The following is a 72,089-nucleotide window of genomic DNA, read 5'->3' as shown; positions in this document are numbered from 1 at the left end:
CAGAGAAGCAACAATTACTATGGAAATGTGGACGACGAATAAGAACAATAACTCTCTCTCTCTCTCTCTCTCTCTCTCTCTCTCTCTCTCCTCTCTTCCTCTCTCTCTCTCTCTCTCTCTCTCTCTCTCTCTCTCTGAATCTTCATGGAGTTTGGGGCAAAATTTTCAATATACCTCGTCACTTCTGAATTTCGGCTGACAGAAATATGGTGATGGTGGCGAGGGGGGGAGGGGAAGGGCAGCGTGGCGGGGTATGGGGAGAGGGGCTGAGGGGGAGGAAGGAGTCAGAGGAGTGATTGGAATGGAAGTGACAGGGAGGAAAGGGAGAAAAAGGATGCAGAAAATAAGAGAGCGAGCGGAAGGTGAGAGGGCAAGATGGCGGCATGGTAGGGGAGAGGAGATTATAAAGAAATACCTTAAGCTGTATTGGAACGCTTGCATAACCCAGAGAGAGAGAGAGAGGAGAGAGAGAGAGAGAGAGAGAGAGTCACTAGTCTTGAGGATCACGTTCAGGATTGGCTATTTTCCCTCCACGAGAAATATCAGCCAAGGCTCATGAAGTCCGATCTGAATCAAAACTGAATCTCTCTCTCTCTCTCTCTCTCTCTCACTCTCTCTCTCTCTCTCTCCTCTCTCCTCTCTCTCTCTCTCTCCTCTCTCTCTCTCTCCTCTCTCTCTCTCTCTCCTCTCTCTCTCTCTCTCTCTCTCTCTCTCTCTCTCTCTCTCGTGTGTGTGTGTGTGTGTGTGTGTGTATGTACTTTAGTCTGTTTATACCTTTCCTAGCAAAATGAGGTTGACTAGTTCCACAAAACAAATTAGGGACAAAAACCCGCACAAATTGAATTCATTTAAGCACTTGGTGAAATGAGCTCGGGATGAGAAAACAATTTCGTCCCACGCCCTGTCCTGAAGGAGTCTGGTTCACGAATAGTGGGATGAAGAGAGAATTAGACACACCACACCAAAGTTTACCAGCAAATGATAAAGAAATAGAACCACTACTTGATGTCTACAGTGTTAACATGGGCACAGAGAAGTTGAGATTGATTTGAAAGCCCTCTGAGCAAAGCCTTTATCCTACCATTGATCTTTTTTTTATATAATTTCTAGCTTTTTTAATCGAAGTCCTTTATGCATGAACACACGAGGCAGCATCGTTTGTATGTGCTGTAGTATTATGTCTGGCTTCATCTGTGTGGGCAAGTGATGGTGCAATCTTTCTCCATGGCCACTGATGTCAAAAAGAATGAATGAGATCAAGACAGACGAATTCCTGACGCCGCTGAATGCCCCTCGAGGTTGTTGTCCTTTAGGTTAAACTTGCTTCCCCAAAGACAGCGAAAAGTTAACTCACTTTTTCCAAACATCGCTAAGTTAATTCACCTCTCTCCCACACGCTGATACAGGTTTAGCTCCCTTCCCTTTTTTACTACGTAGTAAACTCACTTCTCTTTCCTTAGACATTGATATAAGTTTGACTTGCCCCTTCTCTCCCAAACTCTCTGTAGGTTAACTCACCTGACTCCTTCAAACGCTGACACAGGTTTAACTTCCCCTCTATTCTCGAAACTCTGCAATATTAACTCACTTCCCTCCCCAGACATTGATAGAGGCTTCAGTCTCGTCACTTCTCCAAACTACAGTATAGGTTAACTCGCTTCTTCCTCCAAATATTGTTACGTTTACTCTCTTCCCTCCCTCAAGCCTTATGTATAGATTAACGCGCCTCATTCAAACATTACAACTCTTCATCACCCATCACCCACAAGGAAGAAGGGGCGGGATGCGTTACATAATCAAGTGCTTTATTTGCATATGAGCTTCCTCCTCGTATCTTCATGTGTCTTCTTCCCTCTCAAGGCATTCTCTGATTTGTTTTGAAATGAGGCGTTTTTACTCCAGTCACGTCCAACCGAGACTTTTTCCCCCTCCATCTCCTTCACTATAAATATATTCACAAAATCCTATCCGGGGTTTCTTATGGGAAGGCCAGACTAGAAGAGCGGAGATCTGAAGGGCCAGGTGGTGGTGGTGGTGGTGGTGGTGGTGGTGGTGGTGGAGGAAGGAGTACTAATATTGATGGTGATGATGGTGATTATCCTGGCGGTGATGATATTGGTGGTGGTGGTGGTGGTGGTGGTGGTGGTAATAAAGGAGAATCTTGTTAGTGGATGGATGAATTAATGAACGGGAGAAACAGTGAGAAATCTATATTTATTAACCTGCATTCCGATAGTTTATGGGTCATACGTTTACTTTTGATGAACTACGTACTGCCTTCAGCCTCACAAATTTATACCTCCCACTTCATCATAATTCCCACGTACTTCCCAACTCCTGCCTCCCAGCTTCTACCTTCTACTTTCTTGGCTCCTACTTCCCCAACTTCTACTCCTTCATCACTGCTCCCTACCCCTAACTCATACCCTCTCCTTCTTAACTTCCATCTTCCCAACCCCAGTCCCAATCCCTCTTAAATCGTTCCTCCTGACTCCCACCTTCGAAGTCTCACTGCAGGAGTAAAATAAGGCGCGAAATTCTACGAAGTGAATAATATTTACGAAGATCTGGATGTAGTACGATTTGGGTGAAAAGGGGAAGTGTTCATGAAAAATGTAACGTAGCAACGAGTTTTCCTTTCACCAATTACTGTGAAAAATAATGGAAATGCGCATCCATGAGGAATATCCGAGGGAGGGAAGAAGAAGGAGTGAATAAGGAAAGGGGAAGAGGAAATTGTTGATGAAAAGGTGCGGTAATGTAATAAAGGACGAAGAGTGTGAGAGCATAAAAGTGAACTTAAGTATTTTTTAAGTTATAATGATTGGAGGGTGAGGGGAGGTAAGGAAGAGGGGAGAAATGCAGAAAAAAAGGACATGAATAAAGAGAGAGATAGGGAGAGGAGAAAACTTAGAGGAAGAAAAGAGAGAGGGGGAAGATGAAGATGAACTGCGGGAAAAAAATGAGAGAGGGAAAGAGGAAATAGGAAGGAAGGAAGCAAGGAGAATGAGCGGGAGAAACGCAAAGAAGAAAAAAGGAGAGGAGAGGAGAGGAGGACAGGAGGTAGAGTAATTGTTAGGGTGGAAGAGGAATGCTGACAAGAAGCGATATTTTGTGTTTCATACTGTACCTTTAATTATTCAAGACTAGAAGGAAGAGGAGGAAGAGGAGGAGGAGGAGAAGGAGGAGGAGGAGGAGAGGGAAAGTGATGGATGGCAGAGCGTGAGGCGAAGAGGATGAAGAAAGGAAGAGCGAGGAGATGAAGCAGGAAGGGACAACGCGGAGGAAGGAAAGGAGGTGAAGAAGGAGAAATAAGAGAGAAAGACGAGATGGAGAAGGAGGAGGAGGAGGTAGAGGAGGAGGAGGAGGAGGAGGAAGACCTGAGTTTCTTAGCAATACTTTCTAACCAATAGTTGGCATATGTTGATATATTATGCTACTACTTGCTATATTGCTTTCACCACCACCACCACCACCACCGTTGCCACAATCATCACCACCATAGCATCACCATCTCCACCATTACATAATATCCATCATCACTACATCATTATCATCACCATTAAAACGGTACCAGTGCATAGTCACCACCAGCACTAGGATTGTAACATCACTACTACACGATAGTCATCATCGCCATTACCACCAATGCAGTCAGCTCTCTCTCTCTCTCTCTCTCTCTCTCTCTCTCTCTCTCTCTCTCTCTCTCTCTCTCTCTCTCTCTCTCTCTCTCTCTCTCTCTCTCTCTCTCTCTCTCTCTCTCTCTCTCTTACCACCCATTTGTGCAGCATTTCTTACACTCAGGGCAGGAAAATATACGAAAATTAAAGTCTCAAGTGGTTATTTCTAAGAAAGAAGCCTTTACAAATGTACGAGCTGGAGTCTTTCCTGGCTTAAGAGGAGACGGATGGCGGGACGTGAAGCATTCCGAGAGGGAGAAAAACCTGGAATCATCACGCTTAATTTGTTTCTTTTACTCTTTCTCGGTGATGTGTTCTGTGAGTGTGTGCGTGTGAGTGTGTATGTGTGTGTGTGTGTGCTTTTTCTTGATATGTTGGAGTTGTCATGATTGATGTTTTATATATCAGGGTTGTTTAATGGGGTTTTTTCGTTGATGTTCATAAAAAAACATGAGTAATGCGTTTGGATTTCTTTTTTTTTTTCTCAGATGATTAATTCTATATACTTTTTTTGATCTTAGAAAATAGTTAGAAAGAGTAAATTGAAGCAATCGGCTTGGTTTGTTGGTTGGAGATACTGTATCTATCTGGATTTCTTTCTCTTATAAACAAATTTTTTTTTTCTCAGATGATCACTTCTCTTAGCTATTTTTTTTATGATCTCACAAAGTAATTAGGAAAGTAATGCTCTATAACGATAAACGCTTGTTTGATTTGAGTTGCTATACTTAACTGCCATCCTCCTCCGTAGTTATTCTGTTCTTGCAGTTACAAACCACGGGAATCTGTGATGCTCCACGCTGGAGGTCGAAAAGAGCTCTCATACCAGATTTCCAGGAACATTCTTGAACTTGTTAATAGAGAAACTAAAATTAAAGGCTATGACAATTGTTTAAGTATATTGTACGTTCCGCCGCCATGTCATGTGTGTCCTGTAAAAAATATCACAGCGAGGTATAGCAGTGTGTGTGTGTGTGTGTGTGTGTGTGTGTGTGTGTGTGTGTGTGTGTGTGGAGCAAAATGCTATTTGCCCTTCCCTGCCCGACCTCTGCTTTGAGATACAGAAAACGAGGGTCGGTTACCATTTTAGTAAGTCAGAATGGCTCGGAAAATTTGCGCTATGGCCTCATAAGGTTCCTTCATCACCTGATAATTCCCAGCAGAGTGAAGCGGAGCAGTAACAGCAACAGCAGCCACTGTGGCCTGTACAGTTCAGAGAGAGAGAGAGAGAGAGAGAGAGAGAGAGAGAGAGAGAGAGAGAGAGAGAGAGAGAGAGAGAGAGAGAGAGAGAGAGAGAGAGAGAGAGAGAAAGAGAGAATCCTTTAAGTTACTAACTGGATTAATAGTGAGCCTTGTCATGACATTTTACGACATTGTGAATTAAGTTTCTCCTCTGAATTAACAAGGTGCTCCTCTGATTAATAAGATGCCTCACGTCCTCAGATGTTCATGTTTACCTGACGCCCCCCGTGAAACTAAACAAAATTACTGTACTCTGATCATCGTTAGATCGTAAATTGCGAGAATTACTATGATGAAATATTTGACTTTTTTTTTCAGCTACTCCCTTATTTGTACTTGGCTAGAAGGTAATGCTGCAAGTAATAAGGCAAGCGAGCTCATATTTTGCAGTCTGCCACCAAGTTCCAGGCGAGGAAAGTTGTGAGGGAGGTATAAAAACAGGAAAGAATGAAACAAATCCAGGAAAGTATTGGATGCCTTAAGAAGGACGTGACTGGAACACATGTGGAGTTTTCTCTCTATCCATCACACACACACACACACACACACACACACACACACACACACACACACACACATACACAAGCCACTAAGCAAGGAAAGTTAGCTGCAGATCCCCTCTTCAAGGTCAAGGTTGGCGTGTGGGTGTGAATGAGGGAAAGTTAATTAAACATTGGATAATTCCCTGGCTTCCATTTTCCTATTGTGTTACACCCCACGCCTTTCAACCCGTTTAACACTGAGACAATAACAATAATAACATGAATAAGCGTTTCTTTTCCCTTTAATAGATAATCAATATAGAGTAGTCAGATTCGGTGCAGTTATTGTTCAAATGTATCACACAGTATATTCCCGCTTGTGCAAATTTCAGATAATTCTCACTGTGTGCTGTATATAAAACGCGCCCCTTGCATAATAATACTTTAAAATATAAACTATATATTTGTAGAGAGTTTGTAGTTATCGCGTGTATTTAAGAGCCAACAAAGGCGGAAATAATTGAAATTTTAATGTGGCGTGACGTTGGGTAGCACAGTTCATGAGCAGCATATTGGCGCTATAATGGCGAGGCGCGGCGTGGACAGCTAATGCGGCGCGGCAAAAAGGAGACTAAGTTAAGGGTGAGTAAAGAACAAAACTGTATCACACTCGTATATATGGTGTGGCCTGGCGGGCTGTGCGACTTGTCAGGGGCGAGAGAGAGAGAGAGAGAGAGAGAGAGAGAGAGAGAGAGAGAGAGAGAGAGAGAGAGAGAGAGAGAGAGAGAGAGAGAGAGAGAGAGAGAGAGGATGGAAACAAACGAATGGACAAAGACAGACAGACAGACAGACACAGACGAATGAACCTGATACATGAAGACAGAGGGAAGGAGAAAGAAAGACAGAGAAGAGATGGAGACACAAACAGAGAAAAATAAAGAGAACTAGGAAAACGGACGGATAGGCAGAAGAATAAACAGAAGGAAGCAGAAATACAGAGAGAGATTATTACAAAGACGGACACAGAGAGAAAGACAGACGTATAGACAAATATACAAATAATATCGCCTTTTACATAACGCAGCCAGACTAATAAACGTTAATCCAGACAGACCGAAATAGAAGGACATGACAAAGGACCATCTCGGTGCCGCAATATTGTAATTAGTCGGGCAGAGAAATAACTATTGTGAAAGTCTTGTTAGTTAATGTGTTTCTTTTCCTTTCTTCCTCCCTTCTTAATTCTTTTCCTTTGTTTCCTTGTTTCATTCATTCTTTCTTTCTTTCGTTTTTTTTTTCTTTTTTGTTCCTTCTTTTTTTCTTCTCTCAGAATAAGTTGTGTATACCCCCTATCAAATCATAATTTTCTTTCAGTATTTCTTTATTTATTTCCTTATCTATGAGCACATGAACCTGTTTTCCTATCAATTTAAAGTTTTGTTTAACCAATCTATCTATCTCTATTTACCTCTTAATCTTTTCTATCCAATCGGCGTATTTTAATAATCTATAAAGACTATCAGTTCAGGGAAAGAGCGAAAAAAGAGCATAGTTTTAAAAACCACTCATCTAACAATAAGAATCACGTAAGTGGTGCGCTTAGTTTACAATACTTTAGAAATTTTTAAAAATATATACCATCATCCTGTGGCAAATATTCTAAAACGCTTTGCTCTCTTACCGCGACATTTTCAAGCGCCATAGACGCATTAGCCGAGTTCTCATACCTTTCCTCCTGTTGATGATATAAAAATCTATCAGTAGTTCAATAAAAACACCCTTATTAACTCGTGTAGCTTCAAATAGAGCGTTTTCCTAGTAGTGGAGATGCGAGAAGTTTTCAGAATACAGCCCAACGTATATCTCGGTAATCCATTATTTGTTGCTTTGTTTAGCCTGTAATGAAATGCGTTCTTATTTCCTCATCTAGCAGCCAAGCAAAGGAAGGCGCCTGCCCCAGTGTTACGTTCTTGCCTTCACGCTAACGAGATATTTATGTCTTGTGTTCTTAATGTTAACATGCAGGGTATTCTTGTTGTTGCATTCCCACGTGTGGACGGCTACAGGTCTCTCACATTTCATTCTTCCTCCTCCTCCTCCTCCTCCTCCTCCTCTTCCTCTTCTTCTTCCTCCTCCTCCTCCTCCTCCATCTCTTTGAAGTCGTTTTAGTTGTGGTGGTGGTCTTTGTTGTCATCATCGTCTTCCTCTTTCTTGTCGTCCTCCACTTCTTTATCAGCTTTATCATTGCCATCTACGTTTCTTCTTCTTCTTCTTCTTCTTCTTCCTCTTCTTCTTCTTCTTCTTTTCTTCTTCTACTCTTTCTTTTTCCCTCCTCTTTTCTTTGCTCTTCTCCTTTTTTCTTCTCCCTCTTCGTCTGACTCGCATATAAGTTTGCGGCGTTTTCTTTTGTGCATTAAAGCCCATTAGGGAACAGAAGGATCAGCGAGGGCCGAGAGAGAGAGAGAGAGAGAGAGAGAGAGAGAGAGAGAGAGAGAGAGAGAGAGAGAGAGAGAGAGAGAGAGAGAGAGAGAGAGAGAGAAAGAGAGAGGGGGGGGGGATTAGGAGCAGGCACACATACAGACAGAAAAGTAGATAAAGAAAAAATAATAATGGCGGGATATATAAGGGAGAAGCCGCGGGGAAATTAAGAACCTCCTTTGTCCTGAAGTAATTTATATTTCCAGAGAATGCGGCATGTTTGTTTATCTTGCATTTATATCGTAAATAAGTGCACGTGAATGGCCTCTTTCTCGGCTTTAATCTTTCTTTTCTCTCTTTCTCTCTCTCTCTCCCCCCCTACTGTCCTCCCGCCGCCCTAGTGCTCCTTCCAGTACTCTCCTTTTCCTTCCTACTCCATCCTTCCTTATTCCATGTCTGTTTTCATTCACGTTTCCTTCCTCCCCTGCTACTCTCCTCTTTTTATGCTCTCCTCCTCCTCCTACTACTAATTTATTTGTTTCCACTCTACATCTTCTTCCTAACCTTCTCTTTTTTTTCCTTACTTCCCCATCATCCACTTCCTATTCTCCTCTTCTCATACTCTCCTCCTCATCCTTCTTTTATCAGTTTTGTTCCTCTCTCCATACTCCTCCTAAACTTCTCTTTTTTTTTTCCTACTTCCCCATCATCCATCTCTTATTCTCTTCTTTCTTTCCCTCCTCCCTTAGACTCCTCTCCCATTTTCTTCATACTTTCCTCCTCCTCCTCTTCCTCCTCCTATCATCTCTTTCGGCCTTCGTACCCTTTACCCTCCCATTCTTTGTCCTCTCTCATCTCTGTCTTCATCTCTCTTCCTCTCTTTCTTTCTTTCTCCACTCTTCCTTTCCTCCACTTTCCTGCCCTTCCTGTTTCCTTCCTCAATCCAATCCAACTTTATCACTTATTCGGATCAGATTTATAGTGCAGAGGGGGAGGATGGAAGAGAAGGAAGAAGAAGAGAAGTAGGAACAGTGACAAGGAAGAGGAAGAGGAGTTGGGAGCGGAGGCAGGAATGTTAAATAAAGGTGGGCAGTTGGTTTGCAAAGTACTGTGAAAAAAATATTTAATTCGTTGAAATTAGCGCAACCTTTAATTGCTCCATTTCTTTTAAAATAAGAGAGACTCGTTAAACATTTTACGAAAGGTTTTAATGCTCTGTGTGTTTTTTAAAGGACTGGAATGGGTTTACGTGTGCTTTTGCAAACATTTTTTTTTTTATATATTTTACTTAATTGTACTTGATTTGTTGTTAATTTGTTTATCATTTGTTTCACACATTTATTTGATTCTGTGACTGGATCGTATCTTTTAGATTTATGGGATCTTTGCCCCGCATTGTAATTTTCCTGTAATATATTTGCATTAATTGATTCATATAGTTTAATAGATGCATTACTGTCACTAGTGAAGAATATTTCCCTTGAGTGAGTGCGAAGAGATTGTTGCACAAAGTCCAAAGGACAGACAAGATGCATCTTGATTTTCTTGACTATACAAAGTTAAGTGATGGTAGAGACTTATTAATGATATTATCGAAAAATGGTACCACACATTTCTTCACCATGATAACGGGCTATAAACTGGTAAAACAAGAAGACAAGTCTGCATATGAGAAGCAAAGCAAATATTCTTTTCCTTCGCATTGTGAGAAATGACATTGATGTAGTCGATATTGTGATGAATATACTGCAGGCGCGAGAAAGTGCGTGCTATATAAAAGGTAAAGTTTGGGGCATGTCATTCTCACTGGTCTCTGAGCCTGTGGTGGATGACATCCCTCACCCTGGGACACAGGGCCACTGCGACTACCGGGTTTCCACGGCTCACCTTCCCCAGGCAACCATTTATCGACCAACCAGAAGGAAAGTTGAACATCTGGATGACATGTGCTCCGACTGCCCCAATCTGGACTCGAACCTGGGCCCCGGATTCGTATTTGGGCGCGCCAGCCAGTGCATCACGGAGACACACAGATACTTATAGTCCTTCCAGAAATTTGTTAAAGTACTACTGAAAATTTGCTGTGCCTTGTAGGATAAGAAAATATGCACTTTGTAGTATTCCAGTTTGTTTTGCCTTTTCAGCGGCAATCGAGTCACTTAACCACAAACTCCGAATGATGGCAGCAAAGCAGTGTTATTTATAAGTATGTATGATATTTATCCTGGCAGTCACTTTCTGGGCGTCGCCGATGTCTTGGGAAGGGAGTCGAGGCATGAGGTAAGACCCGCTGACTTTTAAATTGCCTCGTTGAAATTGGATCGAAAAAATATTTACGAAACTGCGGGAAATCACCTCGGTGTGACGAAAGCCGGCTCTCAGCGTTATGGAGTTAGCGAGTTTCACGCGTTCCAATCGCCCGCTGAAAGGTTTATTGGAAACATTTAAGGAATTAGCGTGGCGTCGATAATGCGTGGGACAACTATAGCTGAATCCCCAGAGAGAAACGCAGCTCCACCGATGCCTTTACCTTTAAGCGCCCTCTGGTGGCACTGAAAGAATTGCAATGCATCATTAGGAAGAGTAAATACAAATGAGAGGGAGAGGCGTGTGTGCTATAAACATAATGAGGAAGTGTACAGACAAGTGTTCTTGAATTAAATACTTGTAGGAAAGATTCGTCCCGACATTTAGATACGTCATTAAAGCTAGAGCATTGGAAAATGTTGAGCTGAGAGAGAGAGAGAGAGAGAGAGAGAGAGAGAGAGAGAGAGAGAGAGACCTTCACAACATTCACCGCACTGTGTCACTCGAGTTTTCATGATAAAGGAGTTGAGAAAAGATAAATTCCCCGCATGAGAAAGTTGTCGCAATGTCTCCTCCTTGCCCATGTCCACGGCGCTGCTTTCTGACAGCTGAGCCACAGGAAGTCTCGGTGCCAAAGGCCAGCCACACGCCGCCGTTCATGTGTTGTATTGTATCTCTTGGGAGTAAAGTAGCAATAATACTAATCGATGTGCAGACGTTATGGTGGTTATGGTGATAGTGATATACAGGTACAAGCAGCAGCAGTACTATTAGCATCATCAGCAGTTCTTGCATTCCGCTGCAGTGTTGCATCTTGCTGCTATCTTCTGCCGTCATTCCCAAGGTTACTGCTCCTCTCAACTTGGTAACTGCGCGCCTCCCTCCATCACGCGGGCTCGCTACACAAGATTTTTTACTTACTCTCACCGTCATTTTGTCCATCTCACTAACGTAAAAGTTTGTCAGAATCTTCACTTTTCATCTCTTTCTCTGGTAACCTGCGGAACTCTCTGCCCGTTCTTGTTTCTTCGTCTTTTTTGACTTGAAACATTTATAGCGAGCTGTATCAAAACACCTTCAGGGCTTGATTTGTGTGTCCGATTAAAAGTTCTTTTCTCTTTTTTTCTTTTTGTATGTAGAAGTCAAGCGAACTATTTTGTTTCAATATTTGGTAACCCTTGGCAATCTCCTGTAAAAGTAGATATTTATACTACCATTAGCAGCAGTAGCAACGATAATAGCAGTAGTAGTAGTAGTAGTAGTAGTAGTAGTCGCAGTTACTACTACTACTACTACTACTACTACTACTACTGAATACATGTTTAATTTCATTGTAAACATTGATTAATTTGTGGCTTGTCTCTATAATGTTAGAATTACATTGAAACATAAATATATCATTCAGTGCACGCACATCAATCACGGCGCTGACGGCTGCAGTAGTCGTGTGTCACATACACAACATACACACTGCCTGTCTGTAGCCGCGGTTGTTTCATATGCATACCGGATCGTTATTTCAGTACCGGACATAATTGCTGAATCTCACCGTCCGCGCAACATTGTCCCATATCTGATGCTGGTTACTATACTGATCGTCTTTGAAGATTAAATGAAACGTATTTTTCCACCTCTCTCGTCTCGTGCACTGCAAAAGGCCCGAGTCCCTTCTTCATACCGTTCAGCGGCGCTCCAGGAATCCAGGGACCTGTGCTTCCTCGCGGCTCTTGACCCTGACACGGGATTATGGTTACTGTTATGGTGGTGGTAGTGATGATGATAGTTTTGGTGGTGGTGGTGATGATGAAGGTGATGATTAAGAACAACAATGATTAGACTCCACAGACTCCAAAATCCAGTTATTTCCGTTATGAAAAGAAATATATGCTACTCTCTGAACGTATTAAAGTTGAAAAGAAATGTCTTTTTTTTCCTGAAAGTAAAAAAAAAAAAGAGCTTTAATAAGATTCAATACACAAGTTAATGAATTGAATATTAGATTATTCCATGCCAAGCTCAAATTCCCACCTTCGTTTTACTACATTATGAAAACAGCACGGTCTCTCCTGCAAGGTTTCAGAGACTCTTGAATGCGTATGCTGAGTTATGAGAGCATCATGTAACTCTGCCGTAATTGATATCACGTGACTGTCTAGGAGGACCCGACCATTACTTTCAGCTCCACTCAGTCAATCAGAACACATGAGACAAAATCTTTCCTAGTCTTGCATTTCTCTCGCCTGCTCCGGATGTGTTGCCGTCTGTCTGTCGGAGTTGAATTCTTTGATAATCTTGATTGTCACATCTTTTCATCACTTCTTAATTTTGGCGGACGATTGACAACCATTAGTGTCTACTTGTTGTGGTGAAGGAGACTTAATGAGCCAGCCCCCTCACTCTTACAGAAAAAAAAAAAAAAAAGACTCACGCACCACGAGACGCTGCTCCTCTCGCATACGCAGTCGATGTAAAATGAACAGTTAGTCTGGATCTGATCAATTTATTTTTTTTGTTAAAGAAAAAAGTATAATTCAATGGACGGTCCACAGCAAGGACATACACCCTTCCTTGCCCAGTGTATATTCAGTATCCTGGAAGGGAGGGTTAGGAAGTTACGTTGTCATAGGATTCGATAAATGTTTTTTTTTTTTTTTGCAGAACATTCATGTATTAATTAAAAAAAAAGAATGAAAATTTAGCCGGGTGTCTCTGAGTCTGGGGGGCGTCTTTCCCAGCCGTTGATCCCTTATTGCAATGAAAAAAAAAAACCTTATAACGCTTATAGTCACAAAAATGTATTCTGACAACCTTAATTACTTGATGAAGGCATTTTCAACAATTCTAGTTATGGATGAGGCCCATTAACCCTTAATTGCAAAATGTTATCTGCTTTAATTAAACATGAAACAGTAAAGTAGTTAAACTCCGTGATTCGTGTTAATGTACCATCAAATATAAGCAGAACGCCAGCACTAACGAGGACCTCTCGCCTCGCCTCGTCTCCACCCCGACGCCAGCGGCCATTGGAAGTGGAAGGCTGCCTTTGATTCCAAATAACTGAATGTGAGAATGATAATACAGAAATCTTATCAACTGGAAATGACCGTCTTCAGCCCTGCAGGCCAAGCACCGCACTGGGCCGCCCACGCCAGCCATCGCAAGGAGAGGAACGTCCAGCCTGGGGATCAAGGGAATAACTACTGATAGGTCCCATCAAAGGTAATCATGGAAGGCCAACGGCGGTGGGCATATGGAGAGCACACCCACTGAACTGCAATGGAAATCCAATAGATATGAAAGCACTTGGAAGCAGAAAACCATGCGGACGTGGACAGGGAAGGATGGATGGAGGGAAGGAAGGACTCTTGTGAGGGAAAGCCCAGTTAGGTATACAAGATTTTTGTGGAGGGAAATTGGAAAGAGAGAATCTGTTGCTGCAACTGAAAATAATTGGAGTTTATTGAAGTTGTACAGAAGATTTTGTTTCGAATTAAGTAAAAGTGTTTGTGAAAGAAAAATGTCGAGTCTCCTCTTTGTAAAGGAATGTTTCATATATCGCAAACCCAGTAATTAATGGTCATGTGGACACACACACACACACACACACACACACACACACACACACACACACACACAGAGAGAGAGAGAGAGAGAGAGAGAGAGAGAGAGAGAGAGAGCAGGTAGACCCATTTCTAGTCCGGTAAAAGGACAGAGGCAAAACAACTTTACAAGAATGACAGTCCAGACAACGCAATAAGAAATATTAAATTACTCATATCTTTTGAAAAATTTCGTTCAGTCTTCCAAATTCATGACTGAATCTCACACTATAAAAAAAATATATGTCCTTGTGCGGGGCATAAAATCCTTTCAGTGATATATTATGACTATGCTTTAACGTCAGAATATATTTTCCTTACATTTTTTAAGCATTTTTTTTATTAACTAACACGCAACGTAATTTCCTTCACTTCCTTATACTCAGAAACTCATCCCGACGGTAACAAATCACGGTGTCTTGCTCTCTGTGCGCTCCTCGTCTTACTCTGAGCTACATGTGTCAGCCTCCAAGTTATCTCAAATTCCACGCGTGTCACTCCCATTCTCTCCACGCGCCTCCCTCACAGCGCCTTCACCGACTTAAAAAAACATGTCACTTTTTGCTTTACTTTTTTTGTGTATGTGTTTCCCGCGCCACTCTCACAGTTTTACACTATACCAATTTTCACAACACCCACTCGCATGCCGCCACTGTTTCATATCCTCACAAAATACAGATCCTTGCATTTTTCCTATTATATTTTTAAGGTTTTCGTGAAATTTGACGCAATCATCGAAGTCTTCCTCTTCCAGTTACACTTTTCCGTCATCATTTTTTTTTTTATTTCTTAGCAATTAACTATTAAAATAAGAATAATGTGGTGCATGTTCACTTTTGTTTTTACAGTGTTATTTTTATTAGAATTCATTTATCTGCTCATCTGCGTGTGTCTGTGTTCGCATTTTTTTACGTCTCTCACACACACACACACACACACACACACACACACACCGCGTAGTGTAGTGTAGTGTAGTAGCACGCTCGGCTCACAACCAAGAAGGCCCGGGTTCGAATCCCGGGAGCGGCGAAGCAAATGGGCGAGCTTCTTAATGTGTATCCCCTGTTCACCTAGCAGCAAGTAGGTACGGGATGTAACCCGAGGAGTTGTGACCTCGCTGCCCCTGTGTGTGGTGTGTAAGTGGTCTCAGTCATATCCAAAGATCGGTCACTATGAGCTCTGAGCTCTTTCCGTAGGGTAACGGCTGGCTAGGTGACCAACAGACGACCGTAGGTGAATCACACACACACACACACACACACACACACACACACACACACACACACACACAAATCACTTCCTGGTTTTCGTTTACTTTTAATTTTAAATATTTTCTTTATGACCCTCTCCGCTAAAGTATAATAGCTTTTTGAAGACCTGTGTTTTGGTGTAAAGATATTCCTTTATCGCCACCACGATACACCACTGTACGAGTATGTTATTTCAGGCCAAAGGAAATTACCTGATCAGTTTAAGTTTCAAAGTAATTTCCTATCGGCTACTATTAAATGAACTTTTTTTTTTAAAGTGCAGGTGTCTTACTAATAAAACTCTTTAAGACTGTGTTGCCTTGCAGTCATTTAAGAAAACTTCATTATTGAATTTATTATAACTTATTTTCTACGGTATGTTTATTATTTGTTAAGAGAGAGAGAGAGAGAGAGAGAGAGAGATTGTGTGTGTGTGTGTGTGTGTGTGTGTGTGTGTGTGTGTGTGTGTGTGTGTGTGTCAGCGCGCGCTCGTCTCACCTGTTGTTGACCGTCGGTTTATTAATTTGCATAATTGAATACCAAATTAGACACGCTTCTCTCCCCAAAAAATCCCGGAAGTATGTAACTCGCTTTAGGTTCACGAGCTGCAGCAGCGCACAGCATATCACACAGCGAGCTGGGGGAACTGAAACGCAGTAAAATTAATGTCTTGTTCCATGGCACAGTACTTATTCCTTCGTCTGGAATTCATTACTCGCACGCAATTTAATCATAATGGCCCCCTGAGGGCTGCCCATGGCATTCTCATTATCATAATCGTGGCCTGTAAGCGCCTTTTCTGGCTAAGTTGTGCTGGCCCTGTATTACTCCGTCCGTATTGATCTGGCGTGGAAGCCCCCTTGTTGCGGGGCGGGGCGGGAACAAGTGAAGCCCCGTTAATCCAGGCATGAGGGGCACGTTAACCCGCCGGGAGGATTTAGCCTGTCTTAGGGAGCCATGGAGGGATATCAATGTGCTGCTCCCCGTCACTGTGAGGCTGGGATGAAAGTGTACATAGTGCGAATGTATTTTATGGAAGCACCAGAAACGTGTGTTTCTGTGTGTGTGTGTGTGTGTGTGTGTGTGTGTGTGTGTGTGTGTGTGTGTTTGTGTGTGTGTGTGTGTGTGTGTGTGTGTGTGTGATCTTGTCGTGGATCCGAGTGGCAAGAAGACGCATTTTACTCTCAGCCTTGATGTGTTTGCCATTACTGTTGCAAGACTGAATACACGCGACAATCAAGGCGAGAGTTCTAAGCGGAAGACGTTCACCCACCCACTTATTCCATTAAATTGCTTACAAACAAACGGGAACAGATATTTATAGCTGATTTTTTTTTCCGCTTACATAATATAAGAAAGTACGTCGAAGGGTCTTATTTAATCCTTCTTATGTGAAGCAGAACTCTACATTTCCAGAACATATGAAGTTTAGGTTATATAATACGTCTTGTGAGTCCATGAAAAATTCAAGGAAATTAAAATAAATCCTATCTTGCACCACTAAGCCGGCAACTAACAAGGAAGAAGACGGTCTATTATCACTTCTCAGACTCGCACATCTGGTAACGCTTGTTTCTTACGCCTCATATCTGGTTTTGCGATCTTTTACGTTTTAAGCAAATTTAGTTTCTGCTTGATTTTTTTTCTAGTTCCATTTTCTGTTTTAATATTTTTATTGTAACATTTCCCTCTAATATGCAGTAATCCCTTCGCGCTTTAGCTTTCATTTCCATTCCTATATAATAATTTTCCAAACATTTATTCCCATTCTTTCCTACTGCGTGATGTGACGGTGGCGTCATATTTTGTGCCGCCAGTCCAGATCACCGCGCAGTATATTTGTTTCTGTGGCAGGGCACGTGGCTTATGATAACATTCCTTGTGGCTGATCCGCCCAAGCGCACCTCGCTCTCTTAGGTGCCTCAGCTCCCCGGCTTGAGTTCTCCCTCGTGATCCAGTTCGTGTCCACATCCTCGGGGAATATGCTCAACTGGGTCAGATTATACTCATTCTGCAGCCTTCCAGGAAAAAAAGTATCCCTGTTTGAAGAAAGAAACCATCGCATATGAAAACACTGGAGTCTGTGCCTGAAGGTGAGAGGGTAGAGAGGTTGGTGACCCGCAAGATAGTTTTAGGACATTGCCCATTCCGCAGAACATAGAAACTATTTGCCAGGAACTTGGAGACTCCATACACTCTCTTGCGTCCCATTAAAGTGCCACGAGCCTTGAAAATAAAACTCTTGGGAGGGTTCATATGTTAGGCAAAACTCCACGAGGTTCACAGATATTAATAAGATACGCGGAATGGAGAAAAAAAAAAGGTAAATGACGGAGAGTTTCGGAACGTTTCCTAATTACACTTTGAGTACCATGACATCTTCATATTTTATAATAATGTGTTGAATATTTAGCGCATCATTTATAAACATATCATTCTCAATAAAATGAGTGAGATGGAGAAATTACACGCTAGAATCAACTGGTTCTCGATGGTGTTACATTTCAAAGAGTAAGAAAGGAACTCTTTAAGCAGTGGAATGTTAAATGAGGAGGAGAAGGAGGAGGAGGAGGAGGAGGAGGGGTAGGAAGAACAGGAAAGAAAGAGACTAATAAAAAAAAATGAATAAATGAGTGGAATGTTCTTAATAATTACAAGGACTGTCATGAGTAGGCCTACAGGGTTTTTTGTAGCTTCCTTTGTCTTCTCTTATCCTTTTGGTGTTTGTAGTTCTATATTTAGAAGGTAAGATCATGTAAGATTAAAGTAACAAGTACTGTATTAACAGTAATGAAACATAAATGAATGTAAGAGGTTACGTTTTATCACATCGAACAGACACCCTTGAGAATTACAGTGCATTATTAAAGAGTTTAGTGCCTTAGTGACAGTGTGAGAAATGTTGCAGCTCCAGATACTAGTAGAGGAAACTTCACACCATAAAGAGGTCCACACACGCAGTCACTTCACTGCCATAAAGCGCTGCTGCTCTGGTGCGTTTATGATCGGCGCAAAAAGAGGAGTATGGAAATGTATCCTAGCCAGAAATTTTACTACTTTTACCCTGATGGTGGAAGTAATACAAGGCGTTTTATTATGTGTGGCCAAGAGAGAGAGAGAGAGAGAGAGAGAGAGAGAGAGAGAGAGAGAGAGAGAGAGAGAGAGAGAGAGAGAGAGAGAGACATAGTTGATGGGTAACCAAGACATATAGAGACAGTTTTAAGCTTCATCCTCCATGTTAAACAGTTAACTGTCCTCCATTAAGGCAGCAAACGTAGACAAGCGAAGGAGGAAGAGAGCGATAGAGAGGAAAAGGGAGAAAGGAAATAAGGTAGGAAAGCAGAGTCTGGGGAGAGAGAAGGAAGAAAAAGAGGAGTTTAAAAAGGGACACAGAAGGAGCCGGACCGGAATAGGGAGCAAGAGAGGGGAGATGAAGGAAAGGATAGCAGGGAGTTGGGGAAGGAAGGGCCGTAGTGTTTGGGGTATTTAAGGGAAGCGAGGCCTGTCACTGAGTGGGTCTGGAAGGTTGCCAGGAAGATCGAGAGAAACTTCGGGTTATGACACTTGAGGGTGGTGCCGTATCCTTGTGTTTATTTTTCCGTTGTCTGTTTGTCTGTTCGTGTGTATGTGTGTTATGTATGCGTGGGTGTATTTATTGTGTGTGCATTGTGTGGGTATGTGTGTATGTTTGTTGTGTATATGTTTTTTTTTTTTTCCTCTTCGAGTTCATGTCTCGTTTTTCATTTGTCTTGTTCCTGTTTGTCTGCCTGTTTCTCTCTCTCTCTCTCTCTCTCTCTCTCTCTCTCTCTCTCTCTCTCTCTCTCTCTCTCTCTCTCTCTCTCTCTCTCTCTCTCTCTTCCTCTTTTTATTTTCTTCTTTCCCACCTCCATCACGAACGCCACCACCACCAATTCCTCCTCCTCCTCCTCCTCCTCCTCCTCCTCCTCCTCCGTCCTCCTTTCCTTCATCCTTTGCTAAAATACCACCAAAGTATTAGCAGGGCTCTTCCTTCTTCCTTCCTTCTCTCCTTTCCTTCCTTCCTCTTTCCCCCTCTCACTTCTCTCCCAGTCTCCCCAGCTCTCCGCCACTGCCCTGTCATTGACCCGTGCCTCTTCCTTCACCTTCACCATGCTCTCACTACTCACTGGCCCATCCCTCTCCACTCTTACTCATTCATTCCTTTCCTCTCCCTTCACCGTTGACTCATTCCTCTCTCCACTACCACTGGCACATCCTACTCCACTTTTTCTTATCTTTCTCCACCACCACCATCACTACTACCGATTCATTTCTCTTCATCCACTTCTACACGAACCACTGACTCATCTCTCTTCTTTTCCACTCACCAGTTCATTTCCATCCACCTCCTCAGCCATCCTTCTACACTCCAACTGTCCCACTTCCCTCTCCTTCCTTGCCACAGACCCCTTCCCTGTACCTACACCCCCACCTCCCCTTTCCTCTTTCCTCTCTCTGTACATCCCCTGCTTAGCTTTCCCCTCACGCCTATTCTCTCCACTAGCTGTCTCCTGGAAAGGCGCATTACACACAATGTATTAGCGTCATCATTTCTTCGTATTCAAAGTCACTTTCCGCTTGGTAATTATTTCCGTGGCAAGGCGCGCCCGTGTAGTGACATTGCGCACTTCCCAGGAATTAATGCTTCCTACCAAGAAAGAGATATCTGGTACTATAAAGAATGCTGCGTGAGTTTTTGTGGTCGTGTAAATGTTAGTGTGGCATTAATCCTGTTTTTCCTTTGTCGCTGCGTGGGAGTTAATCGCTGTTCTCCTTTCTTCTTTTTTTTTTCTACGTTGTCAGCTTTTTTTCTCCTCGCCGCAGTAGTCGTTCCCTTGTCCGTAACCCAAATTTTGCTGCGGTAAACACTCGTCTCCCTTTAAGCTGCAATTACGATGCCCGCCACGCCGTGTTATGATGGGAAAAAACAAGCCAAACCCAATTTTCTGCTACAGACTCAGCCTTAACCCTTGTGAAGTCTGGCTGTTGTGATGACGAGGCGGACCACACTCGCTTGGCTAGCCAGGGTTTCCATCTCAGAGGCACGCCGACCGTCCCCACGCCGCCTTACATATGGAGCACACACACACACACACACACACACATCTTCTCTTACCACCATCCATGGTTGAAAGAAAAAGAAAAATACTGCACGATGGGACCTTGACGAGCACCATCGCCACCACCACTGCCACCATCTCCACAACCGCCACCACCAACACCATCTGCATTGTCCCGTCTGAATACCAGCACACACCGGCAACACAAAGTTTCCCTACTTTCCTTCCCCTTCAGTTACGTTCAGACTACCTTCATCTCTCCTTTTGTTGCACGAATGGAATTTGGGTTCACTCATAAATGGGGATTATCTGTTTGTTGAGTCCAGAGTTCTTTTCTACTGTATAAAGTTACGCAGCATGAAGGTTAACTAACTGTCGGTAGTAAGTTATTTTTTTTGTATAAGAGCGTGCGTCAAACCCATTAATGGTTTTGTCACTCCCTTTTATAAGCTATATAAATAAAAATATGTGAAAAAAAAGAAACTTATTGTTAACATACTGTCTACAATACTTATATTCTTTGTACAATAAAAATACAGTCTCCATTTCATGAAAGTTATTTTATGGAGATTGAGGAATATAAGAATAACATAATACCATGAGCTAAAGATGAAAAATAATGTTCTGTGCGGCGTAAGGGTGTCGGCGTGGCCCACATCCAGCCAGCAAGCCGTCACGTTTTCCGCTCGGTGTGAAATTTATGCCTAAATCTGTCTCCGCTGTGACGCCCACATACGAATGGCTGTGTTGTTATATAATACAATAATTCCGGGTATGTTTGCGTGGGTGTTTACCATCCTGTGTGTGTGTGTGTGTGTGTGTGTGTGTGTGTGTGTGTGTGTGTGTGTGTGTGACGAAGAGTAAGAGACAAACAGACATGTCAAAAATATTTTTAGGCCTTATGTCTAGCCACGAGGCCGCCCACACATCAACCTCGTACCCGCCCCCTCCCCCATCACACACACACACACACACACACACACACACACACACACACACACACACACACACACACACACACACACACACACACACACACACACACACACACACTCACGCTCCTCGCTGGCTCAGCAGTAATATCCTTGCCTGTCACTTGGCAAGCGGAGGATCGCACGGCACTCAGGTTTCTCAAGGATTTTACTGACGAAGAGAAGTTACTGTCTTTTCCCAGGAAGAGATTGAGTATGCGGTGTGTGTGTGTGTGTGTGTGTGTGTGTGTGTGTGTGTGTGTGTGTGTGTGTGTGTGTGTGTGTAAGGTTTTGGTCTTATGTGTAGATCGGATTTTAATAGTTCTATGGAATGGTAATAGCTGATTCTTAGGTGTCTAGCACGTGAAAACCCAGCTACCCCACCCACCCAAACAGACACACACACACACACACACACACACACACACACACACCGCAGGTTTCATTATTCAAAATGCTCACCGCGGTCCATGGTCTCCCGTTGACATCTCCAAAGGCCACAAGTCTCGGGCAATTACGAAACCTGGGCACTGAAACCATCACTCCTCCCTGCCAATACTCTACTGCCGCGGGGAGAGGAGGGTGATGGCGAGGCAGGGAAGAAGGAAGGAAGTGATATTCATGCGGAGGAAATCCAGGCAGGCCATGCACGTATCGGCGAGGAGGAGGAGGAGGAGGAGGAGGAGGAGGAGGAGGAGGAGGAGGAGGAGGAGGAGGACCAGCAGGGAATGAGAAATGAGGGAGCGGGGACCATTCCTCATTGTGGGATGGGATGTGTCCGGGTGCCACCTGCTTAACTGAGAGAGAGAGAGAGAGAGAGAGAGAGGGAATGTAACCGACGCCTCAAACTCCCCAGTAATACCAGGAAATAATGATACGGCCTTGTAGTCCCCGGCGTGGCAGTGATTTCCGTGTGATGGCTTGCAGATACTTTAGTAATCAAGGGAAGAATAATCTAAATCCCACAGGAAACGTGAAAACAAGTATTGTGTTTCTTCTTTGGCTGTGATGTAATAGTTAATCTTGTAGTTTCCTATTTTTCGAGCATAATGTACTTCTGATTTTTTTTTTTTTTTTTTTTCCGTGCTTTGTCTGTGATAGATTTGTAGGCCTCGCTCTCCTTCTCTTCGTTCTAGTCCTCCTTGTCCGTGTAATCTACTTCCTATCTTCGTCCGCTTCCACTCCTTCATTGTGTGTGTGTGTGTATATGTGTGCATGTGTATCGAGTCACGAGTACGAAGTGTCCATGTTTCTCTATTTTCCTCTATACCAAAATCAATAGAAGAGAGTTTCATACAATTGCGAAATTATGTACTGTTCCGAGTGTGGTAAACTCTATAACTCTTCTGCCTGATTCTGAAGTACCTGCTGTCTATGGCTTTCAAACTCTTTCAAGACTACTAATTTTAGATGTTGTTTTGGAGTATTCTTTTTTTTTTTTTTTTAATTGGTATCTTCATTGGGCTTTTCATTTTCTCACCGTGTATTTTTTTGCCTTCTGCCAGAACCACCCTTATATGGATGCTGCCCCTTCTTCTGAACTTTGATGTGTTTCTTAAGCTCCTCTCAAACTGCTCCTCCAAGTCTCATGATAGTTTATACCAGAACCTGATTCTCAGAAAGCCATTTATTGTGCTTCATTCAGGTCACTAACCTACGTAGACTAGTCTGCGGATTTTCTCTTTCTCTTTATCTATATTTCCTTCTTTTGTTGCCTCCAGTTCTCACGCTCTCATTTCACTGACACTGACACTCGATGCCATTCCCAGCTATTCCCAGCCTAAAACTGTCTCGTGTATTTTCCTGTCGCCCTGGGCCTCTCAGCGCTGCAAATTCTAACCATTCCCTCCATCCACTGTCGGCACAAAGAGCACAGGAGCACACATCCCGCCCCCCTCCATTACTCCCCGCCTTCCACTTGATGCGTCCCAGAGGACCTCTCCTTCGCACAAGTCCGGATGATCGAACACCATCGCTGCCCGCCTCGATAACCCCTTTGTCGAACCCTTTGACCCGCCTTCAAGTGGAGGAGGAAGCTGCCTACCTCATGGAGCAAATCTAGAACAAATCCTCTCTTGTGGGATTGAACTCCACTTGCATTCCGAGGATCCAATTCCGTTCCGCCGACTGATTTTATGGTTATGGTTTCTTTGAGGCTTTATTTTTTTTATACTTGTGTTTCTCTCTTCCATATTTTGTTCTTTGGTGTGAGGGAGGAGTGCCGTCCTGCGTGTGCCGTCTTTGTGTTTCCTGAAAGAAGGTTTTTATGAGTTCGGATCTGTTTTTTTTTACTTTTTTTTTTTTTAGTGGTGTGGTTCAAAATATTCTCTCTTTCTCTCTCTCTCTCTCTCTCTCTCTCTCTCTCTCTCTCTCTCTCTCTCTCTCTCTCTCTCTCTCTCTCTCTCTCTCTCTCTCTCTCTCTCTCTCTCTCTCTCTCTCTCTCTCTCTCTCTCTCTCTCTCTCTCTCTCTCTCTCTCTCTCTCTCTCTCTCTCTCTCTCTCTCTCTCTCAAGCGCTAGACACCATGCATATATTCATAATCTTCTGTACCATGATCTCCTCTTCCAAAGTAGTACCTTTTTATTCCTTCTCCCCTTACCAGTTCCCACACCTCCAAAACTCAACCCTCCCAATATGTCCCGCGTCTCTGCCGTCACTCAGCGGGTTTGTCTTTCTCCCTTCTGACATCTACTCCCCTAAACGCGCTTACCCAGCATATATCCTTTTTTAAATCGTCCGTAAATGTTTTTGGCGCCATAAAGAAAGAGTTTCTTTTGGGATTTGTTTTATGTTTAATGGTTTACTTTTTATATATATTATTTTTTGTGTATTTACTTATTTCTTTACTTATTTATCTATACCTCTCTGTCTATATCTGTGTTTCCTTATCTGTCTCTGTATCTCTCAGTTTATAAAGCATCTATCTGTCCGTGTATTTGCCAGTCTGTCTGTCTATCTTACGTATCTTGTGGAAAGCTGAGACGAACACGTATAATAATTTAAGCAGGTGAGGTCGAAAATGTAAAATCTTGTTTAATGTGTATAAGAATAGTCTTGAATAAAACCAGAAGAGAGAGACGTCTGTATTTAGGGCAACGTGCAGCTTTAGACGCGGAGGTGGGAAGAGAGGGCACATTGGCTTCCAGGCACGAGGAGACAGGAGAGGGAAGCAGATAGGGACGTAATTCCTATGTGTATTGACATTAACTTCTTTTATTTAGGAGGTCATTGTCTTTAAAAACCGAGAGCAGTCAGATCCCTTCTCTGTGTGTGTGTGTGTGTGTGTGTGTGTGTGTGTGTGTGTGTGGAGTATATGTGATGTGTTATTAAGGTGTTTGCTGTTGCTGTCGACCTTATACAGTCAGACAGAATTGAAGCCAGGTCAGGCAAGCCCAGCAACCGCACGACGCTCAGATCCGCGTTCTGCTCTTTTCGGCCGCGAGTCTCAGCGGGTTGCAAGTGTAAGCGTAATTGCTACCCAAGATTTATGTAAGCCGTTCATGTTAGCAGGAAATATTCAGAGCTTTGGTGTGAAGCTTTTACGCTTTCTGATTGTGGTGGTATTGAATCGTGGCTTTATGAATATTACGAGTATTTACATCACCTAGTAAATAAAACTTTTTTTCATTGGTTTAGATTACTTTGAAAACTTTTCTTAAATTCTGTCAAAAGTTTTAGCGAGTTCACGACGGAAGGAAAGGAGAGAGAGAGAGAGAGAGAGAGAGAGAGAGAGAGAGAGAGAGAGAGAGAGAGAGAGAGAGAGAGAGAGAGAGAGAGAGAGAGAGACTTTCACAATGTGGACACAATATTAAGCCTCGTAAGCACCTCCAGTCTGTTCCCTCCTAGCACATTCTTGGCGTGCCTGTGTCTCTCTCCCTATCTGTATTCATACCTTCCTAGCACTCCCTCATATCTCGTCCCTTTACTTCGTTTTGTTCTTCTTCTCCATCATTTCCCCTCTAATTTCTCGTCCCATCTCCTCCTCTTACTTTACCCAATTTACTACAAATATCCCTTCTTCCTCCTCTCCTTCACCATTATTAGTATTTCCGTCCTCAAATTCCTACCATTATCAAGCTTCATAGTTTTATTCATTCGTTCAGTTTTTTTTTTTTTTTGTTCTCGGTTTTCCTTCCAATTCCAGATTCAATTTGCTCGCAATATTACCGTGTCTCTCTTCATACCACTTCACTGCCCTCTATTTATTTACATTTACGTTGATAATTGTTTCCTCTCTCTCTCTCTCTCTCTCTCTCTCTCTCTCTCTCTCTCTCTCTCTCTCTCTCTCTCTCTCTCTCTCTCTCTCTCTCTCTCTCTCTCTCTCTCTCTCTCTCTCTCTCTCTCTCTCTCTCTCTCTCTCTCTCTCTCTCTCTCTCTCTCTCTCTCTCATATTATTATTATTATTATTATTATTATTATTATTATTATTATTATTATTATTGCCACTTATCTTTTCTTCCTCCTCCTCCTCCTCCTCCTCCTCCTCCTCAGCCTCGCCCCATCCTCCTCTCCCTTTTTTCCTTGTCGTTGTATTATTCCTCATTCTCGTCCACCTCCTCATCCTTCCTCTTTCTGGTCCTGGCCATTCTTCCTTTCCAAATATGTTCGTCCCGCCCAACCATTCCAGCAGTTTCAACAAGGAGGGAGCACAGCACACCTTGCAAGAAATCGACTTAGTAACGCTCCATGATCTCGTTGATGGGGACGAGAAACTGGGTTAGCTTGACACAAATGCAAACAAACGCTTAATTCCGCCCTTGTTTCTCCTCTTATCCCCCCTCCTTCCATGTCTCCATGGTCGTCCCACCCTCTTCCTCTCCCCTGTTCCCAATGCCTCCCTCCCTTTGCCCCTCCCTTTCTCCCTGGCTCTTTGTGTCCCCTCCTTCTCTCCCTGCCTCCCTCCTGTCCTCCGGCGGTACAGTGTGGGATACAGACGAGAGAACTGAGGCTCTTACACATAGGTCAAGGGCAATGTAAACAGTTTGGAGGGCACGGCATACGATTAGGGACCCGATCGTAGAGCACTCATGAAGCAAGCCATTATCAGCTGCAGAGGGCGAGGCAAACACGTTGTCGAGTTGGACATATGTGTGAGAGAGAAATGTGTGTGAGTTTTTGAAAAGTGACGTAAATATGCCTTAGGGAGTGAGACGAGAGTAATGTCAGAAATTGCAAAGGTAAGATGTTACGTGTTGAGAGTGAATATCCCAAAGAGCAAATTGGGAATGTTATTATGAAAGTTTAACTGTTGTGAGTTCTTGGTGCATTTAATGAGGTGAAGCAGGTATTGTTTCCTGAATGCCGGTAGTAATTATCTTATATTGCATATGACCAGTGCCGTGTGACGTGCTGGTGCGTGTCCGTAAGGTAGTAAGTTGGTATCACTGTATCATCTATCATTATATTAAGAGGTTTCCCATTTCCTATCCCTTTTTTATTTTTTTTAGATGTTAGTGGGACTTTGTCATTCGGTTTTCTTTAAAAAAAAATAAATAAAATAATCGCCCTTTCGTCGAAGTAAAAGCAAATGATGAGCGTTATCCTGCCATGTGTCTCCGCCGCATTGTGCCAGTGCCTCCACAACAAACACACTGGTGGCCTGGCTGCCGGACCGACTGGCTGGCTGAGCGCTGTTGCTGGTCCGGCATCTACATCCTGTTTTGTCGCTTACAGCCTGTGGATCTATCTTGGTTGCATAAGGATTTTCTTGATCACCAGTCGCGCCCTTGATATTTTTCTCTCCAAGCACCAGCAATATACTGGTCATCCGTGGGCACTTAAAGACATTCTCATCTGTTTGTATGACACTAGATTACCTGCGGTACTGACTTCCTCTTTCTGGGAAGGGAGAAAAGATACGAGTATATGTCCTCTTTTTTACAATCTCTTATATTGCATTTATACATCGTGGGAATAACTCTGCATTTATTTTATCTTCTCAGTCTTAAGATATTCTTTCCTTCATAATGTTGGCATCTTTCTTCTTCCTCGACATTCCTCTCCGATTCCGCGTAAACTCTAGGTCACACTGTTGCCAGCTTTCACTGTTTCTTCCCTTTTCCCAGAAAGAGCGGCAGCGCAACAGAGGGTTATGGACGGACGGAACCTGCCTCCATTATCCCACCGTCGCCCTCCTTTCCTGCCTTGCCTTAGTGCCGCGCTTAGAATTTTCACACAACCTTAGGAGACAATTGGAAGGAAACAAAAAACACGTACGAATTTAGTGACTTGTTTTCCTTTCTTATCTCTGCTTACAGGTGAGAAGTGCATTCACCTTTTCTCGCACTTTATTTTAACTTCTCTTCCGCTCATATGCCTTACATCCTGTTCTCGTGTGGCATCGGGAAAGAAAGTAAGTGTGTGGGCGACGGTGTGGGTTCCGCCCGTGTCAGTGAGTGTGAGATGGATGTTGCGATACGTCTTGCCTTTCTTTCTAGTGCCTCCCTCGTGCCGTGCTGCACCCGCCTTTGTGTCCCTATCCTCAGCCCTTCTTCGTGATAGTCTTCCCTCTCCCTTCCTTCTCCCCTCTTCCTTGCGTGTATCTTACCACGCCAACAGTACAGCTCTCCCTCCCCAGTCCTTAAGAGCCATTGTACCCCACTCCGCTCTCCCTGCCGCTCCCTGATGACTCTTTACTACCACGACGTCTCAGGCTCAAGAATAGACCGAGTCAGGCTGTCAGTCACTGCAACACCGTCTGGCGCCAAGGGATGCTTTGGAGGGAGATTAGGACTCAGTATTGGTAGACGAAATGTTATAGTGAAGCATTCGTAGTTGTTTACGAGTCATTTTCTGAGTAATGAATAGGAACTAACATTGTCTTCTCTATTGATTTCATAGTTAAGAAATAAAATCCATATTGTCAAGCAACTCGTTTCCTGGTACCCTTGTTGGGTGGAAAACAGTAGCACTTATTCACAGATTCACAAAGGTTATTGTTCCATGCATATTGCGAATGGAAGAGGAAAGGTGACCACGATGCAAAAAGTCTTTTCTTCATCCCTGCTGGTTGGAGGAAAGTAGGTACTTCTTTCCCCGCGAGGTGGGCTGCGAGGCTCCCCTGCCAGCTGGAGTCGCTCACTGGTCGTTTTTTGGCTTTGAGTTGGGCGACCTCCGTTCGAAGAAACAAGGTCACATCAGGGCCGCGGGAACCCTTGACCGCGGGATGAAGGCGAGTAGCCTCCCTGCTTGTAAAGGTTTCCGTGCTCTTGCAATCTTTTCAGACTTTAGTTACCGGAATCGAATTAACAAGTTAACCCTTACTCTTGCACTCACAGTCCGCAAACAAGAATCATGTGTATAACTTTCTGAGTACGTGCTACAGTTTTGTAAAAAAAAAGTTTCACATAGTTATGAAATTGGTACCTCAGCCCATCAAACTAAGTAGCACCATGCCAAGAATACAAGCTTCCGCTATTGCAAGTATGCTTGGTAACACGTGATGCGTGAGCTAAACTGTTGAACTACGATAAGTGGGCCAAAATAGTCACGACATATTTTTCGGGCTCTTTTACGGCACTGCGTCAGGTTCACGGGCAGCTGTTAACTTACTTTACTCGCCTGAAATTTCCTCAGTTAACCTTAAAAACAGAGCAAAAGCTAAAAGCATTTGTGATGCGACGTAACTTGCTGCATGGAGAAAATTGTGTTCTCGTTAATTTACACGCTGGCTTAAGTCATTTGCAAATAGGAACTTACATGCGAGCAGTGTCGTCACCCAGTCTGACCTACACCTACGATACATGGCGGTGCGTGGGTGAAGCAGGACAGAACTTGTCATGTAGCACGTTTACATAATCCACTACACATGGTTCAAACAGCTTTAAGAACTACAGTTAATATACTTAGACTTTCATGTCCAGTAAACTTTGCACATTGGGTTTACGTGTACAGCAGCTGGCTAGTACTGGCTAATGTTCTTTTCCTCGAAGCCATTTACTTGGTCGAGTCTCCCTCTAAGTAAATATTCAAGTCCTGTAAGCTCTGCACTTTGAGGCTACGTGTACAGCAAGCTGGGGATTACTGACTAATGTCCTACCTCGTAACAGTTTATTTGCGGTTCCCTTTTCCTCAGCGGTGCGGCCTGCAACAGTTTGACAGAAACGAAGGGCGTACTGACTGCCTTATACTATAGTACAGGTGTATATTGGAGTAAAAGACGTTTGCAGTTTAATATTCTGAGTGGGCAATCGGTAGGATAACTGTGGTTTTAAATACATTCACTTAAATATATAAACACTGATGCAAAAACAAAATTAACTAGAGAACCTAGTACATAATTCAGTATGCGTAGAGCAGAGACTTCTGACTTAGCCCTAATGTCGTAAAATGTAGTTCAAAAAGAGATGATGGTTTTTACACTTGAATGCTAATGCAGAAAATTGATTTGTGTGATAATTTTGCTTTGTCTAGTTACCTTTGATCGACTGCAGTTGTTTTGCTCACATAATGAAGACAGGTGCAAAAAGGAACAGTATTCAAGGAAACTTGGAGTCAAGCTGGAGTAACATTGTTAAGTAAGTGACAGTTTTAGTTGGAAAAGAATATTTTTTACTTATGTTTTATGATTTACAGCGTCAGATAAGCAGAAAAAAGACAGACTGCCTAAAAGAAAAGATAATGAATCACAGGATGGAAAAGATCTGGCAGGGAAAAATGTCTTACATTTAACAGAAGCACGGATGTATTGTTAGTGAGAATACGAAGGCCTAAAGAAAAAAAATGAGTTGATTTTGACGTCATAAGATAACACGGGGGCGAGAGACGCAGAAAACTTTGGGAAACTGTTAGATTCCTTGTCACACCAACTTCAACTCAGAGCGCAGAGATCCTCCGCTCAAATTCGCAAGTTCGAAAGTGCAGTTCGTTCATCCGCTCATTCGTTCATCCACTTGGGAGACGAGGGCCGGTGTTTAGTGCAGCAGTCTTTCCCGGCCTTGCGTGGCGGCAGGTAAAGTGAGCAGCCTTTAGACGTCTGAAACTGATGGTGCGAGGCGTAATTACCTACCTGTTGAATCACCCTCTCTCTCTCTCTCTCTCTCTCTCTCTCTCTCTCTCTCTCTCTCTCTCTCTCTCTCTCTCTCTCTCTCTCTCTCTCTCTCTCTCTCTCTCTCTCTCTCTCTCTCTCTCTCTCTCTCTCTCTGTGTGTGTGTGTGTGTGTGTGTGTGTGTGTGTGTGTGTGTGCATTAAGTGCGTGCGTCCTTGCATGTGTTGATGAGCATGTGTTTGAAATTATGTATTTGCTTTCGATTATCCAACCTCATCAGTAAATCTATTAATATATCAATCCATCAGTCTGTCTGTCTGTCTGTAGGTGTGTGTTTGTCTGCTTCATATAAACATAAGTACATGAATATATTCTGCTGCTTTTCAAACACTTGGAGGGAATAAAAATGGTGAACCACTTTAACATTTGAGTCGCACATTCTTCTTCACGTTTATTGACATAGTAGTTATTTACTTTGAAAATTCACAGTGTAATTCTTATTGTCTGATGTGTGTATGTTGCTTAAAAATAAAAATTAAAGAAAATCATACAGCTCCGAATCACAAGGATGTGATTATTTTTTTTTTTTTATTCTTCCCATCGGCACTGCTGTGCCACTTCCGCCAGTGCAGCTAGAAGCAAAACCTAGCAATTCTAAAATTGTATGGATCACTGAAAATTGACGAGCAGATCATCATTACTTTTCTTGGTGCCAGAGGCGTGATAAAGAGCTTGCAGCCAGAAGCAGTAGTGTTGTTAAGTGTACTAAAGTACCTCGAGTACTTGTCCTATAAAAAAAATATTCATCTCATAGTCACATAAGAACGAACATGTCTCATCAGGAACACACACCACATTAGAGAATAACCACTATTATAAATTAATACTACGAACCAACCCCAACCAAGCGAGGTGGTAGTATAGACCAGTCCCCGCCACTGCTTTCTTCATTTCCACACAGCATTCCTTTCACCCACAACCTGCTCAGATCCCTGGATATAAAAGGCAGTTGATGGCTCTCCAAGGAGCTCAGAATGATGCAGGCACCCACATGAACCTACCGGAGATTGCCCCCAGCCCTGGTTTGACAGACAAGCATCGTCCTGCACCGCAATAATGGTCAATATGAGACTCAGCCAGAGTGGGGGAGGGCTCTTCCTCCCTCAGCCTGCCCGATCCTCTTTGCCTTGCACCCGTTATGATCACCCTGATTCCTCCCGCATGCAAGGAGGTATTATCAGGGTAGTTCAGACCTAACAATTATTGAACAACATTACCTAGTGACAAATTTATCCTTTACATATATATATATATATATATATATATATATATATATATATATATATATATATATATATATATATATATATATATATATATATATATATATATATATATATATATATATATATATATATATATATATATATATATATATATATATATATATATATATATATATATATATATATATACAAACTTCAGATTAGAAAACCAACACACTGCAAGTCCAGTCCAGCAATTGCGTATGGATTATTAAACATTTTAGTTAAGTACTTAATGTAATGTTGACCATCTTCTGCCACCAGCATCGTTTCAATTCTAAGAAGGAATGGAAAATAAAATTCAAAAGAAGGGAAAGAACAAGACGAACAAGAAGAGGAGTAACAAGAAAAGCCAAAAGGAACAGGAACAAGAGCAAAGGTAAAGATGATTCAGAAGGAGGGAAAGGACAGGAGTAACAAGAAGAGGTATACCAAGAAAAGCGAAGAGGAACAAGAACAAGAGCAAATTACTATCCAGCCTCTCTTGTTTTAGATTAGATAGTGTATTTTATTACAAACAGCCTCGCAGGGCCCAACACTAGCAAGGCTGTTTGTTCTTACACATTATTTCCAACAAGAGCATGAAAGGAGGAAGGAAGGAAATGGTGGGAAGAGAGAATAAACAGAGAGAGGGAGAGCAGGAGGGAGAGGAAATGCACCCACAAAACAGAACATTACTGGTTCATCACCATCCTGGAGTGCACCAAACACCAGCAGTGAATGTACATTAGAAAAAATATATCATGCTACGTGCAGGCCTCCACTTCCTACATCTTGAAGCTATAATTCGTCTCGCCAGTTTAATTACCTTCCTTGGCGAACAAAACCACTGACCTCCTTCACTCCTTTAAAAGAGTAATTTCTACCGCAAAGAGCCCAATGTATTATCCGAATAGGCCAGTGAAGGTAATGAAGGACAGGCATCGAGAACCGGCTGATGAAGGAAAGGGCTGAAGATTAAAAAAAAGTGGTGAGAAGTTTGGGAGATCAAGGACTGGCCAAGGAGGTTAAAGAGAAAGATCAGGCTGAGTAGTGAATGGAAAGGAATGGAAGCGGCTGCGGTAGTAATATTAGTTTTCAATAGTTAGCTGTGAATAAATGCAAGTGTATACATAATTACGCGTTAATCAGGATCCGTGATATATTTACCCCTCTTGTTCCTTTCCATAGGTACGTGTGGCTGATCGCATGATGCCAATCTACGCTCGGTCATCAGCAGCCTGAGGTATGTAGGCGTGTGTGTGGAGTGTTGTTGCTGTCAGTGGGCAGTATTGGAAGGTTTAGCCGCGTGGAAGGTCTGGCTTTGATTAAGTCCTTCCTCTGCGACACTTGTCACGGCCACTCGCTCTTGACTGTCGTGAAGGATGATGGAGACGGAGCGCCTCATGACTCTCCGAGCTCAGCACAGGTTTTGCTTCACATTTTTCCTCTTTTTGGTTAAACACGTATAGAATGTAATTCAAACTAATCTCCGTTCCATCATTCATCAAGTGTCTTACTGAATAGAAGGATGGGAGTTTAAATAGTTCACGTTCTTTTAGCTGTTTTTTTATTATATATATATATATATATATATATATATATATATATATATATATATATATATATATATATATATATATATATATATATATATATATATATATGCCTTGTTTGGAAGGGAGAACAGCGATGTGGATGGGGATGATCGCGTCTGGCGTGAAGGTGGAAGTAATTTCCTTCCCATCACTCGTACTCAATTCGATTCTGTGTCCGGACCTGCGAGCTTCGTTTCCACTCCAAGCCACGGCGGGCATTGGCGAGATGAGCAAAAGGGCCATAACATTGCTTAGAAACAGCTCTGCATGAACATGAAGGTACGAGTTTTTTTTTTTTTTTTTTTTTTAGTGACAAGATGATATAAAGTGTGAGTTACATATATTTTTGGGCAAGTCTGACACTGAATTCCGGTGAAAGAAGGTAAAGATGGACGTAAAGAATCCACCACTCCCGCCGTGTAAAGTGGAGCCGGTAAAAACGTTGTGTGATGAAGAAGTAGTGCTAATTTTCATTGTTAATTTCAGCAAGTCTCCCGGGAAGCCAAGATTTCATTTGTAGTCCGATGAAGAAAGTCTTGTCACTATAAGAGATTTTTTTTTTTTCGCAGTAAGTAGATGTAAGTTACAATGTGCATCATAACATCTGCATGAGCAGAATGCAGCGCTTGACTGAAACAAACAGTCGTCGGTATGTTCGGCAATATATCAGTTACCACTCCATGTGGGTACAAGTGTTTCCACCTGAAGAGCACGACTGTTGCAACCTCGAGGGCGTAGCTACCGGTCACCTTCAAGAGACAGTTGCTGGTCTCCTCAAGGGTACGCCTGCTGACCACACCAAGGACACGCACCTCATCTCCCTCCCGCCACGTTGTGTTCGTTCCCCAAGAGAGCCATCGCGGGAGCCGTGCTGGAAGAGCTGCACCCAGGATAGGTCGTCTGCCTGCCGCGAGGGAGGCGTTTGTGGAACAAAGGAGTCCCTGTCCATGATGAACAAACATTTTTTCCCGGTGTGGTTGGCGAGGGACCCTCCTCTGTGGCGCGGGTCTTTGAGGACCAGAATGCCTCCTCGTCGCGGGAGACTTTGTTGTATTGGGTCTTAAACCGCCTTGACTCGGACCTTTGTATGTCACGTCCTGTTAGCCCAGGGTAAGGCATGACCTTTGGTGACTCAGTAAAAGATTACTTGTAAGGTTTTTGGAGGTTTTCCTTAGTTCCAATTTATTAGGAATAATACACGTAATTTCTCCAGTTCCTGTTACGTGGTTAGTCTAGTATGACATTATACTAAAAAATTTTCATCGAGTGGACAAAATAGAGATACTTTCATCAACTGTGAATTAAAGTTAGTACAACTGTCCAACTTAATTACTGCGCCAGAGTGTACACAGTGTAGCACACTTCCTACAATTTTAGTGCACAGTCCTCCACAAAAGACGACCTTTCACTTTCATCAGACGCCCTTCCACCCTCACCAAAACTTTCTCTCAGCCCACACACACACTTCGCCTCAATACTTGGGCCTCCATTGACGCCCACGCACCCATACCCCTCAGTACGATTCCCTCTCACATATCTGTCCCTCACTTTCTTTCACACTAGTTCCCTTTCTCGCTGCCGCTGCCTTTGTCTTCACTATCACCAGCACTCGGACACTCTCTGTGGCTCTCGACGCTCCAGTTTCATTCTTTTTGTCGTATCGAAATTAACGAAACTGATACAACACTTGTCCCTGACAGTTCTTAGTTAGACTCCGTGTGTCTAGGATTTCCAGACTTGTTTGAGAGAGTGACGTTTGATCTCCTTTGACTGAAGCTTTCCGTGCTCCACCTCTGCCTGCTTCGCCCCGCCCCGCCCCGCCTCTCCCCGCCCTGTTCAGTTCTGTCATGGCCCGATCCACCCCGCCTGTCCCGACCCGCCCCGCTGCTCTGTGTCCCTGCCCGCCCGACCCTCCCGTCGGTGTCCCACTTCTCTTAAGCTGTATTGCGTTGGAGGCCAATGTGTGGAGAGAGAGAGAGAGAGAGAGAGAGAGAGGAGAGAGAGAGAGAGAGAGAGAGAGAGAGAGAGAGAGAGAGAGAGAGAGAGAAGGGATGGCGGACAGAAAAGAAGACAGTAATGAAAGGAAATAGAAAATGAAATCCCACTGTAATTTTAGTAGTATTTCAGGTTTCCTTTGAACGAAATGTAACACAAAACTTATTTGTAATAATAAGAAAATTTCGCCTTGGTACATCAGGAACGGAAACTCAGAAGTGTGTTTTATTGGATATTAATTTTAGAATACAGGAAATGCGAAGAACTGGTGAAGCCAATACGCGGCACTCGACCAGCAGCAGCAGGGGCGGGTTTTGGGTTCTGGAGTACGGGAGCTGCAAGGGACAGTCGAGTAGTCGGAGCAAAAATAGAAATGTCTACGATAGCGCTGGTGGTGAGTAAAAATATATAAAGTGGTTGTAAATACAGATATATTGTGCGGTTGGGGTAGTAAGTGAAGATTTATTAGATTCTGGTGATAGTAAATAAGTTATGTGTTAGGCAGTGGTGGTGGCAAATATGAAAAATTTATATCTCACTGATGCTCGTATATAAAGAATGCAAGGTGGTGGTAGTAAACGAAAACGTATTAGGCATTAGAAGGTGCGAATAAAAAAACTGGTAGTGTTGCAAGTAAATGTAAATATAACAGGCATGGATGCGAGTAAATTGGAATAAATCATGAAGAAACGCTAGTAAATATAAATATCATGAACAGAAGTGGTACTAAATATAGATAAGAGGATAGCAAACATAAATACCGTACGAAGTAGTATTAGTAAATAGAAATACGAAATATTATCACAAAGGTTCCTCAGAATAAGAACTCAGAGAAGTACTCTCGTGGAGGAAGCTTCCTGCCGCTGCCCAGCTTCCTCGAGAGCAAGATAATGTCCTCTTCAGACGGCCCCGGGAGTCTTGAGGAGCAGGGCACGCGAGTCTCTTCAGCGGGAGGGAATCAAAGGGACTCGCGAAGGCCCAGCTCCCGAGGTCTCTCTAGAGATAACTAAAGATGTTGCCTTGAGTCACATCCTTCACCTCTGACTTACTCTTTCCTTTGTCTTCCACCTCTGATCTACCTCCTTTTCTCTACTATTTCACCTTTTTCAAATTTCCTTTTTCTCTTTCTCTATGCCGTCTGTCTGTCTCTGTTTACATTCTTCTGGGTCTCCTTTCTCTTTAGTTAATCTTCCTTCTCCTGTGATTTTCTTTGCCTTACCCTTCCCCTTTGCCTTTCAAATTCTTCCTCACCTCTCTCTATCCATCTCGTCCGCCTCCTTCTAAATATCTCCTTTACCTCTTCATTTGTCTTTCTTTTTTTTGTAGCTTTCTTATCTCTTTCATCTGTCTCTGCTTTCCTCGTTTTCCCTCTCGACTCCTGTTTCCCTGCCACCCTCCACTTAGTACGCCCCTCACTTAAATATTCCACCTCTTTTCCTCTTTCGGTGCCTCTCACTTTACGTGACCTATTCACCAGGCTATCCCATTCACCTTTTGCCTCCACAGTTCATTTCTCCCTCCTGCAGGTCCTCCTTCCACAGGCGCCTTTCCCTCCTCCACTAGCACACTCCACGCCCCGCCCTTCGGATCCCGGCACCTCCAGTCTGCTCCTGCACTACCTGACTCTCCTCATTTACACTCCTCCGCCTCCCCAGAGTACCACTCCCAGTCCGTCTCGTTCTCATCTTTCATCATTACAACGCACAGCTAAGAAGAACGTTCCTTTAGCTTTCATTAGTGTAATCCTCGTCTTCCCAAACATTATTACAGCCCTGCTCCAGAAAAAAGAAAAAAAATGTTGTTTCTTTGCTCCAAAATATACCAGACTCGTTGCTGTTGAAGTTTATTATGTATTCGTTTCACTACAACTTGCGAGAGGATAATATAGCTTCGCTCCACTTCTTTTTGATAATTAAGTACTCGTGTTCTCCAAATACAGATGGAGCTGAGGGCACGACCAAACCTTCAATATTTTTTTATTAACTTGAAGGATACAGTGGTTTGGTTCAGGGACAAGTATTAGTTACCTGATAGATGGGTTTCCATACCTCTTTACCTTGCCGTACCAATATACTTATCGTTTGAAAAGGAAGTGGTGTAATATTTTCATTCACTTCGTCGTTGAACAAGCTCCTGTGGAAACATTAAAGTTGTAAAGAATATTTTCGTGATTCTAGCAAAAATTCAGCAAGGATTAAGTATTATCAAAGAGGAAAGCACATGGAAGAAATCAACTGATAAATCTTGTTATGTTCGGAAAGTCATAATGTGTCAGCAGTGCGCCTGAAAAAAGTTGCAGTCACAGGATCATAGTAAGCAGCAGCAAGGAAAGCCAACCAACCCATAAATCAAAACGAGCTTACAGGCAAAGAATTTTTTAGAGACCGAAAAATGAAATCCTTATCATTCTAATAGCCAATGAATCATTCCGTACATAAAAAAAAAAAATCAAACAAAAAGAGACTAGTTTATAAAGTACCCTGTGATGAGATTTAAGAGGTCCTCGAGTCCCTTATTATTTATGTAACCACCCAGTTACTCTGTACATCTAAACAAATAAACAAAGAGAGACAGCTTTATAAAGTACTTTGTGACGGGATGTGAGAGGTCCTCGAGTTCAGGGTTCAAGGAGTCATCACTCTAATAGACAATAAAAGCACTGCCAGGGCGCCACCACGTCCCCCTTGTCACATCCCTACCGTGCTTGATCTCACTGGGAGGGCTGGGACAAGAGTAATGGGCCGAGAGATACGATAAGCTTGATATTAAATTCTAGAAACCTGTTGTAGCAGATATTAAATTCCGAGGAGGATTGTTTTTTACTCCTTCACTTGTGTCACCTTATAAGAGAACGGGGACAGTCACTCAGCGTCCCTCCCTGCACGGTCTTCATTGTTCCTCGCTGCGCTTCTTCTCTCAGAGCATTGTTCCTCTTAACATTATGTCGTTTATTTCTCTCCTTATCTTCTACTTTATCTATAATTTCTCCACTGAATCTCTCTCTCTCTCTCTCTCTCTCTCTCTCTCTCTCTCTCTCTCTCTCTCCTCTCTCTTCTCTCTCTCTCTCTCCTCTCTCTCTCTCTCTCTCTCTCTCTCCTCTCTCTCTCTCTCTCTCTCTCTCTCTCTCTCTCTCTCTCTCTCTCCTCTCTCTCTCTCGTCTCTGATTACGTGTATCTCAATGTGTATTTACTAAATCGTATTGTATTTGCTTCGTTGTTATACATACACAGCGCCTGGGCTACTACATTTGTTAGGTCCTGTTTTCGGGTGTATATTTGTCTCGTTTTAAGTGTGTGTGTGTGTGTGTGTGTGTGTGTGTGTGTGTGTGTGTGTAGAGCTATATAGACAGATAGATCGTTGGTAGATGGGTAACCTGCTTATCGTTATCGTAAATCATCGCTATTCGTTCCATCTCCGAGACCATAACCTTTCCTGAAGTCATAAGAGAGAGAGAGAGAGAGAGAGAGAGAGAGGAGAGAGAGAGGAGAGAGAGAGAGAGAGAGAGTGAGAGATCCCAAAAATCACCTAGTAGGGCTTACAATTTTTCACCATTGTCATGCCTGCCTCGTGTCGTCCCTTACCTTTTTCCCCATGCCGTCCCCTGAACCGGCACCTTTCACAGCAGGCCGCTCCCTAGTACACAACACAGCATCCCCTCCAATCACGGCACAGCGTCAGCACTCCCTCGGTTGAAATTACTTTACGGAACGTCAGCGCTGGGGTGAAAGGAGGAAGCTGGGTGAAAGAGGAAGCGCCCCAGACTATTTTCCCCACTCCGGTATATTTTTTTTCTTCACGTGGGGCGCGACCTTGCTGAGTTGCTTGTTTTTTGGTGTTTTCAGGTCCCGTGGTTTTCATTCTTCCGTCTGGTGTCGAGATTGCGTATTCTCAACTAGTAGGAGATTAGATGGTGATCGGTTACCAGTCAATTCTTCTCTCCTTTCCTAGAGTGTAAAATAATCTTTTTTTTATTTCAGAGTATACGTTATTTTTTGTCATCTGGAAATTGCGTATTTTCAACTCGTATGGATTTGGGTAGTGACTGGTAAGTAGTCCATTCTCTTCTCCTTTTCTGAAATACACTTTTTTTTTCCGAGTGTATGTCTCTTTTTGTCGCCTGGCTCCCTAGATTTCGTATTCTCATTCCGTGGTGGTTTACGGGATATTTCTTGTAAGAATCCACAATATTTTTCGTCTCTTTGTATGGTGCGGGATATTAGTAGGACGTGTGAGGTAAAAAGCATAATGTGAAAAGTATTTTTATGCCTCTGCGGTTCCATTCTACTCTCTGGTTTGGAATTCTCAGCTCGTAAAGTTTTAGATGGTTTTCAATAGCTAAGCCGGCCTTTATTTCTCCTTTCTCAAAGTGGGAAAATAAGGTGGTCTTTTCTTGTGTGTGTTTGTGTTATTTGTGTGTCCATTCACCTGTCTGGTTTTAGACATTGCATATTTTACTTTTTTTTTCTATGTCGTGGTGGTTCAGGTGGTTTTCTATATGTTGGTAGTCTTTTCTCCCCTGTTAGAATGTAGAAAAGTAGTTTTTTTTTTCTATTATTGTTTTTCATGTAGGAAGGACACTGGCCAAGGGCAACAAAATCCGATGAAAAAAATAAAAGCCCACTGAGATGGCAAGTCCCATAAAAGGATCTAAAGCGGTAGTCAAAAATTGAAGGATAAGTGTCTTGAAACCTCCCTCTTGCAGGAATTAAAGTCATAGGAAGGTGGAAATACAGAAGCAGGCAGGGAGTTCCAGAGTTTACATGATACATTCTCGTGTCTGAATTGTGGATCTCATAATCTTTGGTCAGTGGTTGTGGTGACTTGTACTGATCCACTATATTTTTTTCCCCTTTTTCTATGGTGTAAAATACTTGTGGAACGCGTGAAGTAAAGCATGATGTGGAAATAAAGTATTTTCAGGCTCATGTGGATCCGTTCCTGTGTCTGGTGTTGGAAATATTGTATTCTTAAGTCATGGTTATGTGTGTGATATTCGCATGAATCTGGCGTGAAGTATAGTTGAAACGTTCCAGCTAAAGTATTATGCAGAGAGTTCTTTCAAGGTTCTTTGCGGCCATTCTGTGTCTGAGTTGTAGATTCTGTATTCTGAAGTCGTGGTGGCCCAGGTAAATTTTTCCATGTCCCTTTATGGTGTGGAATATCATTGGTACATCCGAGGAAAAATAATATAAGTAATTTCAAGCCTCTGTGTTTCGTGCTCGTGATTGGCTTGGAGATGACGTATTCTGCGATCAAGGTGATTTTCGTGATTGTCGTCAAGAATAGCAGACAAATTCATGGATGAGGGTAATAGGTGGAATCAGGTAGGTATGTTCTATAGTCACTGCCACATATATGTAGACCTGGTGGCTTCTTGCAGCTTCCCTAATTTGCTTACGTTCTTATGTCCTCGGTAAGATTTCTCTCTCTCTCTCTCTCTCTCTCTCTCTCTCTCTCTCTCTCTCTCTCTCTCTCTCTCCTCTCTCTCTCTCTCTCTCTCTCTCTCTCTCTCTCTCTCTCTCTCTCTCTCTCTCTGTCTCTCTCTCTCTCTCTCTCTCTCTCTCTCTCTCTCTCTCTTCCTAGAGTATAAAATAAGGTAGTCTTCTTTAGTGGGTGTATGTGGATCCATTTTTCTATATGGTTTAGGAGATTACTTTGTTTGGTCGTGAGATTTTAGATAGTTTTCGACAGGTGAGCTGCCTCTTCTTTTTCCCTTCCTAGAGTGTCGAATAATATTTTTTTCTCGGTTATATTATGTTCATTCTCGCGTCTGGAGTGTGGATTCCGCGCTCTTTGATCGTGTTGGTTCAGGTAAATTTTTTAAAGAATCTGCAGTTCTCTTTTTCTCTCTCTCTCTCTCTCTCTCTCTCTCTCTCTCTCTCTCTCTCTCTCTCTCTCTCTCTCTCTCTCTCTCTCTCTCTCTCTCTCTCTCTCTCTTTCTCTCTCTCTCTCTCTCTCTCTCTCTCTCTCTCTCTCTCTCTCTCTCTCTCTCTCTCTCTCTCTCTCTCTCTCTCTCTCTCTATGGTGTTGAATATTACTAGAACGTGTGAGGTAAAAAGAAAATAAGAAAAAAGAGTGAATGTAAAAAGTTTTCAGGCTTGTGTGGTTCCATTCCCCCGCCTGGGTTGGAGATTGCGTATTCTCAGGGCATGTAGTGGTTTAGGTGGTTTTCTATAGCTAAGCAGTCTTTTTTTTTATATTCTTTTCTAGATTTACAAAGGGGAGTATTTTTCGAGAATGTGTGTGTTGATTCTCTTGTTCTGGCTTTGAAAATTTCGTATTCTTTGGTCGTGGTTGCTGACGTGATTTTATTGGAAGAATCTGCATTATTTTAACACTTTTCTAGAGTGTTTTTTTGGAACGTATAAGGAAAAGACAAATAGAATAGAAAGTTTTCAATGTCTCTGTTGTTCCATTTTCATGTCTGGTTACGAGATTGCGTATTCTCACGTGGTAGGGATTTGTGCGTTTTTCCATAGGTGAGCAATCCTTTCGTAGAGCGTAAAATAAGGTTTTTTTTTTTCTGGTACACGTGTCTTTATTCTCGTCTGGTTTTATGTAAATATTTCGTGATCTTTAATGGCGGTAAGATGTATGGATCTGAAGCATTTTCCTCCTTTTTTATTTTTATTTATTTTTTCTATGGTGTTGAATCAGGACGTGAGAGGTTAAGAATAACGTGGAGAAGGTTTTCATGCTTACTTGGGTCCATTCTTGTGTCTGGATTATAATTTTTTGTCTTTTTAGAGCGCTGTAGTTCGTGCAGAATATGGCTGGAACTTGGAACGTGTGAGGTTAAATGTGATATGGAAGGTGTTTCGGTCTCTATGTTCCCATTTTCCTATCTGGACTGTAGATTTTATATGTGGGTGTCGAAGCCTAAGTGATTTGAATCTGCTGTATTTTTTTCCCCTTTCTTTGGTGCAAAATGTCACTGGAATGTGCAAGGTAAAGTAAAATATGGAAAACTTCTTCTATAAGTCCATTTTATTATCAGTAGTCTATTTTGTATTTTTCGAGTGTAGTTTAAGTGGTTTCTCGTTTGTGTCTCCAATATCTCCTAGCCTTTCCTTGAGTTGATTTCTCGTATATATCTACATTATTATTATTATATTTTTTTTTTTATCCTTTCCCGGAATATACAGTCTGCGAGGTAAAGCATAATGTAGAAGGCATGTCTACATAAATATCCTTGTATCGAGGTAGCGTGTGTTTTTCCTTTTTTTTTAGCATGGCTCTGCTGTACTTTCCTTTTGTGGAATGTGGAAGAAAGTGACATGCAAGGCAAAATATAATTCTGTCTACCTGAATATATTTTACAAGTAACATTCGTAATTTTTTTCTCTTTCTTTTCTTTCTGGGACGTTTACTCAAATGTTTAAAGCGGGTGGGTTCATATGCAGATGATGTTTGTATTACCGTCTCCATCTGTAATGTTGACGGTTGACTTTCACCCTAATTTTGGTAAATACAACTTAGATCAAGAAATATAAACATGAGACGCTATTTTTCTCCCCTTTTGTCATATTTATGGACGTAAATGATGTTTGTCTCGCTACTTTTTATGTTGTAATGCTGAAAATTTGACGTCTCTCTTTGTTTTATTAAACGCAGACCGTAAATCAAGGAATACGAGGCAACACAGGAGAGTCCCTCACCGCCCTGAGCTTGAAAGGGCGGCGCCAGTAGTGGGTGCGTGAGGCGGGCGCCATCAGGGTATCGAGGCCACTGTTTCTCTTCTATGAATGCCACAATCCCTTTTTTCTTCTTCAGCTGAATCCTAAAAGTGCAGCCTAGGAAGGTGTGCACTCACCGTTTTCTGTGAAGTCTTTGAATTTTGTAGTGGGGTGTCTTTTAATTTTCAAGTATCCGTGACTTTAAAGCTTCTGAGCCACCACCACAAAAAGCATTACAAAAGATTACACGGAAAGAATAGATCCGGGAGAAATGTTGGTCTATAGTGAGAATATCTGCTGAATCACGCACGATTACTAGTGAACTTCAGAATGTGTGAACAGGATGGATGAGAAAATGGAGCATTAACTGATCACAAGGGGAAAAATCGAGTTATACCTGAGCCTGAGAACAGTGTATCGTTCTTGGCAGTCTGGTGCAGTGAGTGATCTGCATGTGACCTGGAAACCTGCAAACCTGGAACTCGGCTGAAGAAGTGACGAGGTGCAACGAGAAGGAACCGTGACGTGTGTCCTTGCAGTGTGACGCGCGTTCTCACCTGCTGCACCTCAATTTGTATTCTAATGTACGCATTAGATTTGTTTTTCCCTTTTGAGCTGTGTAACAAATCTGAAACTACATTTATCAATACAAGAAGTCCACCATGATTTTCCTCACTCATATCATTCAAGAGGTGTCAGTCATTCTATTCTCCCCATCACACACTGTCTAAAGCAACTAACTCCCATTTTTTTTTTTTTCTGCATTTTCTTCCGGAAATCGTACTTCTACATGTCCATCATTTTCATGTCACTCACGAGCCGCGCCTCTCTAGCTCATTCCCTCATCTGTCAAGCAGCTCACTGCCAGACTTCACTGTCCAGTCTCGCCATCACACACTTTCACCGCACCGCCACCTGCCCATTACACTGAGCCTGAGCCTGTTAAGCTTCTCCCTCTCTCTCTTTCTTTCTCTCTCTCTCCCTCTCCCTCAGGTGAGTTTGAGAAATGTCCCGTGTATTTTATCCAGAAGAAAGAATTTTCCCCGGCTCTTCGTCTCTCTGGAGAGCGAGTGACAGCCTCCAATATTTTAACCGTTCGCACTTGAAAATGAAAACACCGTGAACATTTACAGACGAGAAAATAATTTCACTTCGGCCTGGATACCTGTCTATGTGATTTATCTGTGAGAAGGAGAGTCTGGTCTGGCCTGGTCTGGTCTGGGCTTGTCTGGTCTGGAGCCGTATTTCCTGCATTTTGATTGCTCAAGGCATGGATTACCGCAACCAATCATTCTTTGACAGTGTTGGGCGGATGCTCGGCGCCACGCTCCATCTCACCTTTACGTGCATCGTTGGTGTATCCTCCTTCTCTTTATGGTGTTCATTTTTCACTCTCCTCCCCTTCCATCTGCCTTCATCTACACTATACGCGCCTCACACTGCCGTGCCAACAACAGCTTATACCCCCTTCACAAGCAATTATAGCTGTAAATTACACTCTCCTTTTATACTGAAGCTTTCTCTCTCTCCCTCTCTCTCTCTCTCTCTCTCTCTCTCTCTCTCTCTCTCTCTCTCTCTCTCTCTCTCTCTCTCTCTCTCTCTCTGCTATTATAATTACTGGAGTTTAGTGAAAGCAGACAGCTTAGTGTGGGTCTACAGGTCTGTTGCTGCTGGAAATCCCATGTAATATCTTGTAATCTTTGGGCTTCGTCACTTGTATGTCTGCTGCTTATGTGTCAGCGCCCTGTGTTCACTAGTTCGCTCATGACACAGCTTATTATTTATTTATTTATTTTTTTTTTTTGTATTTCTCTTTTTTTTATTTTATTTCGTCTTACATTGTCATCATCCAGCTCTTAACACGACTCGGCTCAATTTTAACCACTTTTCTTCTTTTTTTTATCGTATGTTATCACACTTCCTGGCATCCTCTTAACTCTCTAAGCTTTACCGTATTTTTTCTTTCACATAACAATCCTCTTCCACACTGCTCTATTTTTCTATGGAGAATATTTGTTGAAGATGTTTGTTTATGGATGGTGTGGGCGATCCTCTTATCTAATTAGAGCAGCAGCGACTTAAGTAAGATAATCCCCACGCCGAGAATTCAAGTATAGAAAACCTCCTTTGCAATATTCGTAGTTTTCCCTTCATTTAAACTTCACTTTCCGCAGTAATTGTATCTGAATAGTAGTTTTGTTTTGTTTTGTTTTTTTCACACGGCCATATAAACATGTAATTGTATACCATAATATATCTCAGTTGTAAACCATCTATTTTAGTATTCTTAATTTTCTCTAGTTTAAATAAAGTTTTGTCCCTCACGGTAATCAAACTTGAATGATAATTGAGGTGGTACTTACGACAGATTCTGATTAGTATGCTCTTGGTAGCATTTCTCATCTGTCGTGACCTGCCTTTTACTTAAAACCGTCTCTTTTAACAAATACATTCTCCTTCTCCTCTCTTCCTTCCTTGCTCTATTTGTCCCTCTCCTTACAATTACCAGCCTATCTTTTCTCCCTCTGTTAATTTGTATGTCCCCCTTTCTCCATTCCTTCCTTTAAATGTCCCTCGCCTTTCAATTACCAGCCCATCTTTCCCTCCCTTTGTTACGCCGTTCCTCTTTCCCTTCCTTCTTAAGAGGCAGTGCAAAACACAATGTGCGTGAGGGAAACGGGCAGAACGGCTGTGTCATCGCCATTTAAGGAGGGAGAGCCGCATTTGCTCCGAGCGGCGTGCAAGCAATAATTTAAGCGGCACGCGTGATGTCTCGGCGCGCCAGGTGCTTCGAGCGAGGTGGTGTAGACGTGTCTGGTGATTCTGGCGATGGTGTGTAGACGCGTCTCCTTGATGAGTCTTATTCGTGATGGGAAAAGTTGGTATTATGGTCGAGAGAGAGAGAGAGAGAGAGGAGAGAGAGAGAGAGGAGAGAGAGAGAGAGAGAGAGAGAGAGAGAGAGAGAGCAGGAACAACGTATTTCCCGTGACACTAAGTAAAATGCACAAGAATTTCTCCTTACCCTTAGCTTCCCGAGGCGAGAGAGAGAGAGAGAGAGAGAGAGAGAGAGAGAGAGAGAGAGAGAGAGAGAGAGAGAGAGAGAGAGAGAGAGAGAATCTGCCCCCTTTCTCAAGCTGCTTTACCGGCTACCATGTGTCCTGGCGGTTCACTATCACATATTCTCCTTGATGTTAGTGCGGCCGCTTAATTAGATAGTTTGAAAGTTATCCTTTTCTTTTACTCAAACTGAATATTGCAGAGACTAAGATGCCTCCTGCTGCAAGTTACGGGAGGCGCATTGGTGAAATAGCATCAGTAAGATTCGCTCCTCTTCCTCCTCCTTCCTTGGTTCCTCCACTCCTGTGTCCTCGTGGGCTTCCATTCGTTCCACAGTTTAACATGTGTCGCAGCATGTGCTTGGAAACAGTAAATCCCTTGTAACTAAATATACTCTCGGTGAATTCATGATTTGTTAACGTGAAATCTAGAAATTGGACTTCTTTCATGCATAATCTCTCTTAAATCCTTCACCTTTCCTTTATTTCCTTTTACTTTTATGTCTTTTTATGCATTAACCTTCTGAGATCATTCCACTTCCCTACCATATCCTTACTTGTGTTCCACTCTCTTGTTGCTATTCAGACTCACTCTCATCTCTTTTCCTCCGTCTTCCTATCATTGAATCTCATGCTTCCTTTACATCACCACTATGTACACGCTGTTATATCACCCATCCACTTTCTCAGCTCTCCGTGTTTTCGCCGATTCCTACGCGCTTTTTACCTCCTTCATAGAGCTTCCCATTTATCCCTTTTTCTCCTCTCAGTCCCTCTCCCTGCCTATCCGTTTCGCCACAGCTCTATTAGCATCAGTCATCCCCTCTCAACATTCATCAGCCAGTATCATCCGAGGCAATTCTTTTCAGTTCCGTGGCCTCTTCTCTCTTTCTTTGTGTATAATTTCGCTGACTACCAACTTGGACGAGGAGAGGGACAAGGCTATCGCACAAAACCCATCGCTGTCCATGGGATTTTGAGCGCCATAATACACACTCACTGTTATCAGCACGGAATCGTCCACCTCCTGCTTTTGTAGTTGTGGAGGGAAGTCGAGTCGCAGAAGGTGAAGAGGACCAGTGTCGTACATCATCCTCTGTCTCCCCCGTGGAGTGGTTGCACGGACATTCTCATAGTTTTTTGTTTTCACTAAATGCGTTGTCAATATTCCAAAGCCCAGTGGTGCATTTTAGCAATCTCGCTGATGCATTAATCTCATTCACCGTGTTTTGGTACTTATGTACTAAAGTGGTTTGTACCCTCGGCACTGGTTTGCTGAGAATGTCCTTTTTCCACTGTCAACCTTTCGTTGTGTTCGCAAAGCATCACACTGAAGGGCAAGCGACCGAGTGTCTTCACGCTAACACGGTCGCCGCACCATTGCATGTCCTCTCCTTGTGACACCGCAACGTGGAGAGGTCACTGTATCAATATCATCACTGTGTTTCACTGTCAACACTTCTCAGTATACCATTATCACTATATCACTAACCCTCCCCGCCGGCTCAAAAACCCGGTACTCACGCACCAGCATCCCTCCCCAACACCCCCGCCCATCACTGCAGTTCGCGCGGCGAGACTCGAGAGCGCCACGCCCCCAAAACCCACATCTCTGTCTGAGAGCGGCCGAGAGAGGCGCCACAGGTCCCTCCAGCACGGCAGACGAAGCCCAACTGAGAGCAGCTCCCACCACGTCATCTGTTTAACGCCAGGATGCTCCATAAGCGAGAACCCCAAAAGGATTAAATGCTGACTTGAAATCCTGGAAAATCCACCTGAAACGTTCTTTTCTCCTCGCCGCTAAAGTTTCGCATCCCAGAAAAGGAATGGTCAGGAAGTGATGTGCGCAAATAAGAGATGCTGGAGAAAGGGATGATTCAAACAATTCTGTCGCTCGTGAGAGGAGGCCGTTAGGAGCAAGGATAGCACGGCAGAGCTAGATGAGTCGAGGATAGTAATGGCACGCAAAGGGGAGACGTTCCTTCCTAGCCCCCCCCCCTCTGGTCTCCCACATCCCACTTATATTCTCAGATGTAGGAGCAATAATCGGGGTGAAGTCGTAATGCTAAGCTATATCCACGCAGTTAGTGTAGCCATAGTGGTGTCAGAAGTGGTGTGAGGTGCTAGAAACTCCTCCTCTAACTGCATGTGGGGAGATGAGATGGTGTCCGCCTCTTCCAGTGATTGTTTCAGACTTACTGTTAGTGAATAAAATGAACGTAGGGGAAAATAAAAGGAATTTTCGTTCAATGTGGGTTTTTTTTTTTTATTTATTCATCTAGCTATCATATTTCATACTTTTTTTTTGTTATTTTTATATTATTAACTTCTGACATTTAAGTTTCGTTCCAGAAATTAAACAACTCGGTAAAACGATGATGCTGTAACTCACACGATATATTAATGAAAAAATAAAAATATAAAAATAAATCACTGATCAAGAATTTACCACGCAAGTCACTTGATCCAAAAAAAAAGTGGTTTGTCCCTAGCAAGAACTCCAAACACAAGGTTGACAAAAATTACATTTCAGGATGGACTTAAGGTTTAAATTTAACTCAAGAGGAAAGCTAATGAGTGAACTCTTTTGTTGACTCAGTAACTAAGAGAGAGAGAGAGAGAGAGAGAGAGAGAGAGAGAGAGAGAGAGAGAGAGAGAGAGAGAGAGAGAGAGAGAGAAAGAGAGAGATTTAAGAATGGACGCAGCGGGTAACTCAAGCTGAGATTCGGGTTTGGCTGGAGGCAGGGAAGGTTTGTCTGCATCAGTGCCAGAGTAACTCGGCTCCTGTCCAGGCCACGCGATACCAAGCCGTTTGCATCCCTCTCTCTCCCTCCCAGTCTCTCTTACACTGTTCCTGTTTTTACTTTGGCCGGGACGAAAAGCGGCTGTTTTCCCTTGCAAGCTGGAAATTTGTACCGACTATTAAACGGGACCATGTGTTAAATTTTATTCTTGTGTACACCAGTAACGCGACGCACACACACACACACACACACACACACACACACACACACACACACACACACACTTAACTGGACAAATAGATTTAAGGCGGGATCACACGAATGTAGCTCAGTCAAGGCCCTTGTACTGCAACTATAGGTAAATACAACTGCACATTCTCTCTCTCTCTCTCTCTCTCTCTCTCTCTCTCTCTCTCTCTCTGTGTGTGTGTGTGTGTGTGTGTGTGTGTGTGTGTGTGTGTGTGTGTGTGTGCGTAATGCTCCTCCCCGGTGGCGCTGCGACGAATGGTCACCGACAGTACCAGGAAGGATAAGTCCATTTCCCTGGGCGCTAACGAGGTAATTACTAGTAATGAGGATAAACGACTGCCTCACGGGGTCCCTTCCTCCTTCCCTCCCTTCTGGTTTCCTCTGGTATCCCTTCCATCCTTTGTAATACGAGAGAGAGAGAGAGAGAGAGAGAGAGAGAGAGAGAGAGAGAGAGAGAGAGAGAGAGAGAGAGAGAGAGAGAGAGAGAGAGAGAATGAAGAGAAAGGATGTGCATTAGGAGAAAGGGGAAATGAAAGACTAAAGGGTAAAAAAACTGAAGAATGCAGGGAAGAATGTTTATCTGGGGAGAAGGGGAGACTGGTGAGGGGTTGACACGGCCATCGCTCAGTCAAGGTCAAGAAGGGGAGGGTTCCTTGATGCTGTAGGGATGAATATACTCCGCCCTGATGCTCCTCATATTTTTGCCCTAATCTGTCTGGCGTCTGCGCTTTTCTTGCGTCTGTCTGCGTGTACGAGTTGTATGCTGGCTCTCTCTCTCTCTCTCTCTCTCTCTCTCTCTCTCTCTCTCTCTCTCTCTCTCTCTCTCTCTCTCTCTCTCTCTCCCTCTCTGGAAATCTAATCTAAGTGCAAGGAGAAACACTTATGTACTCTCAACGCATCGTCACTTAACACTCCTCGTTTCCCTCAAGCAACAAGACCGGCTTCCTTCAATGTTGTAAATGTTCCCTTGATATACCGAGAGACTGCAGGAGGAAAGCTGACTCGATTGTAGCTCTTAACTCCCTCGCCTAGATTTTCACTCCTCTCCAAAGCTAGTGAAGACAACCACTTTACCATTGAGTTTCTTGAGTGGGTGTTATTTTTACCACACACTTTCTTAATAGTTATTTTCACCAGTGCGGGTTTTTTACACTTTTTTGCAGTAAGTAGTATTTTCTCATATAAGCTTAAATGAGTGTTATTTTGCACCATGGGGTTTGTTTAGGCGATTATTTTCACTCCTTTAAGAGAGACTTTTTGTTATTTTCACCAACTTGTTTATTTTAAAACGATACTTTCACTGCCAGCTTTCTGAAATACGTGCTGTTCTCAAATATGCTCAAGTAAAATACCTTTGTCGTCTTGCGCTAAGGTTTTGTTGTGTTATTTTTATTCTGTTTGCTTTCCCCGTGGAGCAAATGGTATCTGTTAGTTCATAACTGGCGAGAATTTGTTTTCGAGGCAAATACCGGGGTTTGTCTGCCTGCGTGCTGGAAATAAAAGTAGAGGTATGCAATTTTTTTTTTTTTTTTTTGTATGTAAGTTATATCCCGTGCCTTAGTATGTATATTCGTTTTAGTATGCATGCTAGTATTTTCGTTCCTTGATTACTTGCTTGTTGTGTGTGAGTGTGTGTGTGTGTGTGTGTGTGTGTATGTGTGTGTGTGTGTGTGTGTGTGTGTGTGTGTGTGAGTGTGTACTACGTGGAAATACCCCACAACATATCATACTCGTAGTTATAATTCGTCACGGAGTCTGAACATCAATAACAAACACACCAAGTTTAATCACAACAGTATTACATTTTTCCCCCGCACGCCGCTAGGAATACAGATAGTGCGGCATGTTTGGCCAGCTGAGGTACGATTCACGTTGATAGAATTACGGCTTTGTGGCGGTGACAACAGCGGTATGGGGGCGAGGGGCAGAGTTGCAGATTTCTGGGGAAGAGCAAAGGTAGGAGAGGTGATAGTGATTAAAGGCATAGAGGAACTAGTGGACAATGAAAAGGACAAGTCTTGCTATCCTTTACCCTTGAAATCGTGATCTAGCCTAACATAACCTATCCTAACCTAACCAAACACAACGTAACTAGCATAACCTATCCTACCGCAGCTCATCCTAACGTAACTTATCCTATCCTAACGTACCTCGACCTAACATAACATAACCTATCTTAAAGTAGCATAATCTAACCCAGCATAACGTATCCTAACACAGCTTAACCTAAGATAATATGTCCTAACGCATCTTAACTAAGCTAATTTAACCTGTTCTTTCTTATAGCAGCTTTACTTAACATAACATGGTAACACAGCTTAAAATAACCTAACATAACCTATCCTAACGCAGCTTCACTTAACCATAACCTCTCCCACCACAGCTTAACCTAACCTAATTTATCCTACCACAGCCAAACATGACGTAACCCGATCTACTCTATACGAAACATGATCTGTCTTCCACGGAAACGAATCCTGATAACTTCACGCTGGTATGCCATTAAGCTGAGATGAGCCGAGTCAGATACCTAAGAGAGAGAGAGAGAGAGAGAGAGAGAGAGAGAGAGAGAGAGTAACAAAACCCAACGAAAAAAAATATTCCATTACTAAAAAAAAAAGTAAATAAAAAATATATATGGATGTAAAGTCATAAATACAGGTATGAAAATAAGTGAAAGCAAGAAAGAGAGAGAAGAAAAATTCATACATACAGACAGACAGACAGAAATACCTACACGTTCTTATCCCCAATTAATTAGCACCATCCTCGTGTGTGTACTGCCTCAGGTGATAGTGGTAATGAAAAGCTCAAGCACACTTCACACCTGAGCCTTCCACATTCCTAACCTTACCTGGATGACTTCCCCGCACCTGCCTCTTTTACACCCGTCACGCTCCCTACTCTCTCCCCGCGTCCCCGTTACCTGGCTAGCGTGTCTGGGTGTCTGGGATCTTTAATACACAAATGGGGGAGAGATTGAGAGTGGTGTGGGTTACATCTCAATGGAAGAATGTCATTTGGTTCCCCTCACTTCTGAAATATTACTCTTTCCCTTCACTCCTTCCCCTCTTTCTACACTCTCTCTCTCTCTCACCCATATTCTCTTTCCCAATCGATCTTCCTTTTACCTCCCTACCTGTCTCACCCTCCCCATTTCTCCCTCCCTCCATCCTGTGTCCATATAATCAAGGGAAGAATATATTTTTTTGTTTTCTCGTCTCGTGTATAGAAGCTGGAGGCGAAGCAGGTCTACAGGTGCCTTTGATGCTCCTCTTCTCCTTTTTGTTATATCGTGTCGTTGCCGTTTGTTTTTCTCCCCCTCTCGTATTTACTCACCGTTTTCCGAGGCTCCTTCTGATGTCCCTTTGAACGACGAGAGGGACGATGAGGCTCTAACGGTGATGGTGTCTTGTTGATAGTGGTGCCTGTGTGTGTGTGTGTGTGTGTGTAGGTATGTGTGTTATGATAATGAGAACCTGGTGGCGGTGGTGGTGGTGGTGGTGTTTGGTAGCTATAGCGGGAGTGGTGAGACGGTAATGGCAGTGGTGATAATGATGGTGAGGGTGGTGATGGCCATACAGTGTTACAGTGTAGTGTTCGTAATGATGATAGTGCCAGAGAGAGAGAGAGAGAGAGAGAGAGAGAGAGAGAGAGAGAGAGAGAGAGACTACAATCATTCAGTTTAAGAGGGGAAGTTCTGAAGTTCTGAGGGAAATGGGGAGAGAGAGAGAGAGAGAGAGAGAGAGAGAGAGAGAGAGAGAGAGAGAGAGAGAGAGAGAGAGAGAGAGAGAGAGAGAGAAACCACAGTCATTCAGTTCAAGAGGTCAACTGCTGAAGGGATGAAGCCCCGTGTAATCCCTTTCTCAGCACTCCACCCACACCATCTCCGCTCATGGAAAGGATGTGGTGGTGGTTATGGTGGTAAGGACATTAGGCGCCTGCACCATGTTGAAACCTCTTGTAGTAGAGTTGGAAAATGTAGTGTAAATCATTCCTCTTTCTCCTCATCCGCCTTTACTTTCCTTTCTCTGGTTGCTTCATCTCCCCTCTTCTCCCATTCGTGCTGCTTCTTATCTCCCGTTTTTCTGTGTGTTCTTTTTTTGTCACTCTTCTTAATCCTTCTTATCCCAGCTTGCGTTGCTTCTTTCTGGTATGTCTCTTCTTTCTCGTCTTCCATACCCTGTTACTCTCCCTCATCTTTTCTCCTCTATTCCGTCTTTCTCTATAGCTTTTTCTCTCTTTTTCGTTGTCAATATCTATTCTTTATCTATATTCTCTTACTCTCTTCCAATGTTTCTCTACCCTTTGTCTTTTCACCTTCTCTTTCTCTTTCTGTCTCGCTTTCACTCCAGGCGTCGTTGTCTTTATCCAGCGTTTCTCATCTTGCACTTGATCACTCTTCCTCCCACCAACAGTTGCTTTTCCTAATTCCAGTGTGTAGCTCTCCTCTTACCAACTTGCCTCCCTCCTCTTACTTCGCCAATTACATTCTCTCTCTCTCTCTCTCTCTCTCTCTCTCTCTCTCTCTCTCTCTCTCTCTCTCTCTCTCTCTCTCTCTCTCTCTCTCTCTCTCTCTCTCTCTCTCTCTCTCTCTCTGCTGCCTCATGTAACCTTCACCCTCATATTTCTTCTTTAGAACCCGTCTATTCTCCACGTCCCTTCCCAGAACGCTTAAGCCTTCCATCCAGAACACTTCCTTTTTTTTCCCTCTCTTTCCCCAGAACTCGTCTCTGCAGCCTCTCCCTCCCCTGCACATTTCCCCCTCCCCCTTCCTTAACTAGTGTAGACCGCTCTCCTCCTCCTTCTCATCTCCCTTCAAAGCACTTTTCTCATCTTCTTTCTGGAACACTCTCTTCATTTTCTCTTGCTCTCCTGACCGTTTTCATCCCTCCTCTCGTCCTTTTTTCTTCCTTCCTTCATCTCATAAGGCCTCTCTCTTGAAATTCGAAGATGGGACAGTGTTTCACGTTCCCAAGATACCTGTACATAGCTGTGTTGTTGTGTAACGCTGGGATAGTGTGTGTGTGTGTGTGTGTGTGTGTGTGTGTGTGTGTGTGTGTGTGTGTGTCAGTTTCCTGTTCTTATTGGACGCTGGAAATGAAAGGAAAACGTCTTGAAAGGTCTCAAGTTCAGGGACAGGATAGCGAGATCGTATGAATGATGTATTATTTATTGTTTTGTTTGTGTTGATTTGTTTTTGTTGCCTGAAGGATTAGTAAGGGATGATATTCTCTCTCTCTCTCTCTCTCTCTCTCTCTCTCTCTCTCTCTCTCTCTCTCTCTCTCTCTCTCTCTCTCTCTCTCTCTCTCTCTCTCTCTCTCTCTCTCTCTCTCGTAACTTTAGGCATAAATCGCATTCTGGAATGGCCATGTGAGGGCAGGAGAAGATTGGGTCATTCTATCAGGATTTTATAGTGATATATGACAATTTCTTCATCGATTGCGCGTGACAGAGAGAGAGAGAGAGAGAGAGAGAGAGAGAGAGAGAGAGAGAGAGGGCGTACTTTTCTTGAAGGGTTTCCATACATCTCTTCTTCCTCATAGTTTTCATCATAATCGAGACAGTCATTATTACTATCAGGCTGCTGCCCTCTCATCGTGTTTCTACAAGGCATTTCAAACACAAGCGATTCTTAGGCCATTATTAGGCTGTTTGTTGTCTCTGTGCTGCAGTGTGCTAAATAAAGTATCTCAAAAAACATCTACAACATAATGTAAGAGAAAGAAGGTATAATTGGGGTCAGTGTAGTTTGTGGGGAAGGTGTCAATGCTCCCTTGGTATGGTAGCATAAAAATATGAGACGGCAAAAAACAGGATCATAAGAGAAACTATAGGAATGCAGAAGGCTTATACATGTGAGTACCTCTATATACCATACATACACCTGCTAATCAAGCCTATCCAGAAATTGATCTTATCCCTTGTAAAGTTTCATGCTGACTACACCAACATTTACCTACTACTTTGCATCTAATTTCCTGCTCTTTTTTTTTTCTAGATTACGTGAGCCCGTTCTTTCTTGTTGTGTTGTACGTGCAAGTGTAATACAAGTGTAGGTTAATGTTACTTCCTCTCGTCATAATAGTCCAGCAGTTTTGCAATACGTGAAGGTGAAACAATGAACAGTTTCTTCGACACCTGCATCGTTCTTAGACCAGCTTTCAGAAACGCTCCACTCTCTCACCATAAAGATGATCATCCAGGTATCTCAAGAGTCTTTCTCCTGTTGAAAATGTTGAAATCTTGTCAGTTTGTTACCAGAACCATAAAAGCAGCCTTAAAGATCCGTGTCACTTCAATTAGATTTCAAAATATTGGAGATGCGGAGCAGAAGCGTTTCAGAATATGATCTTTAGGCGCGTGGGAGGTGAAAGGAGCGGGTGTTGGCTGTGGTAACAATAGTAATGTGAGTATTGTTATAACGTCTGTTATCAGTCATGTGGGGTAAAGCAGTAATTAGTGTGCTGCTTATTAAACATGAACTGGGTTTCATATGAATATATTACCTCTACAACAATTGGGAGTCCTTTGAACTAATCTTTAATATGAAAATATGCTTTACTGGCGCTATTTTACTATATTATTATCAAGTGACATCTCATTATAAGAGATTTTTTGTGTTTTTGTTGTAAGAGAGAGAGAGAGAGAGAGAGAGAGAGAGAGAGAGAGAGAGAGAGAGAGAGAGAGAGAGAGAGAGAGAGAGAGAGAGAGAGGCAGGAGTGTATCGTAAATAAGTCAAGACAGAAAGGACCTCTGGCACTTTTCTGATCCTAGGAAATATATGGATCATCTGTGACTGTGTCGAGACTCGTCCGTTCCCTCGCGTTAACTTTTTACCGCCAGGCAGTAATGTGTGCTGGGGAACAAGATGGAAGTAACAGGTCCTCAGCGTATGGTGGCGAGGACATCAGCTGCAAGCCCTCGCCTCTTAAAACCCCAAGCACATCCCGGGGCGTGCGTGGCGGCGGGCGTGTCAAAGTGATTCCATTCCCTGGGGTTCCTTGGCGTGCTACGTGCAACTCGAGACCTCGGGGACTACAGCTGTAAAGTTTGTATTTATGGACAGAAAATGAGGTACATAGGTGAAGTTAGCAGTTAAGAAAACGCAGGATGCAGAAGTGGTATGTAGTGTTTTTTTCTCCACAACTTTCGTTCGTCTTTTTGTGTGTTTAACGTACTACTTTCTGTACTGCTGCTCCAACCTGCATTTTCTTACACTATCAGTTCCGCCTGTTTTTGTATATCAGTCACGATCAGCCATTAAAAATCCATTACTGAACAGAACTCTTCTTCAACCTTCTTTGTGAGTCGTGGCATTGCGTCAGTCTCCTGCAAACTTTTCAGTCTTATCTTTCCACACCCTGTCTCGTCCCTTGCTACACCACACACTGGCTCGGGGTCCAGTCAGTACGCTTTTTTGCTCCTTTTTTGACGTTTCCTGTTCTTCTTAATGCTTCTCCTTTATCATTTTTATTATTTCTTTGTTTTTATATTCTTATTCTTATATATATAATGAATTTTCTGCCCCGGTGGTAAATGATCGCCGTTTTTTAACACCTATGAATCCAGCAAGTATTGTTCAACTGTGACGATTTCTTCTTATTGATCGGATTTAGCTTATGCCAATTTCTAATGCACTTTCAAACTAATTATTTTACGCTGTTTCTTACAAAACTTCTATAAAAAAGACAATTTGCCTCATGAAAAAGCGCCTGACTCGCAAAGAGATACTGAATATCCCCTAACGTGAGCATTGAACAGTGTACAAGAGGGAAAATGAGGACCTATTGGTTTTTAACGGCCTAGTAACTTTTCTCCTTCTGTTAAATGCACTCAGCCTTCCAACCAAGTATCGTAGTTTCTTCAGTACACTCACCTAACTCCCTCCTTTACGTTGGATATTTTTGGGAGGTCTTCGAAGAGTAGTCTTAAGTGGAAAGTTTGTATCTTAAGGTGTTGCTAAATTGGCTTCCGTGGAGTTGGGCTTCCTGTATCGCTTATCTGTTCCCTTCATTTTTTTTTTTTTTTTTTTTTTTTTTTTTTTTTTTGCCTGAGAGAGTGGGAGGTGTTTCTCTCATACATAAAGCTCTCCTTTGAATAACAATGTCAGAAGTTGTGCGCTTTGTAAATTTTTTCATCAAGCGACCTCTTCATTTCCATTCAGCTTCATTACTGCATGTGCTGTTGTTTTCTCAGTGTTTTCACGGTGATTTTTTTTTTCGGAATATATCAAGTGTAAGGCCAGTTTCTTTTCCATTCCATAACGTATTTTGCATAAGTCTTTTTGCTCAGTCGCATGCGTGTTTAATCCATTTTACTATGTAATGCAAGAATGAAAGGGTAACCAGTATCTTCACTTCTCTCTCCCAACGTCTGGAACGCAAACTTTGCCATAATTGGTTTTTATATCTTGTTCTGTTTGAACTCCTCCTGTAAAGCACAATATTTTTTTTTGTATTCTGTGTGTGTGTGTGTGTGTGTGTGTGTGTGTGTGTGTGTGTGTGTGTGTGTGTGTGTGTGTGTGTCGGATGTAACAATTTAGGCTCCTCTCGGTAGAGTGTCGTATTTTATTTCAGTCTTGTATATAATCATTACGAGTGACAACGTGGTGTGCGGGGAAGGAGAGGGAAGGGAGGGTAGGAGGGAGGAAAGGAGAGAGAAGGGTGACACTCCAGCACCACTCATTAATCAATGTTGCAAGGTGATCCCGGTGCCCGGTTGATAATATCCGTGCTGTAATAATGAGACGCACCGAGGCTTTCGGCATTAGTGGATGTTATGTCTTGGAGGGTATTCATAGACGACGACGGCGACTACCACCACCAGAACCACCACCACCACCACGATGATGATGGTGATGATGATAATATTGCTGTTTCCTTTTTTTTTTTTTTTCCTGACGCCCTTCGTGTGTGTGTGTGTGTGTTCGTTTTCTAAGATGCTCCTCGCTTCATGAGATATCCTGTTATCCCCTGACATCTTCACTGGTAGTGCTAAGTTGTGGGGTCTCTTGAGCTTAGAATGTGTTATATATGTGGAAGTCATCACAGGGTGTTGGAGAGACAATAGGACCTGCTGCTTTGTGACCTTTAATTAAGCGTCGCCGACTTCTGGGAATTTGTAGGTAATAGTGAACATTCACACTGCAGTTGTCCAAGCAGGAATTTCCCCTCCAGGAGAGCGTTTCACTTGCTGCCGCCAGGATGTGTCCGGGAAATGTACGAGAACGGTGTTTGTCGCCAAGCCTTCCCTATTTCGTCGTACTTTGATTTTCATAAACTTGGCAGTGTTGCACAAAACGAAAGAAGAAGCGTATCATTCTTTTATATTTTCAAGAATACGACACACACACACACACACACACACACACACACACACACACACACACACACACAATCGCGCGCGCACGCTTTTATCTTCCCACCTCCTTCACCTCTTCTTCTTTTATTCGCTTTCTCATCACTTGCTCCTCCCTGGCCACATAACACCCCACACTCACTCGGGGATATGCTAAACCCTTTATGAATTTATATATCCAAGGTCTTCCCAGCCAGATTGCAAACCACCTTTGTATATGCAATTTAATGCAAATTCAGGGATGGCGCTGAAATTAAGCTATGTACCGGGCGGGAGGGCAGAGGGAAGGGGTAAGGTAGAGGAATGTAAAGCTTTCCTCGGAGAAAGCATTTGCTCCAGGGACACGTTCGTATTCGGTAAGAGAACAGTTTTTAGCTGCCTTACTCTACATATTGCTTCTGATTTATTTAAATGAGAGCATATGTGTTGATGTAAATGTTATAAATTGCAGTCATAACATACTAACTCAGTTGCGAAGATGCACATACTGAGCTTTGATGAAAAAAATGTTGAAGTTCTATAATCGACAAATATTTGATAAAGTGCAGCGCAATCCACGGGAAGTAATAAATCAGAGTTACTTGGATTTTTACCTCCTGAAGAATTTCAACATCGCCAAAAGCTCATTAATTCACAAGCCTGAATTTGTGGAGATTGCTGCACCATTGAATGTTTGTTTTAATTGATGACAGCAGTATTGTAGTCTATGGAACGGACCATGTTTAAGAACCATTTAAGAGTTATCATGTGGACATACTTCACGGACTCACGTAGTAATGAATTATGCATAGCAATGGCTTCTTGAATTGATATTTTGGTAGTTTGCTGTATTAAGAGAGAGAGAGAGAGAGAGAGAGAGAGAGAGAGAGAGAGAGAGAGAGAGAGAGAGAGGAGAGAGAGAGGAGAGAGAGAGAGAGAGAGAGAGAGAGAGAGAGAGTTCAATCATTGTAATGTGTACTGCCTTAATCTTGTTGTGATAATTATATTCGTACTCATTGTCTACAAATGATATTCCCTGTCTACTTTCTCGTTTGTTACTCGCAAAAGGGATGGGTTGTCGATTTCATTATCAAATAGAATTCATTTTTAAACCACCAACTGTGAATTTGTTTTTGCGATTAATATTCACTACCTGCACAAAATTACTCACACACCAGACATAAAACTAGAATTAATTATTATACCTATGCATAGTCTTTCACATTCGTCAGGCGTTTATGCAGGCAGTGTTGTCAGTCACACTTCAAATATCTTTCATCTTTTCAGTCTTGATTGCTGTTGGCATTTCAGTGTTTTCCTGCCGTTTCATTCATTCCATATTCGTGATCCTAATGAGAACATTTTTTTTTTTTACAAATGTTTACGGGACCACAGGTATGTTCTGTTGATACCTTTTTTCTTGATTTTATTTATTTTTTGTTGTTTGATATGTCATGTTCATGAAACAAACTTCCAGTTGTGTGTGTGTGTGTGTGTGTGTGTGTGTGTGTGTGTGTGTGTGTGTGTTTGTGTGCGCACGCGCGTGTGTGCGTTTGCCGTGCGCGCGTGAATAGAAAGAGAAAGAGAGAGAGAGAGGAGAGAGAGAGAGAGAGAGAGAGAGAGAGAGAGAGAGAGAGAGAGAGAGGAGAGAGAGAGAGAGAGAATGTGTTATCAAGTCAGACAGGATTCACCACTGCTTATCCAGTGAGTGCATCACACAGCTGCTTTGTGTTTTAATCTTTGTTCTGTTTTATGATGGGAGGACCTTTCAGTTTAATTGCTACTTTATTTTTCAGTTGGGATGGCAGATGCTTCACAAATTTCCTATATATTTCTATTTTTATATGTTTTGTACTGTAGTTGGATATTTTTATATGATATTGATTTTGAACATTTTATTTTAACGGGCGTATCATAAATGGTTCTTCATCTAAAAACTTTCAAAACTTAGTAAATATTTTTCGTTTTACGTTTATTCCTCGACTTATAGCCACCAGTTGTTCGTATGTCTTTTTCTTTTCTTTTTTCTTTTTTTTTCTCTCTCTTCAGCACAAAGGTTGCTTTCAAGTTTGCACTTTTATCATGCGTTCATCTAGTTTAGTTTATCCTGGTTAATTGTCTTACTTTGATCCTTAATTTCGTTTTGTGTTTCAGGAACCTCCACTTTGTTTCCTGACTTGCAGTTATTTCACTTTATTCCTACATCATGTGACTTCCCTGTTGTGATGGCTTTAATTCAGATGATCATAAATTTTATCCTTTTTGCTTCTAATCACACACACAAAAAAAAGTTACGTAATGAAGTAAAGCAAAGAAGACCATTTGACCTGGGAGTGTTGTGTGGTGCTGGCGGGCAATGCCTCTTCAAAATACTGTGCTAATACCAACTGTCCTGAGAAACAATAAGAGAACAGGAACCGAAAGCACTCGTGTCCTTATTTTCCCAGACCACGTCGTACTCAATTATCTCGGCGACAGGAACTCACCAACGCAGCCTCCACGTGAACCCAAGATGTCCACACTGGGTAAGAAGCGCGGTACGTGGGCATGCCGGCGGGTGAGGAATGGTTCTCCTGCTCCCGTAATGGCCTCGGTCATTAACGGCTGCTTTTCACGGAGGAGCAAGTTCATCAGGGCCCTTGTTGTATCGGGTCTTCCTCCGCGTCGCTCTTTGATCAGCACTGTGTGATGTTTTACTCTCTGTGATTATACTTGAATTTACGTCGAAATTGGACCTTGTCAAATATTGGTAGTGTGATTTTGCGTGACGGTGTCTCTCCCTATTTTGTTTGGCACGAAGCCAATGCAACGCAACACGGCAACGATTCCAGGAACTGACTGACTGACTGGCTGACTGCATGACTGACTGGAAGTAAAAATATTGCGACCCACAGTTTCCTTGGAAATGTTTTGAGGTAAACAATTTAGGCTAAAGTTAAGGTCCACACACACACACACACACACACACACACACACACACACACACACACACACACACACACACACACACACACACACACACACACACACACACACACACACACACACACACACACACACACACACACACACAGAATTCATAATGCGTTTGTTGTGACATGAAACGAAAAGGAAAACATGATGCATTTATGACCTTTATGCAAGGAGGAGCAACGAGTGAAAGTCCTGAACTCTTGTTAGAATAAGATACATGCGTCTTGTAGTTATGAAGTGATAAGAAAAGTAAAGTTCGTATCTCACCCTTGTTCACTGTTCAAAGCAAACCAGTGGCCAAGACATATGTTTGCATTCCGCTTGCTTCCTGGACTTGTCATTTGCTTGACGGTGGAGAATTTATGATGGAGTGTAGCACAAATGTCAGGCATCTTAAATACACTTTCGTGTGTTCTCGCCTTTGTTTTGTTGATTTATGAAAATGTCTCTCAGGAGTTCTCATTTCTTATCACCCCGAGTCAGAGGTCGTCGTGTGAAGTAAAGGAAGTAAAGAAGATAAATACAGGCGCGCCAGTGACTTAATGGAAGGCGGGAGGCGAATTTCTGTTGATATGATTAATACATTCTCTACCAACAGGATTGTGGAAAAATTAATGGTGTGTGCTTAGCTTCTCAACATCAAAGTAATCAGAGTCATGAAATTTTAATGAAAACTCACAGATTTAATAAGCACAACTTGGATTAAATCAAATTGCAAAGTGGAATTCTTAGTGTACACTTCGTGGTTCTTCGCAGTCATTGGCCAAACATTTGCTGGATACGGTACAGGTGACTCGTAGGCTGACAGACATTGCTTCGAAACAAAATTCTTCGTAGTGAGGTACAGGAAAGAGGAGACAAAGGAATAGTGTGTAGTGGTTTTAGGGGACATCCAGACTGACAACTGACGAACAAAACAATTTCTAAGAAGAGTATTAAACACAGAAACACGAAAGTCTGCACCTCTTCATGTACTCTTTGTTATAGCAGAGCCTAGAAATTACTACTGTCACTGCAGTTTTTCGTTTTTTTTTTTTTTTAACCTCCCCATAACACTTTAAAACCTTCCGTTTATTTGTTCTTTCATTCATTAAATAAATAGATGAATAAACTAAATAATAAAAAACAAATTGATAGATAAATGAACGAAAAATACAAAAAAAAATGTGAATAAGATAGAATAAAGCGAAGCAAAAAAAATTAGGATAAAAAAACTAAAATATAAAATTTTATACTTTTCTTTTATCTTACAACGTTCCATAACATTCCATTCCTTCCAATCATCCACAACTTCTAGATTTCCCGCCAATACTATCAATTATCATTTTTTTTCTAGTTTAAAAGCTGGTGCATCGCTTTTTCCTGATGTTACACTTTTTACCACAATCCCCTAAAGTGGAGCACTCGTGAGATCTGGGTCGCAGCTGTGGACTCAGTGGCTGCTGGCTCAAGTCCTTCCCTCCACTAAATAATCTTTTTTTTTCATAACTCTGAGACTTTTTGATATTGTAACACTATTTTACACCGGTACACACGAACGACTTGTTATTTGTGTACCGATAACCTCCTGCGATGATTACAACACACACACACACACACACACACACACACACACACACACACACACACACACACACACACACACACACACACTCACATAGTACAATAACCCGTGTGCAGTAATGAAACGCCCACACACGTTATCACAGCTGGCGCTCTGAGTGACGGGAATAATAACACCACACCATGCATAAATCATCGCTATATTTACACTTCATTGGCCGCGCTGGAGAGTAAACTATGTGTGCATCTAAAATGAAAACTGTACGAGTATTGTGGACGGGCAAGTCAGAGAAAAGAAACTAATTTGGTTGCGTAAGGTAGAGAACGGAAACTATTTTGGTTGCCTAAGGTAGAGTTGTGTTATTGATGATAGTTATGGTTATTGTGATAGCGTTTGTCGTTTTAAGTCAAAGATAAGATGACGAAAACCTCATTATACTTAGTGACTATAAAGGTCTATCCAATTTTTTTTTTTTTTTTTTTTTGAAGTACGATTGTGTGATAGTGTATTGACTGTAGTAGGGATTCTGGCCGGAGTGAAGATAGTGATGAATTCAGGTAACAGGGACAAGGATCTGATTCTGGTGTGGCTGTTGGTGAAGCATTTCTGCTCCTCCCCTCCTCCCAACCCTCGTGTCTTCAGAGGTCGTAGCGTACTGAGGGAGAAATGGGTAGGACTGGAAAGGAGCGTCTGGTTGAGTGACCCTTAGTACCTCGCGGCGTCCTGTGTGTCCCGCTGTGTGACATCTCTTGGCGCTACGTTAGGCTGAGCGTCTCCTCCCTCCGCCGCCGTTTCCACATCTGCCGATATAACCACTACCATTGCTAACCCCTTCTCTCCTCCTTCACTCCGCTCCCTTGCCTTATTCCCTGCTTTTATTCCTACATGTTATATATTCTTTCATTTATTCGATCTGTTTATTTTCTTGTCCTCCGTTTCTTCCTTCCTTCCTTCCTTCCTTCCTTCCTTCCTTCCTTCCTTCTCTCTCTTTGTTTCCTTCTCTCCTTCCTACCTCGTCACCGTTCCCTCCAACTGCACCGTTATACTACCACACCTAAATCCTTCCTCCTTACAAATACCTGTTTCCCCGCAACGTACACTTATGCATACTAAATCATCTCCACCTTATACTAAATAACACTTACTCGTGCTCTACTTACTCTTGTTCCATTTTCTGGTCTATCTTCACCACAACTAAAGCAACATTCATATTCACCCTTATCTCATACATATTCATGCATATTATCTTTGCAAAATTTATCAACATCCAAACAATTTTCACCTAGGTACGCTCAATAACGCTTTTCTTGTCCTCTGCTTACAAATTATTCACTTTTTTTAATCCACTTACCACAGGCACAGCCACAGTATTAGCTATTTATTCTTATATCACACAGTTTCTCAAAAAAAAAATCTTCGTCTGAAACTGAATAAAATCTACTGACATTTAATTACACTAACATATATTCAGCTTCCAGTTATTTACATTTTTCTTGATCCAAAAATACTTTCACCGCAACCACAAAAGCATTAACTTTTTTTTTTTTTGCATCATCCACACCTCGTTCATTTGCATACGAATAATTTACACCTATAGTAAAATATGGCATTATATACACTATTCTTTCTCTTGCCCATCTTCACAGCAGAGAAACATGAATTTCTTCCCTTATATCCTCCACTCTCTCCTTCATATACACCTCCGCAACACACGCAGGTCATTGGCGCCTCCACCACCACCACTACCAGCAGCCGGCCAGTGAGTGTGTATGCCCGAGTTTCCTCCTATCAGTAACCACCACGATCCATCACTATTACTGACGTCACCCATTACCCACCACCCTCCCGAACACTGTCATTACCATAAATCTTCATGTCCTTTGTAGCGCCGTCACTGCCACCACCACCACTACCACCAATATCACCTGTACCAGCAATATTCTCACTACCACTCCAACAACAACCACGCTTATTGCTACCTTTATTAATCCTCCCACCACCATGAGAATAGCAGCACCAGTAGCACCTGCATCAGCATCATGCATTCGGTGGAAGAGGAGTTCATTTTCTTCTCGTTTTATTCTCGAGTCAAAATGACGAAAGTTTACGGCGTCTCCTGCAGCGTGACGAGGGTGAGGGGAACAGCAGCAGACGAGCACGCTGAGAGGAAGAAGGGTGAAAGGGAAGCATGGAAAGAGGAGGTCGGGTTAGGGTGATTAAGGAAAAGATGAGGGGACGGATGAGAAGGGGGAAAAACAATAGCGTTTCCTCTTAAATAATGTAAATATGTTTGTGCATTTATTGGTTTATTGTGAGTGGTGTTTTTGTGGTTATATTTAGTAGTACGTTAGGTTATCTGGCGTTCATTTTTAGAAGTGATATTTTCATGTGCCTTATGACCCCCGTCCCTGCTTTGAGTTTCCCGTTTCCGTGCAGTTTCTTCTTTTCAGTCCTTCTCCTGCAGCTACTCAATCTTCACACCTCACTGTCTTCCTTCCTCTCTCTCTCTCTCTCTCTCTCTCTCTCTCTCTCTCTCTCTCTCTCTCTCTCTCTCTCTCTCTCTCTCTCTCTCTCTGGTGTGTATGTGCGTGCGTCAGTATCCCTCTGTAATATTTATAAGTTTTCCCGTATCTCTCCCTTCACATCACATCAACTTTCCTCGCTCCCCTTCTGTCCTCCCCTTAAACACTCGCCACGTGGGCTCGCGAACACTTGCTACCTAATATTTCTTAAACGCAGCGCTGAGAGTGATGTCTTTGGGCAGTGACGTGAGGGAGTGCTGGCGAGGGGCGAGGGCAGCGTGGTCAGAGATGTTATGTGAATTTTGTATTATATTGTCCCTATGGTGGTCGTCTTTTCTACACTTACGTTATCTTGTCCAGTAATGTTTATGAAATTCAGCCTTTTTCCTTTTTTTTTTTTTTCATTTCACTGTGATCGTTGTGGCGTAGTGGCAGGCGTAGGTGGAAGTTGTACGTGGTGTCGTTATGTGGTGTACTGATGGTAATTGTGGTGACTGTAGTGGTAATAATGGTGGTTGTAGATATAATGGTGTTAATTGGAGTTCTGGTTGCAGTCACAATGTTAGTGGAGGTGGTGGTGGTTGCAGTGGTGGTGACGGTGGTGGTTGCATTGGAGGGAAGAATTTTGTGCTTGCTGTGTCCTGAAAATCCTCTGCATAAAACTTGTAAGTATCTTCCATGCTCCGCAATCCGTCGGGTAAAACTTTTAAGCATCTGCTGCGATCCTCTCCTCAGCGCCCCTCAGTGGTATGTTTTCCTGCCACTTAAGTAAGCACTTGGGGAATATTCGCTCGTAATGCTTAACACACCCATACGGCATTGTTGGCTAGAAACACTGCTCGGCCTCATGAAAGTTTTTACTCTTGTGATGAACAGAAACTAGTGGATGATATGGAATTATCTTCCTTTTTTTTTATATCACATGATTGGTTCTACGTTTTTTTTTTTTTTAACATGACTATCCTTTTCTTTTCAGTCATATGACCCCGCTTCTTTTTTTCTTTTTTTTTCTCAGACTTGACTTTCCTTTCCTTCAATTTCTTCCCCATAGTTCCAGAAAAAAAAGAAAAAAAAAAACTTTATTCCCTGAAGTTTGGACACCCGATCTTCGCCTCCTCGCAGCTGCACCGATGCCGTGACAAGCACGTCTCTCGGTCATGCAAATGATCCTTGTCCGTCTCCCACTACGTTGTTGTTTCCATCTTTCGGAGGTTCTCAAGTATCCTTGTCGGAAAAAAAAAAAAAAATGCAAGACGCGACCCTCTGGATATTGTGAAAAAAAAATAAATAAAATTTCCTGGTGGCAAAACAGAAAGTGGTCTTGCTGTAACTTATTTACTTTTCTTAAGTATCGCAGTGAATGAACTATACTACGTCTTGCCGATTTCTGACGCTACAATTCAGAACAGAAGTTGTTTTACTTTTGACTCAGTTCCCATGAAAGGATTTTCTTCTTTCCTGTCAGAGATAACAAGAAACAACTTGTCTCGGCCATCTGGTTGAGTGATTTTCCCAGGAGGTGACGTGCCTCGCTCTATTCACAGGATTACAAAATCAACCAGACATGTTTTCGTTGCTGTCACTTTTCACACGCTATCCTTTGATGGCGAGCCCATGCGGTTACATCTCTCAGGAAAAAACGCTCTTATGACCGCTGGACTCCTCTAATCCTTTGATAATGCAAAATAAAATCATTAGCGCCATTGTAAAATGAAAAGTCACTTATTACGTGTATAGTGACACAAGTTACGTTGAAGTGTTCCCTTCCTCTGAATTAACTCATTGTGAAACCAAAGCCAGTCATGACTCAGTGCTTGCAGGTGTGCATTGGAAACACCATTAGACACACACACACACACACACACACACACACACATATATATATATTTATATATATATATATATATATAGAGAGAGAGAGAGAGAGAGAGAGAGAGAGAGAGAGAGAGAGAGAGAGAGAGAGAGAGAGAGAGAGAGAGAGAGAGAGAGAGAGAGAGAGAGAGAGAGAGCGTACTAAATTTATTTCCTTCGCATCGCAGCACTCAAAAGGCACTGGGGGGAAACAAAATCCATTATAGAATTCCAGTCTCCTGAATAAAATTATGTTAATGATTTCGCTGAGTTAGTGCGTTCATACAGACACGACCGCCTTTTTGTCTCTCTTCCCTCCACCTAGATCTTTCCGTGGCGCCTCATTACCTCGAGCTACTTAGGAAATAGTTTTCCTATTACATTCTGATCTTAAAAGTGTCTCGACATTTACTTTTTTTTTTCTTCAACTTCCTGAGTTTTGCTTAGTTCCATTTAAAGGAGAGCAAGTTTAATTTCCTTCTCCTGACAACTATGTACTTTCTTGCCGTCCTGACTCCCTCCTCACACGTGGTGTACACAGGACTGTCGAACCATTTCCGTCTTGATTGTCATCAAGGGAAGTACGTCCTTTGTTGAAAACTTTTACCATTAATAAAGGATAGTCAATTTATCTCTCTTCTTAGTTTTTTTTCGATGAGAATATGAGAAAACTATATTTTGTAAGTTAAAAAGAAAGAGGTGAAAAACTTATCTAGTTTACTGGGAAGCCTGGACTGCAGACTGGATTTCTGGACGACATATAAGACTGAAACAACAACTTAGGTAGAATTAAAATAGGTGTATCATTACAGAATCTTGACTATGGCGGATGGTGACAGGTGTGAGATAGGACCTAGAACGAGGTGGGTTATATAAGGAGGGACACCGTTCTTATTCAGAATCATCACCAACAGGAAGAGGGGCGGACTCAATCACTCAAATCCAGTGAGATTTTAGTGAGGGATTTAATGTAACGACAGTCTGGAATAACAATGAGGTAGGTGGATGGGAGACTAACGTGTCTGAGATTGGCGCTGATTTTTTGAGATGGAGTTGTTTTAATTTTCTACTTCATTATTATTTTGTTGTTGTTTTTGTTGTTTTTGTTGTTGTTAAGTTCTTCGTGGTTATCGTTACTGTTTTTACACACACACACACACACACACACAGAGAGAGAGAGAGAGAGAGAGAGAGAGAGAGAGAGAAATAATCACGACTAATGCCACAACTCAGCGCCGCTACCCACTTTGTAGATCACGTGACTGCAGCCTTTGACGGCCTTCTCAGTTCTTGCAGCCGTGGCAACCCCAAGCGAAATGCCCTTGTCCACCTTGCACATTTGTTTCGTGAAAATGGCGAATGAGGGAGAGCCAGGGTGAGGGGACGGGAGGATGGGTGCCGAGGAGCGGGAAGAGAGCACACAAAGGCGTTATTTCCTAGTTTAGTTGTTAATAGCGCAAACATTCGCTCCATGCTAAAAAATACGTACTGCTTCCATCCGGGTTCCACAGCCAGCGCCCATGCAGTCCCTTCGGCATTGTGCGGTATATGGCTCTCGTAAAATTACGTTATTCGCTCCTGTGTTCAGCGGAGCAGACCAACGCGGTTCGGTCTTGTTTATCGGTGTGTAAATTGACGTCCACAGTCATTCTTCTGTCTGGTACTCTAGTTGTGGGACCTGCGCTGGTTGGGTCACGCGTCCTCCATGGCAGTCTGCCTCATCCAATCAGCCACCGGCTCGGAAATACACTGAATTTTAGTCAGGTTAGTTTATGAGCGATGTGTGTATGTACGTAACCTTCGTTCTGTCTTGCGTGCCTTCATTAAATTAAACGTTACATTTTTTTGTGACTGGTGATTGCTACTTCTATATAATGGTTGCTGAGGGCAAGATCTAATTTCTTTTCACGTGTATACAAAACACATCTGCACCACATGAGGACAGACTGACCGTCCTCCACAACATGACTGATATTAGAAGTGTCCACTATTAAAATTACACTACGCATCAATTATATTATTTCCATTGTTAATTTGTTACCCCACGTAGATACTACCACATTCATCTCGTTTGAGTAATCCCGCTGGTTAGTACGTCGTGGGTTTAGTTGCCACGAATTCTCTCAGGAAGCAATCAAACTGTGCGTATGCAGATGGCGCGGTTCATCATACAGGTGTTACGACGGAGGTCTATCTGTGATTAATATGCCGTGACGCATTTAGACGCCCTCTTCGCTGTGAGAGGAACATGATTGTGTTGCCTCATGTACCATCAAACTTACGTGTGTGTGTGTGTGTGTGTGTGTGTGTGTGTGTGTGTGTGTGTGTGTGTGTGTGTAAATTTCACAATGGTCTTCTGCTCGTGGACAGAGCGTGGAACTTAGAGCTCATAATACGCACCACACACCCCTTCCTTTTGCGCAAGGATGACAGTAACTGCTTGCTCATCAGTGAAAAAATCCTTAAGTGTCGTGAACGCGGTACGAATCCTGCCGTGTGTGTGTGTGTGTGTGTGTGTGTGTGTGTGTGTGTGGTCTCCCTAATTAATGACCTACTTTATGTGTTTGTGTGTGTGTGTGTGTGTGTGTGTGTGTGTGTGTGTGTGTGTGTATCTAATTAATTGCCTATTTAGTGTGTGTGTGGGGGGGGGGGGCGGTGAGTAGGAGCGTGCGTGCGTATTTTGTTTATTTAACTACGTACCTGTAGTATACAAGCTTTTAGTCAGGCCGGCGATGTCCTGTCCCTATATCTACTTTAAACAGACACCAGCGCCGCATCCTTCTCACTACAAGCGTCAAGACTTCTATTCCAGAGGCCCAATTTCTTGACTTTATTTAGGGATCTAGTCTTTACAGTTTCTATGAATAACTTTTTTACTCTTTCAACCCGTATTAGATCATCCTTCCTGTCCATTTGTGTGTGTGTATGTGTGTGTACTATGGTTCAGATCTTTCACACTCGAGCAGGCAAACCCTTCGTCATCAGTACCGCTGGCGCGCATCGAAGTGTGCCTAATGCGCGAACGTGCCTCCCAGTTGTGTGTCTGATAAACGAACTTCACGTTTGTTTTCCCTGACGTGCTTTATAGCGGAAAATTTTAGAGATATTGAAGCAGTAAATTTCCTTCCCGGAGATTTGAACCCCTTACATCACAGACTGAAAACTTTGTTCAAGCTATCATTTTTAAAACCTTGTTCCATCCTTCATGCGCCGAGCAGAATGTGGAGCCTTCGGAGCCAGAAAGTTCATTTTCTCCTCGATAAATCATGTTATTGTCTTGCCAGCCTGATCCCGGAAGACGAGTGTGAGACAACTGCAAGGAAATTTTTGCAGTAATAAAAGCGAGAACGAGAAAGGAAGAGAGAGAGAGAGAGAGAGAGAGAGAGAGAGAGAGAGAGAGAGAGAGAGAGAGAGAGAGAGAGAGAGAGAGAGAGAGAGAGAGAGAGAGAGAGAGAGAGAGAGAGACTAGGGAATTTGCGACAATAGATTATGTAAATAGAGAAGCAAACAAAAAGAGGAAATGAAACGAAGGTAGCAAAAGATGAAAAAGGAAATAAAAGGCAGAATAAGTTAGTACAAAATCAGAAAATGGCAGAGGAAACAGATGAAAACTAAGTAGGATACAGAAAAAAAATAATATTAAATAAGCTAAGGAATAAAAGAGAGAAGATGATAGAGGAAGTAAACGCGGTAAACTAGAGAGAGAGAGAGAGAGAGAGAGAGAGAGAGAGAGAGAGAGAGTCGCAGGCGCTGATGGAAGGAGGATGGGCTCTGACGAAGTTACTAGGAACTGAACTCAACGGGAGCGGGTTGATGCGGCGCAGAGTACTGAATTTAGCTCCTGTGTGATGGTGAGGGTCGCTGGGAATGAGTGGCGTGATGTGCGGCGAAGCTGAGTGGACGTATTCCCTTCCATTAGCTATATCTCTTTATTTATTTATTTATATTCTCTTTATTTATTCATACAGGTTTACTTTCTCTGCCTCTTTATTTAATGGTACAAGTTTATCGTCTTTTTTTTTCAGTACAAGTTTCTTTGCCTATATGCTTCTCTATCTACTTGTACACCTTTCCTGTCTCTGTCTCTTTACTTTATCGTGCAAGTTTAGCTATCTATAGGAAGTTTCACCCGCAGTTTGGTTTTGTATTGGTTACCTACGTCTTCTGTTTCTCTCTGTACTTACTCATATCCATATATCTGCTGTGTATGAAAGACATGATCCGAGTTACCGTCCCTTGTGTTTGATAGATTACTGCAGTTTATATCACAAAGCAATGTAAAAGAAGAACAAAACAGGTGACTTTTTTTATTGGCCTATATGAGGTTTGTGACAAAAAAAAAAAATTACATTAGATTTTTCTTAGCAAGGGAGGTAAGATAATAAAAGCGAAGGTTCCTCGCTATCTACCGTCACCTTGATTACAGAGAGAGAGAGAGAGAGAGAGAGAGAGAGAGAGAGAGAGAGAGAGAGAGAGAGAGAGAGAGAGAGCAGCGGGGGCTAGGAGGGAAGGAAAAATGAGGCTCATCACCCGCGGGAAGGACTGCAGGATATTAAGGTAACGGGAGTACCTGCGCCTGCCCTGACGCGCTCAAATTAAAGTTGTGCCAACAGAAAAATTCCTGTTTTCGGTGGAGCTTTCATCGAAATTTTATCATCGTCTAAAGCCCCAATTTCCTCTCATGAATATTTTACATGTAATAATAATTCGTAGACTGTGAGAAGTCCACGTCTATTCAGAATTTTTGGCGAATTTCTCGTTTTTTTGTTATCCTAATTCCAGTAATTTCGAGATGTTTGTTATATGAAACTGAAACTGAAATATATTTCGTATTGGAAAATTCTATCGGTGTAAAATTACAAATTTGTTTAATCTTACTTCGTCCCAATAAAGAAATATGTGTGTGTGTGTGTGTGTGTGTGTGTGTGTGTGTGTGTGTGTGTGTGTGTGTGTGTGTGTGTCAATGTGTGCGTATTCCTGAGTATGAGGATCGGTACGTACGTTTCCCTGTGACATTTCTGGCTGGTGTCCACGCTGTCAGGCCGAGCGTGGAGCCGAGACACGGAGCTGCTGGGCTGGTCTGCTTTGGCTCCAGCACAAGTCCTGCAGTCACTCTGCGATACAATATGCTTCGTGCACTACATCTCCACCCCACACATGACTTCCAACTCTCTCTCTCTCTCTCTCTCTCTCTCTCTCTCTCTCT

The sequence above is a fragment of the Scylla paramamosain genome, chromosome 27 (genome assembly GCF_035594125.1).
Source record: "Scylla paramamosain isolate STU-SP2022 chromosome 27, ASM3559412v1, whole genome shotgun sequence".
Lineage (NCBI taxonomy): Eukaryota > Metazoa > Arthropoda > Malacostraca > Decapoda > Portunidae > Scylla > Scylla paramamosain.
Note: the sequence above shows the minus strand (reverse complement) of the source record.